The sequence below is a fragment of the Dunckerocampus dactyliophorus genome, chromosome 10 (genome assembly GCF_027744805.1).
Source record: "Dunckerocampus dactyliophorus isolate RoL2022-P2 chromosome 10, RoL_Ddac_1.1, whole genome shotgun sequence".
Lineage (NCBI taxonomy): Eukaryota > Metazoa > Chordata > Actinopteri > Syngnathiformes > Syngnathidae > Dunckerocampus > Dunckerocampus dactyliophorus.
In genome coordinates this window covers 2,709,768-2,766,897 of record NC_072828.1, presented here as the reverse complement: position 1 = coordinate 2,766,897, position 57,130 = coordinate 2,709,768, and the positions used below count along the sequence as shown (strand labels likewise).

General features: G+C 42.3%; 3 protein-coding genes and 2 long non-coding RNA genes across 6 annotated transcripts; 2 read left to right on the top strand and 3 right to left on the bottom strand.

Moving 5' to 3' along the window:
- Nucleotides 1-5,673: 5,673 nt before the first annotated feature.
- Nucleotides 5,674-13,621, bottom strand: LOC129189168 (uncharacterized). Of its 2 annotated transcripts, none has more exons than XR_008572746.1 (3): nucleotides 6,480-13,621; nucleotides 5,924-6,029; nucleotides 5,674-5,846 (listed from the first exon to the last, which is right to left on the bottom strand). It is a non-coding gene; the product is annotated as an uncharacterized LOC129189168 (long non-coding RNA). The 2 variants fall into 2 exon arrangements; XR_008572747.1 differs by having other exon boundaries at nucleotides 5,674-5,830.
- tmprss9 (transmembrane serine protease 9) lies at nucleotides 5,690-20,004 on the top strand. The gene is made up of 15 exons (XM_054790575.1): nucleotides 5,690-5,837; nucleotides 5,919-6,046; nucleotides 6,213-6,280; nucleotides 6,372-6,547; nucleotides 6,643-6,687; nucleotides 10,435-10,548; nucleotides 10,636-10,801; nucleotides 11,641-11,915; nucleotides 12,933-13,075; nucleotides 13,820-14,081; nucleotides 14,181-14,294; nucleotides 16,078-16,246; nucleotides 16,353-16,618; nucleotides 16,687-16,823; nucleotides 19,227-20,004. The coding sequence occupies exons 1-15, from the start codon at nucleotides 5,690-5,692 to the stop codon at nucleotides 19,386-19,388; spliced, it is 2,373 nt and encodes a 790-aa protein (XP_054646550.1). The 3' UTR covers nucleotides 19,389-20,004.
- Nucleotides 13,810-22,746, bottom strand: timm13 (translocase of inner mitochondrial membrane 13 homolog (yeast)). The gene is made up of 3 exons (XM_054790574.1): nucleotides 22,501-22,746; nucleotides 22,156-22,224; nucleotides 13,810-20,815 (listed from the first exon to the last, which is right to left on the bottom strand). The coding sequence occupies exons 1-3, from the start codon at nucleotides 22,618-22,620 to the stop codon at nucleotides 20,717-20,719; spliced, it is 288 nt and encodes a 95-aa protein (XP_054646549.1). The 5' UTR covers nucleotides 22,621-22,746; the 3' UTR covers nucleotides 13,810-20,716.
- Nucleotides 22,747-27,476: 4,730 nt separating this feature from the next.
- enc3 (ectodermal-neural cortex 3) lies at nucleotides 27,477-47,484 on the top strand. The gene is made up of 4 exons (XM_054790479.1): nucleotides 27,477-27,729; nucleotides 30,310-31,346; nucleotides 31,792-32,567; nucleotides 42,705-47,484. The coding sequence occupies exons 2-3, from the start codon at nucleotides 30,324-30,326 to the stop codon at nucleotides 32,536-32,538; spliced, it is 1,770 nt and encodes a 589-aa protein (XP_054646454.1). The 5' UTR covers nucleotides 27,477-27,729; nucleotides 30,310-30,323; the 3' UTR covers nucleotides 32,539-32,567; nucleotides 42,705-47,484.
- Nucleotides 36,046-54,853, bottom strand: LOC129189123 (uncharacterized). The gene is made up of 3 exons (XR_008572742.1): nucleotides 54,723-54,853; nucleotides 54,464-54,543; nucleotides 36,046-37,371 (listed from the first exon to the last, which is right to left on the bottom strand). It is a non-coding gene; the product is annotated as an uncharacterized LOC129189123 (long non-coding RNA).
- Nucleotides 54,854-57,130: the final 2,277 nt, after the last annotated feature.

Sequence of the window (57,130 nt, the reverse complement as noted above, 5' to 3'; positions counted from 1 at the left end):
GGCTGGCAAAGTCCACAGTGGATGTGAGGAAGGATGGAGGTGGAAGCGCCGATTGTTCTTCTGGGGACAAACCCTTGGATCAACGTCAACTCCATCCTCTTTTCCAAACGTGTGACTTTCCAGAGTATTGTGAGGTGCAAAGGTGAGCCTGTGTGCACACTAGCGGAGGATATTTCTGAGATTAACAGCTTTGCAAGCAAGCTGACACTCTTGTCCGGGCTGTACAGTTAACATAAAGCTGCCGGGGAAGTGATCCTGCCGGGAGAAAGAATTCCGTCCCTCGTAGCTCCGCCTCTCGGCTCAGTCAGCGTGTCCGTGGAGCACTTAGAGTGGAACAAGGAGGCTCTTCATCCTTGACATCACCCTCGTAGGAGTTTTCATGTTTACCTGCAGGGCGTGACCTGAAACAATACCTTTAAGGCTAGAGAGGGATCAAGGAAGCCGGGAGGAGGAGGGTGTTAGCGAGGATTTGGGATGTTGCACCTATTTCCTAAAGTCAACTAAAAAAGGTGATCTCCCTGTGGGACACTCCCCCCCAGCTCGGGTGCACCAAATAGGGGAGCTTGCAGACGTGGTTGTCCATTCACTCATGTCTTCCTGTGCAGCTTGATGGAAATGGACTGAGGGGGAAAACAAGGAGGTGAGTTACTTTTCTTCATTGAAGGAGTTTTTTTTTTTAAATTTCATGTTCTTTATTTATCCTACAGAATATGACACACTTACTCTATGGTTTTTTTTTAAGCACAATTTTGACACCTCCTTGAGGGGAGGTGTGCATGTTTAAACTGCGTGTCATTTCTTCGGACAGAAGCCTAAAACTCCTGTTTAATTCTTTTTGTTGTTGCTAGTGTATGATATGGCCTGCATATTACATATGCCCCCTTCCTTCCTTTTTTTTGCATGTTTGTCACACTTAAATGTTTCAGATCATCAAACAAATGTAAATATTAGTCAATGACAACACAACTGAAAAACAAAATGCAGTTTTTAGATGAAACATTTTGTTATTAAGGGAGAAAAACATCAGGCCATACGGTGGCCGAGTGGTTAGCATGTTGGCCACACAGTCAGGAGGTCGGGAAGACGCTTGGACATTTGCATGTTCTCCCCATGCATGCGTGGGTTTCCTCCCACATTCCAAAAAAACCCCCATGCATGTTAGGTTAATTGGCGACTCTAAATTGTCCATAAGTATGAATGTGAATCTCTATGTGCACCGCGATTGGCTCTCACCCAGAGTCATCTGGGATTAGACTCCAGCATACTGCCGCGACCCTAGTGAGGATTAGTGGCACAGAAAATGAATGGAGAAAAAAAATCCAAAATTACATGGCCCTGTGTGAAAAGTGATTTCCCCCCTGCTAAAACATAACTTAATTGAGATCTATCAGCGTGGAAAATGTTATAAAGCCATTTCTAAAGCTTTGGGACTCCAGCCAACCACAGTGAGAGCCATTATCCACAAATGGCCAAAACATGGAACAGTGGTGAACCTTCCCAGGAGTGGCCGGCCAACCAAAATCACCCTAAGAGCGCAGCGACGACTCATCCGAGAGGTCACAAAAGACCCCACAACAACATCCAAAGAACTGCAGGCCTCACTTGCCTCAGTTAAGGTCAGTGTTCATGACTCCACCATAAGAAAGACACTGGGCACAAACGACCTGCATGGCAGAGTTCCAAGACCAAAACCACTGCTGAACAAAAACAACATTAAGGCTCGTCTCAATTTTGCTGGAAAAGATCTTGATGATCCCCAAGACCTTTGGGAAAATACTCTGTTTTCCGACGAGACAAAAGTTGAACTTTTTGGAAGGTGTGTGTCTCAGAAAAAGAACATGATAGCAACAGTAAAATATGGTGGTGGTAGTGTGATGGTCTTCAGGACCTGGAAGACTTGCTGTGATAAATGGAAGCATGAATTGTGCTGAAGGAGAATGTTGGTGACCTCAAGCTGAAAGCAACTTGGGTTCTGCAGCAGGACAATGATCCAAAACACACCAGCAAGTCCACCTCTGAATGGATGAAGACTTTGGAGTGGTCTAGTCCAAGTCCTGACCTGAATCCTATTGAGATGCTGTGGCATGACCTTCAAAAGGAAAAGCCTCCAATGTGGCTGAATGACAACAATTGTGCAAAATTCCTCCCCAGCGCTGGAAGAGACTCATTGCAAGTTATCACAAACGCTTGATTGCAGTTGTTGCTGCTAAGGGGGGCCAACCACTTATTAGCTTTAGGGGGCAATCACTTTTTCACACAGGGACATGTAGCTTTGGATTGTTTTCCTCCCTTAATCATAAAAAGTTTCATTTAAAAAGTGCTTTATGTGTTTGGTTGTGTTGTCATTGACTAATATTTACATTTGTTTGATGATCTGAAACATCCAAAAGGGTGAAAATATTAGAAAGAGCTCAGTGTGATGCAGTGCAGTTGTACACCACTGCAAACTAAAACCACAATAATAAACATACGCTCACATATTGTCATGTGTTCATCAAAACTGAGCATGATCATGTTGGTAAAGGCAAGCTCTTTGATACAGCTATGCTATCGGATCACAATATATTCTGCATGTTTTTATCTAAACTCTGTGATCGCTTTTTATTTTTATTTCAATTTAATTCCATTTTATTTTATTCCATTTAATTTAACAATTTTATTTTTATTTTATTCAAATTTTATTTAATTGCTCTATTTTTTTTATTCAACTTAATGTAATTTTATTCCGTTTCATTTTACTCCATGTTATTTTATTGGATTCAATTCAATTTTATTAAATGTAATTTTTATTCCATTTAATTCAGTTTTATTTTATTCTCTTTCATTTCATTTCATCTTATTCCATCTAATTTGATTTTGTTAAGTTTAATTTTTTTAATTATTTTTTTACATTCAATTTACTGTAATTTTATTTCATTTTATTTGATTTCATTTAATTGTTTTCCATTTCATTTCATTTGACTATTTTTTAACTTAATGTAATTTTATTCCATTTCATTTTAATTTTATTCAATTCAATTGATTTTTATTAAATGCAATTGTATTCCATTTGATTCATCCATCCATTTTCTATACCGCTTCTCCTCATTAGGGTCACGGGGGTATGCTGGAGCCTATCCCAGCTGTACTGGTCGCCATATACATATAGACTATACACTCAGAATCATACCTATGGGCAAATAAGAGTCTCCAATTAACCTAACATGCATGTTTTTGGAATGTGGGAGGAAACCAGAGTACCGGGAGAAAACCCACACAGAAATGCCCAATGGAGATTCAAACCCAGGTCTTCCTGATCTCCTGACTGTGACTGTGTTGCCAACATGCTAACCACTAGACCACCGTGTGACCCCCATTCAATTCAGTTTTATTTTATTCCATTTGATTGGGTTCCGTTTTATTTATTTAAATTTAATTTAATTCAATATAATTTAGATATAGTTGGGCGGTGGAAGGAATACTTTGAGGCCCTTCTCAATCCCACTGGCATACCTTCCATAGAGAAAGCAGAGACTGAGACGAACGCGGACAGTTCCATCACCGTGGCTGAGGTATCTGGGGTAGTCAAAATGCTCCCCAGTGGCAAAGCTCCGGGGGTGGACGAGTTTCGCCCTGAATTCCTCAAGGCTCTGGATGTTGCGGGACTGTCTTGGCTGACACGTCTCTTCAACATTGCGTGGAAGTCGGGAACAGTACCTCTGGATTGGCAGACTGGGGTGGTGGTCCCCCTTTTCAAGAAGGGTGACCGGAGGGTGTGTTCCAACTATAGGGGGATCACACTCCTCAGCCTCCCTGGGAAAGTCTATTCCAGGGTGCTGGAGAGAAGGGTACGACCGTTAATCGAACCTCGGCTACAGGAGGTGCAATGTGGTTTTCGTCCTGGTGGCGGAACACTGGACCAGCTCTGCACCCTTGCAAGGGTCCTGGAGGGTACTTGGGAGTTTGCCCAACCGGTCTACATGTGCTTTGTGGACCTGGAAAAGGCATTCGACCGTGTCCCTCGCGGTGTCCTGTGGGGGGTGCTCCGGGAGTATGGGATTGGTGGCGCGCTACTACGTGCCATTCAGTCCTTGTACAACCGGAGCAGGAGCCTGGTTTGCATTGCCAGCAGTAAGTCAAGCCTGTTTCCGGTGAACGTTGGCCTCCGCCAAGGCTGCCCTTTGTCACCGATTCTGTTCATAATTTTCATGGACAGAATTTCTAGGCGCAGCCAAGGTGTCGAGGGAGTCCAGTTCGGGGGCACTAGGATCTCATCTCTGCTATTTGCAGACGATGTGGTCCTGATGGCCTCATCGAGCTGTGACCTTCAGCGTTTACTGGGACGGTTTGCATCTGAGTGTGAAGCTTCTGGGATGAGACTCAGCACCTCCAAATCCGAGGCCATGGTTCTCAGTCGGAAAAGGGTGGATTGCTCCCTCCGGGTTGGGAATGAGGTCCTGCCCCAGGTGGAGGAGTTCAAGTATCTCGGGGTCTTGTTCACGAGTGAGGGAAGGTTGGAGCGTGAGGTCGATAGGCGGATCGGCGCAACGTCTGCAGTAATGCGGTCGCTGTACCGGACCGTCATGGTGAAGAGAGAGCTGAGCCGAAAGGCAAAGCTCTCAGTTTACCGTTCGATCTATGTTCCCACCCTCACCTATGGTCATGAGCTTTGGGTCATGACCGAAAGAACGAGATCGCGGATACAAGCGGCTGAAATGAGTTTTCTTCGTAGGGTAGCGGGACTCACCCTAAGAGACAGGGTGAGGATCTTGGTTATCCGGGAGGAGCTCAGAGTAGAGCCGCTGCTCCTTCACATCGAGAGGAGCCAGTTGAGGTGGCTCGGGCATCTAGTCCGGATGCCTCCCGGACGCCTCCCTGGTGAGGTGTTTCGGGCATGTCCAGCCGGGAGAAGGCCCCGGGGAAGACCTAGGACACGCTGGAGGGATTATGTCTCACAGCTGGCCTGGGAACGCCTCGGTGTCCTCCCGGTGGAGCTGGAGGAGGTGGTCGGGGACCGGGAAGTCTGGGTTTCCCTACTGAGACTGCTGCCCCCGTGACCCGGACCCGGATAAGCGGAGGAAAATGGAATGGAATGGAATATAATTTAATTGTATTTCATTGCAGAATTTTAAAATAAATATTTATTTTATTTTATTTTATTTTATTTTATTTTATTTTATTTTCAAATTCACTTTATTTATATGGCAAGTTTTCTAAACACTGTTTCCAAAGTGCTGCACAGACTAGCAAAACCACAAATAATAAGTAAATAAGGGAATGTAAATGTAAATAATAAGTAAAAATGACTACAGTAAAAACTAAAAGATCAAATAAAAACAAAGAAAAGTACAACAGTAAAATATTTAAAACAAGAAGTAGAAACAATAAAAGCAAAAAATCCTAGAAGTAGGTAAAAAATAAATAAGTAAATTAAATTTAAAAACTAAAATAAATAAAACCATTACAACTAATTAACTAAATTATTTTTATTTTATTTTATTTTATTTCTAATCTACATTGTCTTACATTTAATGCAGTTTTTTGACTACATTTAATTGGATTTTATTTTATTTTATTTCAGTCACATTCAATTTTATTTCATTTAAAAAATTTTATTCAAGTTGAATGTAATTTTATTTCATTTTTTTATTCATAAAATTTTATTTAATTCAATTCAAAAGTTTTCATCTCAGTGCTGTCAAAGTCCACAATGGATGTGAGGAAGGATGGGGGAGGCCCGTGGTCTTCTCCAGGACCCTCTGCTGCTGCTCCCTCCAGCTCCACCTGCCACAGGTGCACCCTCGTAGTCTTCCTCCTCTTCTTCCTCATAGCTGGCGTCTTTGTGGGACTGCTTATTGGTGAGATTCCTTTGGTAAACACCACATGAACGTACTGTCGACACAGTATTTGAACACGTGTTGTCCCGTGGGTCGGTGCAGCGTACCTGGTGCAGGAGCAGCATTATTTCATGGAGACGGTGCAGCTGAAGGGTCTCAAGTATAATGCGTCTCTGCAGGACCAGAACTCGGCTTTCTCCATAGTGCTGACATCTGTTTTAAATACAAAGGTTAGTCCAACAGCACCGATGTCTGATACACGTATTTTAGCAACCTGCATAAAGTCAACTTGGATTTACGTTAGAGTAGTCAGTGTCCAGCTTGTATACCAGTATGGATTTACTGTCCACTAAAAATGAAATGCCCATGAAAATGGATTTCTATTTCCTTTCACAGATTAAGAATGTTTTCGCCTCGTCGTCGGTATCCCATCACTATGTTGACTGTAACGTCATAGCCTATGGGTGCGTTCCGTTCATTAAAAAAAGCAAAATTGGCCCCATTTTTGTTGTCAAAGAGAATCAAACTTTGGGTTTGTTTGTTTTTTTCCCCCAGCAACGTGAACGGTGACGTGATGGCAACATTCAGACTGGTCTTCTGGGTCTCCAAAGCCCAGCAGTATTCCGAAAACTTCATTCAGGACCTGCTGAGAGCAGGGCTCACCTCCGTGATGCACGGGAACCCTCTGGAGGTGCCGGAGTTCGGACGGATCGGCGCTATCGTCTTACTGGGTAGGAAACAAGGCTCATCTGTTGGTTTTCTCACAGAGGTCACACGTGCGTTGTCTGTCTGTTGCACACATTTCATCCTTGCCTTTATTCTGCAGGGGCCAGTGGGAAGTCCTTTTATGCTATTGGAGAAGATATGACGGGTGAGTGCATGTGACATGGCATGTGACATGGCTGTTTGACGTGTGTGGTAAAAGGCAGTGTGCTAGCATGAATTCACTTGAGACAAATGTGCACATTAGCACTCAGTAAGCCATCCAAACGTACCTTTATGCATTCCCACATAGTATCAGCATTTGACACCACATATGAGGTGAAAGAAAAATGGTAAAAATACAGTAGTAGTCTATCTGTGCAGCAAGTTAGCACACACACAATGGACATGCGTCAAGTGAGACGGATGTAACAGAGAGAATCCGGCCACTTTTCAAAATAAAACATTAAAAAAATGAAATAATGGAAATTATTTTTTCTTTCTGTGCAGCCCGGTACCAAATGACCCACGGGCCCGGGGGTTGGGGACCACTGGTTTAGATCATTCACTTCAACTAGTGAAAAATGGGAGCAAAACAAAAGTGTTGCATTTATCTTGTTGACTATATATCATAAATGGCTGTCATTTATAAAACCTCATACAGCCAGGAAGCGTTTAGTTTTGTGCTAAAATTAACATGATGCAAATTTGTGGAACCGGCTACGAGAAAAAAAAAATCCTATTAAAAATATCTACCGTAAATTCCGGTGCATAAGCCACACCCACTAAAAGTAGAGGAAAAAACAGATTTGCACATATATACCCCGCACCAGTGTGTAAGCCGCATGTGTCCGCGTCATAAAATGGCATATTGTGGCACGTACAAGTCCGTGAGGACCGGTCGGCTCTTTATTTGACAGGAGCCAATCATGAGCTATGAACAAACTCACGACGAGCTTGTCAACCCATCGGACATTGCAGGAGGTCGTTATTCAATATAACAGCCTGACTCACGGTTTCACCTTAAAAACATTAAACTCATTGCACAGCAACTTAACATTCAAGCGTTATACCTCAGAAATATAGAAACATGTACCAATACGAGTTTAAAATTACATTTAAAAAATGTAATTTCCCATAATGCATTTTGTTTGAGAAAATCATTTAATCTCAGGAGCATACAAAGCATAGAAAATGGTGGATAGCGCTGCAATGCCGCCTTTGTCCACTGGAGGGAGCCAAAGGACCTGGAGCCCAAAGCCCAGAGAGAGGCTGACGTCATTGCAGCGCCCCAATGAATGCGTTCTTACAGTCGTATACCCCTTCAGACTTCTGACTTGAAGCCATGTACCCCTTACTGCTGCACACTTGAAAAACAAAAAATATTTTTACATTTCATTAAATTGAAATATTACACATGATTAATTGGTTCATTGATTTTATAGTAAGTAATTCTGGTTCAAAAATGTGTATTGTCCATGGTCATATTTTGATAAAAGTTTTACATGAGCACTGATCAATAGATAAGATGTGAATTTCTATGGAGATGAATGAAGTATCTAAGTATCCGTCCTACTCATCTTTTATTTCAGACGGATGTTCGGTTCCTTCCCTCTGAATGGGCTGAACTTGAGCTTCACTTTTGTACATCTGCACATTCATTTGATACCAAATGGAAAGGGAAAGTAGAACAAACATGATAAAGCAGCGTCCAAAGTACTAAATTACATCCAAGCAGCGATAAAGCCTCATTTTCAGGGGAATCTCCACTCTCTCACCCTGACATGCACGCACATTGACAGGTTTTCACAGTGCAGGGATTTGGAACACCAATATAAACGAAACCTTCAAGATTAAACACTCAATACACAACGTAATCATCAAACTTGCTTATTCATATAACTCACACAGAGCAATGAACAACTTGACGCCGTGTCTCCTTCCTTCTTTCTGCTACGACGGTGCGCTTATAGGAAAACGTAAAAATGCTGGAGTTTTGTCATTTTATTGGGACATATTGGCACATATTGGGGCATGTTTGTATATTTGTCAGGTGCTGTTAGTAAAGTGTTCTTTGAAGATGACACCGTGAGTCAGACTGTATGTTACACTGTTATATATAATCACCTCCTTAAGCTTGTTGTGAGTGCGCTGATGGCTCGGGATTGGCTCCTGCCAAAGCAGGCGCTACCGTTCCCTCACTGACTCGCCAGCGGCCCCGTATTTAAACAATTAGTAGTAGTGCTGAAGTAAAGGAGATGTCACGAGATTAGTTTAGCCATAAATTAGCCGCGCTGCCGTATGAGCCGCAGGGTTCAAAGTTTAAGAAAAAAGTAGCAGCTTCTACACCGGAATTTACAGTAGCTCATACGGCATGGAAGCTTTTAGTGCTAAAAGTAACATCATGGAACAGCGTGGAACCGGATACTAGACAAAAAAATCATATTAAAAATATCTAGTAAACATTTTTTTAAAACTAAATATTAAATAAAGTTGTTTTTTCTGCGTCTGTGGCACGCATCACAGTTCTAGTTCGTCCCAAAGGTGTTTGATTGGGTTGAGGTCTGGGCTCTCTAGTTTGTCATCCAATATATAAAAGTTGGAAGCATACAATTATCCAAAATTCATTAGTATTTCATATGATATATTTTTTTATTATATATCATTTTATTATAATTTCTTATTTATTAACTCATTCAATCCCAGCCATTTTTCAAAAGACGATTTTGACTGATCTTCCAAGGCACACAGAATATTGTGTTGTATGGTTATATAAACATGGAACCTACCAAAAGAAACATTACACTCTTGTCTTTCATCAGAAAAAAAAGTTTGTTTCTACCTTTTTTCGTTCTTTAGTAATCAGCAGTAGAACATAGGTAAGTTTCAGGAAAATATTGGTTCCTGACTAAAAAAGGGAGAAAACCAGCTTTTTGTGAAAAGATACATTTCAAGCATAACTTTCACTTTGACACAAATATTTTTTGCTTTTGTGACAGCCGCACCACAACATAAACAACACAAAAAAAGGGTTGTTTTACATTAAAAAGAACAATTTATTTACAAATATAGCACCATGAACTATTTACAATTTTTACATTTGAAACTAAACTGTGTGTGTGTGTGTGTGTGCAAGTGTGCGTGCGCGCTCGCCTGTGCGTGTGCATCCATTAGAATTTCCCTGCAATGCGTAACCTTCTGCACGTTACACTCCTCCACGCTCTCTCACTTCCTCCTTGCTGTCGAGTGTGTTAATACATGGGAAAGATCCATGCCGAGCTCTTATCGAATGCCACCTTGTGGCCGTTTTGATGGCTTAAAACTGCATGAAACGTGACCTCTTCTATGATGCACTTGCATCATCACTTTGATTGCCTAAACGTAAAAGATGTATAAATACGTCGGTGGGAACGAGCGTTCGGGTTTAAGAAAACGTACGTCTTTGGTGTCAATAACCCCATTAATTATGTTTCATTTCATTTCACTTTTATTTTATTTTATTCCATTTAATTCTATGTTATTTTATTTAATTTCTATTTATTTTTAGGTTTTTGTCTTAATTACATGACATTACATTAATTACTTGACTACGATTTTACTTCATTTAATTCACTTATTTTATTTTATTTTATTTTATATCTATTTATTTTTTAGATTTTAGCCTTCTATTTTAATCCACATAAATACATTTCCATTTTATTGTATTCAATGGAATTTTATTCATTCAATTTGATGGAGGTTGAGGTCTGGGCTCTCACGTTCGTCTTCCATTACATAAAAGTTGGAAGCATCCAATTGTCCAAAATGACTTCATTAATATTTGATCAAACTTATGGGACATATCATTTCTCATAATCCTATTCTTGTATTTTAATTGATTGTTATTCATTTATTCCACCCTTATACGCACCTCTAGCCAGTTGTCCCGACAGCGCCTTCAGCTGTGACAACGGTGAGTGTGTGACTAAAGTCAACCCAGAGTGTGACTTCGTACCAGACTGTGCTGACGGATCCGACGAAGCTCGCTGTGGTAAACCTGCTTTCCTTCTTCTTATTCATGTTAGTGACGCGTAAAGGTGGCGAGCACCGCTCATCTATTCTAGTTCTTCCCCTGTAGCGTGTGGTCTGCGTAGCGCCGCCGGGAATCGCATCGTGGGCGGCGAAGACGCTCGACAAGGGGAGCTGCCATGGCAGGTCAGTCTGAGGCTACACGGTCAACACACGTGTGGAGCCTCCATCATCAGCGAAAGGTGGCTGGTCAGTGCAGCACACTGCTTTGAGAGGTAGGTAGGAACAAATGTGTACAGGAACTTAAAAGGCAGCATGGACAAAGATACTGGGACACCAGGCTAGTAGACAACAGGAAGTAAACATGGAAGAGCTGGTTTATTCAAGTTTGCCTTTTTGGACATGGAAGCATAGAATGCCTTGGTAGTGTTAAACGGCCCCCCGCACACCCACGCAACTCAAGTTTTTCACAAAAGTCGGAGGGCAAACTGGACGCAGGCCTGGACGGGAGTATCTCCAGTATGAAAGTAATCTGAGTATCTTGAGCGGAATTCCAACATTTAACATCAGACCTTGTAGAGCTAAATTCCTGGTTCCAGTTGTGTAGTCTGCCGCCATGCTCCGCCCACATCCTATGGCACACGCTGAAACCCTTCACAGTTTGTCATCACCCATCTGTCAGCAATCCTCCACTCCAATTCGGGCTCACGCGGGCAAATTCCCTAGGAGGAGGTCGTCAAAGTATATGAACCCTGGACTTCACCTAAAAGGGCCACTTTAAACCAAAATGGCCGCCTTCCTGTTGGATTCCAGGCATGGGTTCTTGATCCTCTTTAGTGCGCCCTATCATGATGCACATGTCCACCAAATGCCATATGTGTTTACGTGGATTCCCTGGGGCGCTACTGAGTAGGTTTTGGGGTTGTCATGTTCGGAACCCGTGTTGAAGGTCCCAAAAATGTGGTTGCAGTTTCAAGTGGACATTTGCACCTTTCACCAGCCCAGGCTAATTGACCTAATCGATTGACTAATCAATTAAGATGTGTGTCTCAGTACTTGTGTCCATGAGATGCATCAACTCTGAAGTGTATGAGACATTCCGTACATTCGTCAGGGACAAAAACCCCAAAGAGTGGACGGCCCTGGTGGGTGCCAGTCTGGTGAGCGGCGAGGAGTCCCAGACCAAAATAATCAACATCAAGACACTGAGAGTGTCTCCAGACTACAACCCCATGACCACTGACATTGACGTGGCTGTGCTGGAGCTGGAGACCCCCCTCACCTTCAGTCCATATGTCCAACCTGCCTGTCTGCCCTCCCCGTCTCACGTCTTCAGTCCTGGACAGAGATGCGTGGTGTCAGGATGGGGCTCTCTGCACATGTTCAGCAGTGAGTCCTGCGGCAGGGGTGTACCCCCGAAACACGAAGAAAATGAAACTTGGATGTGATCTACTGTTCGAGTACTCGGTGTCAATATTTTGTGGGGGAGATGTTTTTGGGGTCTTTATCATGTTGGAAACCCCATTTTCCAAAGGGAGGGGATCATGCTGTGCTTCAGAATGTCGCCGTACATGTTGGAATCCACGGTTTTCTCCATGAACCGCAGCAGCCTTGTGCTGGCAGCACTCGTGCAGGCCCAGACCATGACACAATTATCTTGCTACTCACTTGTGTTGCCAGCTACGTATTAAGACAATAATGGCTGTGTTGACCCATTTTCAGTGCATAGTAAATCTATGAAGGAAGCTCATTGGTTCCAGACCCGACCGTGGTAAGCCAATTTCCGCCAAGTAGGAGTCCGTATTTAATAGAAGTAGAATATTTCCCTATTTAGAGCATAGAAAACCTGTTCACGACCTTCTAAATATGATTTTTAACATTATTAGAGCCCTCTTGACATGAAATAACACCCCCATGGTCACCTTTACACTCCTATTCCCCAATACAGTAGACATAATAAGAGAAAATAAGACATAAATACTCACATGTTAGCATTGGGAGAGTTCCTTCGTGTTCTTTTTTGCTTCCTGTTGTGTACAGTACTTCCTGTCATCAGTGTAACATTGCTGACACCTAGTGACCAGTGTGGAATATTACATATCATCGCACGTTCTTAAATTGTATTTTACTTCATTTTGCCGTTTTTATGCTTAATTCAAGCCAAAGATACATAAAATGTGCTTAAAAATGCATATGTTTTGACTCATAATAGGCTGCATTCAACCACAAAACAGCATGATTTATGAAGCGCTGAGTGGCAAGGGATTACTGCACTGCACACTGACTGCTCAGAGTACATCCAAGTTTCATTTCTCTGGTGTTTTCTCTTGAGAAGATGCTGAAATGTGAGGTACAAGTGTGAGATACTGTGTTAATCCTAAATGAATCCAATCATCTCCATTTTAGGCGACGTGCCTCCCACGCTGCAAAAAGCTGTGGTTAAAATCATCGACTCCAAGGTGTGCAATAAGTTACCTGTGTACAGGGGAGCGATCACAGCCAACATGATGTGTGCAGGGTTCCTGCAGGGCAAGGTGGACTCCTGCCAGGTGAGGGCTGACTTAGACCCTGTCCACATACTGTAGGAACACTCACTTCTGGTCACGTGATTGTGACTGGGCGGTCGCCCAGTAAGCCGTTCCCGTGTGGATGGAAGGTTGAAAGGATAAAATACTTTCCTGTATTAGGTAGGATTGTCCGATATTCTATCTGCTTGAAGTAGGATTGTCCGATTATATCAGCCACCTGGCTGATATTGGCGATATACCGTATCTGCCAACATCTGGATGGTTTTTTTCCCTACATTGGCATAATAATGTGAAATTCATCAAGCTGCCATGGCCGCCATGATGGTGAGCAGAATGCAGAAACATTGCATCGTCAGCATGTCCTCGGGACACTGCTCAGCCATTAATTGCTCTAATAGACGGTCCAAAAGACCAGATTTGTCATTTTTCAAGCTAAAACCTAAAACCAAGACAGCTACAGTATGTTATTGCCCTTCATAGGTGTATTTTTAAGCGTTTATTTGGACTTTTTTGCAGAGCCACCAGACATGTGAATTTCTCTTGGGGATTCATAAAGTATCTTTTTTATCAGCCTATCTATTTCTCTAACTGGGCCCTAAGCAGAATTTTTATTTAAACCCCCCCCCCCCCCAACAAACAGGAGTTTTTTCTCTCCTCTCATTTGCTGAGAATGCTCCCCCCCCCCCCCCCCTTGTAAACGCAAAATGGTGCGTTTACACATTATTTTCCACACAAGAAAAGCATCATCCTGTGTTTCATTGTCAGGGTGATTCTGGGGGGCCTTTGGTGTGCGAGGGTGCCCCGGGCAGGTTCTTCCTAGCTGGGGTGGTGAGCTGGGGTATCGGCTGCGCCCAGATCAACAGGCCAGGGGTTTACTCGCGGGTCACCAGGCTCCACCACTGGATTCTTCGCCAGACAGACCCCAGCTCGGCCCATTACTCAGTCCCCGAGCATCACGCCGCTGTCACTGCTGCAGCTGCGAGTGGTCATCATCGGCCAAGTCCCAGGACGGTCCCAGCGCTTCCCGGTATTGTCCTAATGACCAATGGCTGAAAATCAATTCAGTCGGTATGTTTGTTGCCAAGCACACATGCGACTCTTTCCCTTTCCCTGCCATGTCTTGTAGTTTCTATCTGCAGCAGCGACTTCCAGTGCAGCGCCACTTCCTGTATCAGCAAGTTCAACCCGGAATGTGACGGCGTTCCAGACTGCCCCAACCAAGCCGACGAGAGAAACTGCGGTATGTTGAAAGATTATAAAAAATACACTTCTCAGACAGAGCGGTTTCACTCTTTTGTGGTTCGAAACGACCATCGTTAAAGTACAATAGCGACTGTCGTGTTGCACCAGAAACGCGTTCTTGTCTGGGCATGCCTCTACCTTTTGGGCGGGGGTGTCCAAACCTTTTCCCATAAGGGCCACCTAGTGAAAAATGAAGGGATGCAACTTTTCCACTTTGAAGACGTTATATAATCTTATTTTTTAAACGGTACCTCAGCTTTGTGATAGCGGTGAAAAAGCATATTGTAAGTATCAACTTCGTTTTTTGCTCCTTTTTTCCCCAGTTCGACTGTTATGGGGTTTTTTAATGACTTTATTGCCACAACATAACTTTTTCTCCCAAAGAAATTTTCCAAAAATTACAGCTTTATCTAGTTTTGTTTCTCATAATATTACGATTTATTGTTTTTTCTTTAATATTTCAACTCTATGCTACTAAAATGGCATTATTTTTACTCATATTATGAGTTTATTCTCATAAAATCGCAACTTCTCTTCCTCTTGGAATAAATTCATTAACAGGGTCTACCTGCAACAATCAGCAACTCCAACCGCTTCTGCCTGATGCTTGCCTCTTTAAGCACACCCCAACAAACATTTCCTGGGTGCCCTACGTGCCAACACGGTCAACAGAGCAGAGCGGGGGCAAGGCAGGCTTAGAAGTGTGTGCCTGGGCATGCCCATATAAGGAAGTCCCAGCTGCGTTGACGTCAGCGGAACTCGGTGTTAAAAAAAAAAACAAAAAACAACTTTATAAAGCACAGCGTGCAGAGCCGTCCCAAACTTTGGGAATAATGCACAACATGTATCTGTAGTTGGGAAACGTTTTAATAAATGACCAAGAGCCAGGTTGTATCATTTGACAGGCCTGGGCTTAAAAGGTGTAACTTTTTTCCAAGTTATTGTTTTGTGCTTGAGGTGTTAAAACTGTCCTGTTTTGAATTTCAATGGTTGAGGGTGATAGGCTCCAGCATACCCGCGACCCGAGTGAGGATGAGCGGCATAGAACATGGATGGACGGGCGGATGGATGGATGGACAGACGGACGGACGGGTGGATGGATGGATGGATGTTTGAGGGTTTTTTTGTTTTTTCAAACTAAAAGCAGATACATCTTTATGACTCTGAAATTCTCCAAATTCTGGAGTCATAAAGTTGCGTCTGCAAAACATCTATCCCATAATTCCTTGTACCAACTAATAATACTGAGCTTTTCCACAGCGGTAAAAGAAAATTACAAATAAAATATTAAAGTAACAATTTCATTTTGAAGTTTCAGTCGCGTTTTCCTAGAAACCTATAAAAATATACCTTAAATAAAGAAATAAATGTACCTTGTTGACGCGCAGCTGACAAGCTGTTTCCATTTCTGCTGTTTTTAAAACATTTTCCAAATATTTCAACTTTCTTCTCATAATTAGGACTTTTTCTGCCACCTATTTTCCAAAAATTCTAACTTTATTTGTCATGTTTTCCTCATCATATTACAAGTCTTTTTTCTTTAATATTTCAACTTTATGCTACTAAAATGACATTATTTTTCTTCATAGTATTCTTGGAAAATTACAACTTTGTCTCTTGTGAGATTACAACTTCTTTGTCTCAATATTTGGACTTTATTTTGTAAAATGACTGCTGATTGTTTTGTTTGTTTTCTTGTTGAATTGTATTTTTTGAATGTTCCGTGAGCCAAAATAAAAACGCTCTGGACACCCCTGAGCTAAGATTTGTTTTCATTTCAGAGTGCGGTGAACGTCCTGCGCTGGGCTCCAACAGGGTTGTGGGTGGCGTCACAGCTCGCAGGGGGGAGTGGCCTTGGATTGGCAGCCTCCAGTACCAGAGACGGCACCAATGTGGCGCCACGCTCATTCACAGTAAATGGTTACTGACCGCGGCACACTGCTTCAAAAGGTGTTCCATTTGAAGACACGCATCCCACATCTTCATACAAGAAACACACGTGTATATTACACATACTGTACTCCACTGCTTGACCCTGGTTGGTCCCCACCTGCAGCGACCCCAACCCCACCTACTGGGCAGCGAGCCTGGGATCTGTGCTGCGTTCAGGCATGGGAGCCCTGGTCATCCCCATCCAGCGGGTCATCATCCACCCAGCTTTCAATAGCACCAGCATGGACCATGACGTGGCCCTGCTGGAGCTGCTGGTCCCAGCCTCCGTGTCCCACACCATCCAGTCCGCGTGTCTCCCCTCACCAGTGCACGGCTTCCTGGAGGATGCCGAGTGCTACATCTCAGGATGGGGATCCATGAGGGAAGGAGGTAAGCGTGAGAATTGGGAGCTGTGTAGTCTTTGTGTTATTACAGAAATGTTTTCCTCACTGCAAAAGGTTCACTGACTAACCTGCTGCAGAAAGCCTCGGTGAGCATCATCGAGCAGGCAGCCTGCCAGCAGTCCTACGGAGCCACCCTGACTCGTCACATGATGTGTGCTGGTCACATGCAAGGAGGCAGGGACACCTGCTTGGTAAGATGGACTACAATGGTTCCTACACCGGCTCGTGAAACTCAGACATTGTCTCTGCTCATATTTTAGGTGCAATGTGTCAATACCAGGGCTGTCAATCGATGAACATATTTAACCACAATTAATCACATTTTTGTCCATAGTTAACTCATAATTAATCACACTTAATCACAGATTGAAATACATTTTTATCAATAAGCAGGGATGTAAATCTCTTAGTGGTAAACGAGTCCATGCGCAGCAACAGTAACTACATCAAATTTGGAAATGCGGGACATTACTTTATTCCAAAAATAATGTACAGTTAGAAATCTCGCTGTTTTTGCATATTTAATGTGAGCGGCATTTTGTCTCACTTTGTTTGGCGGTCCTTGAATGCACCTTCTAACTTTGCCCAGGACCACTATATTGTATTTTTACCCTTTTTCTTTCCCCTGATATTTGCTCCCAAATGCTGATACTATGTGGGAACGCATAAGGGACCTTACTGAGTGCTAATGTGCATATTTGTGCTCATACTGGTGGATGGTGGCCCTGTATTCATTTGCTGCTTTTAATTTGATGTTGTTCCTGTCAGTAAGATAAATTAGATCACGATAATGCATGTACAGGTATGTTTTGCTGCTCATCCTATTCACATACATTCTCATCCCAAGTCGATGTCCTCTGCTATGCCTGCCAGGAAATAGCAGCTCGTAACCCAAATTTTAGCCCGCAGTTAAAAGCAAAAAAAAAAAGCGGCGAGACGGGTGGCATCTAAAAAAAAAAACCAAACTTGTATGCCAAAGTACCGCTGCGTACATTACAGTAAAAAAAATAAAAAATACCGGCAGTGTTCCGGTAACTTCCTCACTTCTCTCTGGCAGACGACGTAATCCGTGACAAGTCAAACCAACGACAGTAGATACAAATAACCTTGGTCTTGTTGCGAGAACCATCTGCCAGGCCTTTCAAGCAAAACTTAACAATCAAAATACTCTTTTGTTTTTTCCCCTCCATTTCTGCTCAATATTTTCTCCCGCTTGCGGCTCCACAGTCACCGCTGCGTTTCCTCAAAGTACGGTGTGGCACTGTTGCCAACTCCCCAGTAAGAAAAATAGCTATTGGCTGTCCTAGAAGTCACGAGATAACGCCACTGACTAATTTGCATATTATTTGCATATGATGCTGTCAGAGATGCTGTAGGAAAAAAGCACAACCTCGTATAAGAGACAAAAGGAGGAGTAAAAACACCATTATGTTTAGAACAACAAATATACTTGATTTCTTAGTTTGTTCATTTAAAATTGGCCATCACTGCATCAAAATAAAATAATTGTAATATTTTATCCCTCAAAATCTAGACAGCGTAATATTTACATCCAGACTCACCTGCAGGCTCCACCTCTTATCTTGTAGTTGGGACTACTTGTTTAACTTATGACACAGCGTTCTCCCATCACACGTTCTGACACACTGACAGGTAAGCGACAGAGTCCCAATGAGGCTTGAGTGTAATGAGTAGTAGTGTAATGATCGAAGATTAAGAAACATTTACATTTTAGATCCCGCTCTGTAAAACGGTGAGATCCACCGCGGTGGCATCGCACCTCGCGCATGCGTGGAGCCCCACTATGCTCTCGGTGTGCCACGGGAGCTGACAGTGCACTGACGGCTTGTGTCTGCTTTGGGGCGAGGCGGACGTCTCAGCAGCGACAACACAAACTGCAGATCAACACGTACTTTCACGTTTAAGTCCCCAAATACCAGAGAACTCTCAGACGACGCCAGAAAAAGTAGCTAGATTTGTCGCTAGTCGCTTTTGAGAAAATATGTCACCAGATTTAGCGATAAATTAGCCAAGTTGGCAACACTGTGGTGCGGGCCGAGGGTCAAACAGGACGTGCGTTCATTGCGTGTCAAAAAAAAATAGTGCCGTTAAAGGAACCTTGCGTTAACAAGGTTCTTGATTAACTGGTTAACTTTGAGTTAACCCAGTTAATGTCAAAAAATTGACAGTTAATGACAGTTTTAAGTTAAAGTTGACATTAATGTAAAAAAATAACAGTCCATCAACAGCAGTACTCCAACACCATATACGTATCTCCAACTCACAGACATGTCTCTCCGTTAGTCCTGGGTATATAGCGTTTACTTTGCTGCACAATAAGGTTAGTGTGCGTGCTGGATGGAGTGGAGGTAGCATATGTAAGGTTGCTTTCCTTATCCCTCTTAATGGAGGGAACAGACTTCTCTCCTCAGGACACAGAGCTCCCTTTCAGCCGTGCCCAGCATGTAATCTTCTCATGTAAGGAAACCCACATGCATTCCTGCCTCCCTCCAAGCAATCAAACTGGAACAACTTAAAACAAACAAAAAAAATCATTCTTTTTACACTTAAAGTGACTCTCCTCCATCATGCAGGGAGACTCCGGGGGTCCACTGACCTGTCGTGAAGGCTCCGGCCCGTGGTTTGTGGCCGGGGTGACCAGCTGGGGACACGGATGCGGGCGAGTAGGTTTTCCGGGGGTTTACACTCGAGTGACTTCTGTGAGGAAATGGATATCCACATACCTGCCCTTCTGAGGCGAGGACAAGCAGCTTTGACCGACAGCAACTAAAAGATGACAATGGACTCAATGGAAAAACCACTACACTCAATTACAACAGTATTGACTTTGGTGGCCCCCTGGGGTCACGGGTGCTGGTTGGAACTGTACTGCTCACCCACCAACAAGGGCAATCTTCAACTATGTAACTATTCAAGTATTTTTGATAACCGGGAAATTGGCTACACACGGTATAGTTGAACACCTCGGACTGTGCCAACACATTCAGGTGCAGGTGATACATCAAAGGGGTCCGAGCTGTTCATTCAGGGGCGTTTAAAATGCTATTCTTTGAATAAAATACTCCATAAAGCTCACGCTGTGTACAGGGTAAATGTGCATTCTTCTTCTCTTGGACCGACACGCTGGATTCCGCAGCCTCCTCCCCCGACCACGCCTACTCTGTAGCGATTGGCCAAGGGTTGAGGGTTCGCTTCCAATACACTCTTGTGACACAATGAAAAATAAAAAGATGAAAAATGTGATATAATACGGGACGGGAAATCTTACAACATTGATCGAGTTACTTAGTATGGATGTCAAAATGTACTGATGGTTTTTCCATCACTCACTCATTCATGACAAACATGTTGTCATAGACCACTACAGTGCTGTTGTTAAGGACTGAGTAAGTTTATGTACCATAAAAGGTGCTCAAAAAAACAAATCAGGACCAACAAAGCCTTACATTGACCGGCCATATCATTAGGTACACCACTGAGAAACCACATGCTTTGCCCGATTGATACACGGCTGTGAAATGAAGTGATCCAAGATCCAAGTCTGATACCTGAATTTGGATATCTTCCGAGGCCGATACCAGAGCTCTGTTGACTTTAATATGCAATCACGGCCAAGGAAACGCAGCCCAGGGATCAGAAATTTTCCATATGCGAATTACGCCGATATCGGAATCGGTACAGATAACGGACTCTGGATCGGATTGGAACATATTTATCGTCCACTTATCCCCGTGGCAATTTCCCATAATTCCGACATAGACGCACAGACCCAGCCAACACTTCTTAACACAGTAGCTTTACTTGTTAGCCACGATACCAGTTTTTCATGACATTAAAAAAAACGAAACAACACAAAAGTAGTAGTAGAGCTCCGTCAGTGAAGTGAATATTGTTCACACTGCTATGCTGCAGTCCACAGGCTTTGCTAGCCTGTTTCAGAGGTATGGGAACAAAAATCAAAAACCAAAAAATCCCTAAGAAGTCAGAGCACTCGTCTGTGGATGAGCAGCGCTCAGCAAAAGGGAAGGACTGAGGGGGAGGACGAGAAGGACGGGACGGACGTTCACATACGAGCTCGTTCCCTCTGTAATCTGGAGTTATACGTCCGGGACACCGTGTTCCAGGCGTCCATGTAGCGGTCCATGCACATGGCGATGCATTTCTGCGGGGACAATCAAAGCAGACCGTCAGCACGTACGCACGCCAGCTCATTCGTACCGTTCTCATCAGTTCTTTGGCACACGGCGGCGGCTGTCGTCCATTACACTCTAAGAGGAGCGATCGCATGAATTAAATGGCACCTTCTATTCTGCTCTTTTACTGCAATTTTTCTTATTTCTGGTCTTACTGTGTTCGGAGTCGTTCGGAGGACATATTTGGAACGCAGTTGCCACGGCCATTAATCATTTGGGAGAGGAGCGATTGCATTAATTAAAAGGCACATTCTATTACTGCAGTTTTTCTGACATTCGAGAATATTTTCGGCCTTATTTGGAGTCATTCTGATTCCTTTGCCACGCTAATGACTTAAAAGAGGAGCAATCGCATTAATTACATGATACGCGCTACGCTGCTCTTTTACTGCCATTTTGTCTGACATTGTGGATTATTTCCGGTCTGATTTGGAGTTGTTCCAGTGACAGATTTTGTGCAAGGTTGCCACATTTATTAATGACTTGCGAGAGGAGCAATCACATTAATTAAACGGCACATTGTATTCTGCTGTTATACTGCAGTTTTTCTGACTTGGATTATTTCAACGCTTATGTGAAGTCACACCGATTACCAATTTGTGCAAGGTTGTCACAGTCGACACGCTTTCCGACACGGGATTGTTTCCAGTCTCATTTGGAGTCATTCCGATGGCATTTTGTGTATGGTTGCTGTATTCATTAATTACTTTCAAGAGCAGTAATCACATTCATGAAAAGGCACATTCGGTTGTTTCACTGCAATTTTTCTGACATTGTTCATTATTTCAGGTCTTATATGGAGTTGTTCTAATGACAGTTTGTTCAAGGTTGCCACCGTCATTAATCAAGTAAGAACTTAAGTGATCGCATTAAGTAAGTGGCACGTTTTCTGACACTGTGGATTATTTCCAGGCTCATTTGGAGTCGTTCTGATGACGTATTTTGTGCAAGGTTGCCACATTCATGAATTATTTGAGAGAGGAGACATGCCATTAGTAAAATGGCACGTCTTTATTGCGTCCACAAAAGTAGTCACGGGTTAGCGAGGGTGTTGTGGGTTTGACTTTGTGATTATTTGGAGTCTTTGTCATTTATTCCTGGTATGAAATGTGTCGGAATTCATTACAAATTTGTGAGGAGTGATGCAATTATTTTCTGCCCCCCCCTCCCCAAATCATTTCAAAACAGAAACGTTTTGAAATAATTAGAAAAAATGTTGATAAGACTTCCAGACTGAAGTACATTTGTTTGTAAAGCAGCATGAACTGTTTTTTTCCACCTTAACGAAACTTTGCATGTGAGGTCACACCTGCTCTGAGTTGTCCAATGTGCTTCCAGGTTTTCCTATACACTTCTTGAAGCATTTGTCTGTCATTCTCTGAAACAAGAGGAGAGAGCATGACTTGGTCCTTTTAAAAGTCAACATTGCATCATTTTGACTACAGTATGCAGCATGCGCTTTCCATGGAGAGGAAAGTTGACTTCTACAAATGCCTTTCCAATAACAGTTCAATGCAAATAGCTGTTATTAGTTGATGTGGTTAGTGTTAATGTGGTGTCATTGACAAAAATGCGGTGACATGTTGCCATACAACACATTAAAAGTGCTTATGTTAGCCTTTAAAGTCTCCGGTTAGCATTGCTAGCTTCTTACCTGCAACAGTTCCTGTGCGTTCGCCACCGCGATCTGGACTTTGACCTGCTCCATTATCGTGCCGGTGTCCACTTTACCTCCAGCCCCGCCTGCAGAGAAGTCCGAACCGAAGCCGTCCATCGTAAGAAAAAGCGTCGTTTAAGGATTTTAGGAGTAAAAAGGCCGCTTGTAAACACACGTGCGGGTAGCCACTGATAGTTAAGCTAACGTTACGAACCCGGTGCCCTTGACAGCAACGGCGGCGCACTGACGCCATTTCCGTTACGGGCGACATGGGAATTGTAGTTTTTGTCATGCGTACTTCCGTGTTCTACTGAGGCGCTTGGCTCTTCCGTGCATTGCCCGCTAGATGGCAACGTTCAAACACAAAATTCAACTTGTTGGCGCTTCAGGCTTTACATAATAGGATACAACAATGACTGTTTGGCTTTTTAACACAATAAAAGTAGTAGTCATGGCATTATTTGCAATTCTTTACATTGTTTGCTGTTCACTTGGTTTTATCCTGATTAATGAAATAATTGTTAACTTTGTCAATTATATATTTCACTACATATAGTTCCAACTTATTTTATTTGACATTTATCATGAATTCTATGTATTTCTATTCTATGTATTTTACCCCTCCACGTTTGCTTATTATCTCCTTTCCCCAGACTCTTTTTATCCTGCTCTAGGAAATAAAAATCGGTGAATATTGCCTTTAAATATAACTGAAGTTGACTTAGTCGTTCGGGATGGCACGAGGAAGCAAGAAAGGACACTTACACAAACACAAACCACATTTTCATTCAGCTAAAATCAACGTAAAGAGCAACCTGCTGCAAATAGAAAGTCATTGGAGCTTCCATATGGTTTTTAGTCTTGAGGACGACTGCCGCCACCACCCCCCCCCCCCCCATCCCCCTTCCCCTCCTCTCCTAAAGTGTCAGACAGGATGACCTCACTGAGACGACCACCTGCCTCGGCGGAGAGAAAAAGAAGTGTACAGTGAGTGAGCAGGCAACAAAAGAGTGACGGTTACTGTCTTCCAAACACGCTCTGTGAGGGGATTGTTGCCATGCTGGGGTGGGGGTGCTTTGAGGAATAATCCTGGGGGGGTCTGATTAGTGGAGTAATTAATAGTTGCACAGTGCGCACGCACACACACACACACGGACGAACGTCCAAACACTTACTGGATGTACACACATAGGATCAGTTTGGCCTGGAGCCACAAGACTTGTGGGGGGTGGCAGGGGGGGTTAAAGTGCAGCAAAATAAATTAACCCTAGATTACAATCATCAGCTCATTAAATCTTCTCCAATTTTTTTGTCTCCTTTGGGTACCCCCGTGCGTCAACTGTGAGGAGACACACAGAAATGACTTCTCAATGTCCTCAGACGTGAAGTACTGTGTTGCCAGTGATAAAAATCTTTAAAGTCTATTTACGCAATTCAGTAGCGTTTTAATCCTCCCCCCATGCCTCCAAAAAAACAGCTGCTGACTGTCGGCGAGCAGCAGGAAGAAACCCGAGCAGCAGCAGCAGCAGAACTTGTGGCGTTAGGAAAGGAGCGGGCAAACTTTTTGGGTTAAGAAATTTGGCGGAGGGTTTGTCTACATACAGCTGGTAAGGTACTTGCTCACGGTGCAACCAAACAAAAACAACAGCAAGTTAAGGCATCACGCAAATCAGCTACTACGACCACGTGGGTGACAAACAACAACCAAGCTAAACATAACGCGTAACTTAAAACTGATATTTCCAAATGCCCGCAAGGCATGCTGGGTAGTCCAGCAGCAACAACAGTATGAACTATCAACAATAAAAGATTGGATATCAAGAGTATGTTGACTCCTCCTTGTTTACGTCTCTGACAACTTCCTCAACATATTTTGCAGAAATATGAAAATCTACCCAGCAAATCTACCCAGGAATATATTGGTGTATTTTATATATTTTTTTTTATTTTTGGTATGGGTATTGTGTGTAGATTAGCTGCTAGCTGACACCCTCCTTTGAAATCTGCCTGATTGGCGGACAGCTATCAGTTCAGTTTACTGTCATTTAATATCCGGTATGTGATCTTATTTTGATTGTGGTGTGGACAAGCGGCATAGAAAATGGATGGATGGATCAACTTTATTTCATTTTCACTGAATATTGATTTTATTTAATGATTTGTCTGACATGTCTGAATTCTATTTTATTTAGATTAAATATGTATTTAAATGTATGCTGTTTTTTTGTATTAAACGTGTATTTTGTTTTTATTCAACAGCTATATCATTTTATTTTATTTTTCATTAAATATATATTTATTTGATTTCATTTCGATTAAATATCTATTTAATCGTATTTTCTTTTTATTAAACATCCATTGTTGTTTGGATTTTTTAAATTGCTTATTTTGATTGAATATCAGCTTCATTTAATTTGCATTAAATATTGAGTTTATTTCATTTTATTTTGATGACATCGATTTTATTTTATTTTGATGAAATGTTGATTGTCCTTTATATTTGATTGAATATCTATTTCATTTTAATTTAATTTATGAAACATCTATTTTAATTATTTATTTTTAATTACACAACCATTTTATTTTGGTTTATTTTGATTAAACATCTATTTTTTTCAATTGGTTTTAAATTTCAATTTAGTTTGATTTTATTTTCCTTAAATAGCAACTTTATTTAATTTTCATGAAATATTGATTTTATTTAATGATTTTCATGATATGTCTGAATTCTATTTTATTTGGATTAAACATGCATTTTATGTTGATTCAATAGCTATGTTTTTTAAATTAAATATATACTTATTTTATTTCATTTCTATAAAATACCTTTTTAATTGTATTTTAATTTTATTCCATATCCATTTTGTTGACTATCAGCTTCATTTAATTTTCATAAAATGTTGAGTTTATTTAATTTTTTGATGAAATATCTATTGTATTTTATTTTTTATTGTATTTTATTTGGATTAAAAATCTACTTTTTACATTTTTTCAATACAATATTCATTTGATTTGATTTGATATAATATTTGTATATGGTCATTACACTACATCACACTTGTTAAATGAGCAGTCTAATGGTGGAACATAACAAGACAGTGACTTTAATGCTGCCGATCAAAGACATCCATTGGTCTTTACAGTTGGAATTAGTAGTAGTAGTAGTAGTAGTAGTAGTGGTAGTAGTAGCAGTACTAGTAGTAGTAGTAGTAGTAGGAGAAGGCGGTCATGGTACGCAAAGAGATTGTAGATGAAACATTCATGGTCAAGCTAGCGGGTATTTCCCCGCCCCTTCCACATGCCCAAGACCTTTGTCTACTTTTACAACATTTTTCTTGTTGATTTACCACTTTTTTCTCGTAAATGTACAAGCTTTTTCTCGTAACTTTACCACTTTATTCTAGTAAATGTACGTCTTTATTCTCGAAATCTCTGATTATTTTAATACTCCAACGTAACAGGCATTACTGGGGGGACTCGTGACCTTTGGCCTTGGTCAAAGCTAATGTACGACTTTATTTCTCGTAAATGTACAACTTTTTTCTCATCAATTTTATGACTTTATTCACGTAAATTTACGACTTTATTCTTGTAAAATTATGAATTTTTTCTCATAAATGTATGACTTTTTTCTCATTTATTTACAACTTTATTCTCAAAATCTCAGACCATTTTAATACTCCGTTGTAAAAGTAATGCCTAAGACTTTTTTCTCGTAAATTTATGACTTTATTTTTTGTAAATGTACAACTTTTTTATGTCGCAAATTTACAACTTTATTCTTGTAAATTTACTACTTTTTTCTGGTGAATTTCCGACTTCATTCTCGGAAATGTACGACTTTGTTTCTCTTAAATTTATGACTTTATTTCTTCTAAACATACAACTTTTTTGTCGCAAATTTCCGACTTTATTCTCGTAAATTTCCAACTTTTTCCTAGTACATTTCCAACTTCATCCTCGGAAATGTACGACTTTTTTTCTTGTAAATGTCCATCTTTTTTTGTCACAAATGTACGACTTTATTCTTGCAACTTACGACATTTTTCCAGTGAACTTACAACTTTATTCTTGGAAAACATTTTTTCTTGAACATTCTTTTACTTTACTTTTTGTAAGTGTACAATTTTTTTTTCTCACAAATTTACATCTTTATTCTTGTATATTTACGACTTTTTTCTAGTGAATTTATGACTTTATTCTCGGAAATGTACGACTTTGTTTCTCTTAAATTTATGACTTTATTTCTACTAAACGTACAACTTTTTTGTCGCAAATTTCCGACTTTATCCTCGGAAATGTACGACTTTTTTTCTTGTAAATTGATGACTTTATTCTCGAAATCTCAGATTATTTGAATACTCCGTTGTAACAGGCATTGCCTGAGACAGCTAAGAAATGGGGGGACTTACGTGACCTTCGGCCTTAGTCAAAGGTTTTTCTCGTAAATGTAAGACTTTTGTCTCGTAAGTGTATGACTTTATTCTTGTAATATTACGAGTTTTTTCTCCTAAATTTGCGACTTTATTCTCAAAATCTCAGATGATTATTTTTTTCAATGTGGCCCTAATACTCCGTCCTAAAGTAATGTTACAAGAAGAAGAAGAAGGAGGAGAACATTTCCAAACTTATTTAAGATGAAAGTAAAAAAAAACTAAATAGCAAAAAGGGGGTTAAAAAGAAGAAGAGTGAAGTTGATATTAATAATAGACTTTTTCACCTACTGTATATCACAAAGATGACATGCAGATTTCTGGTGAAATATTTATAACTTCCTAGCAAGCTTTACAAAATATCAAAGCGGCAACGCTGAATCCTTCCATTTTTCACTACGTGGCCCCCGCTGGAAAAGGTTAGGACACCCCTGGTATAGACAATATGAGTAAACGGATGGACCCGCCCACCCCCTGCTGCTACTACAAAACCTGGCCTCCACTGCGCATGACGCTCCAGCGCTGTGCTGCTGTGTGCTCGTGCCCGTCATTCACAGTGCAGGCAGGCTGCTGTGGTGGAGCTAAACTCGCTTCCCAACTCCTTTCACCTCTGCTAAACTTTGTTTGGAAGGTGATCGGGATCGAGACCAATGGATAACAAGTCATCGAGGAGTTTGGCTCATAGAATAATCCTGAACTGGGAAAGCTGGTTGGCTTAAATTGAAAGAAAAAAAAGTTCAGAGTGAAGTCGTCGACAAAAAGAATCCGGATACGCGTCGCTGTCGTTATTACGGTAAGATTGTGTCCACTTTCCATTTATTTGTCGTTCCTGCATACCGTACGAGTTGAAATCCACACTGTTTGTGTGTTTGTTTGTTTTTTAAATTCGAGCTTTCTAGTTGAGTTTCACTTTTTTGCTGCACAAAACCAGTTGGATTTCACCCCGAGTCCGTCCACGCAAGCCCACGGAGCACAAACATTCAAAAGGCGACTTCATGTGATCCAGCAGTGGAACAATAGCCATGTGACATGCACGTTTTGTTTTTGCCTTCTTTTTTGTTAGTTTTTTTTTAAGGACGAACACCGGGGGTGCGTGTAAGATGTCCCACGACAAACGTGTCCCAATCCACTTGATGGATGTTTAGAAAAGTGGTTACATAAGAAGAAGTTACTCATGTGAGGTGGTACCTTGTCAGTGGTCTGGGCAGGGACCCTCAAAGCTGCTATTGTTGTTGGTGGAACATTCCTGGAACTTTTGGTCCTGGGAAGTAAAAAGCAAGTCCAGTGATTAATCGTGCGTGTTGTGTGAGCGTAACAATTCACGAATCAATATAGACCAATTCCATTGATTAAGTGGAACTGTGTCTCAGGGTGCAGTCACACTCATTCATTCTTGGTACGCCTCGTTTGGTCACCAAAGTCAGGACCAGACGGAACAGGCGATACCACCTGAGGGTGCGTTCACACTTGTAGTCCGGTACTGTATTTGTAGTCCGGACCAAATAGTGATGTTGTTTAGTTATGTATACGAAGGCCTGTCACTATAATCGATAAATCAATTCATCGGACGATAAAAAAACAGTAACCACTTTTGTCGGCATCGATAAACTGACATGTTGCCTGCATTGTGTTTGTTCTCCTCGTCTCTCTCTCAGGCTGGATGACAAGAGGGTTCACTCTGCAGCTGTCTGTGCGCGTTGGTGCTACGGTGGAATGAACGGAGAGAGTGAACCCTCCTGTCGTCTCCCCCCCTCACAAGGTAGCCACGCTACTTTGTGTAGTCGCAAGTAGCTTCGTGAGCCAGCATACGCTAACATGAATGGCGGCACAAAAGAGAGTTTCAAATCAACCAAAAATAAGTTCAATGGAAGCCTAAAGAGTAAATACTGCAGTTAAAGTGAAAAAGTTGTGGTTAGGGGTGTCATTAGACACCCAACTCACGAGACGAGATTATAAGGAGAACATTAATATTAAGAAAAGTACAATGAAAAACATAAGAATTATTTAAATGTTTCTTGTCCCACAAATTGACACTAAACAACTTTGTCACCATTTTTTGAGACCAAGTCAACCACTGTTATGATAATATGTAACAATAATATTCATCCATCCATCCATCAATTTTCTACACCGCTTTCCCTCATTAGGGTCGCGGTTTCGTGATATTTCCTTTTAATATGTCATCTTTCACTCTGTAAAGTTGTGGAATTGGCGTTTGTGACGTGTATTTTCTCACAGGCAATTCCTACTGTCTGTCAAACGTTTGCAGCATTTCTTGAAATGCTGGCTTTTCAACTGTATTAAAGAGCAGCATTTCTTTTGCCATGACTTTCTGTGAAAGCACACCATTTTGCGTTCATGTTGATGGGCTCGTCTTGCTCATTCTTAATGTTCCCGCACGGGGGCTGTGGCATTTGGCTTTGCAAGCCTCTTTTCCCCCTCCTAACTTCGATGTTACCTTGCATTGCTCCTCACGAGGCTCGACTCATTTGCTGTATGTATGCCCGCCTCCCCCACACAGAGAAAGCGACAGTATGACTGACAAGAGGTTCTCTGTTCGCCATTGTTCTATGAAACGCCAAGGTGCTGAAACCAATGCACAGAGTGAACCCTCTTCCTGCCTGTGTGGAGGCGAGAGACGAGGAAAACACACACATGCAAAATTATCCAGTTCATTTTCATTCATCATGTGATTAATTTATCGCAAGACGACTAACTATGATTAACTATGGGTAACGGACTGACTTTGTGCTTGTTTGTGGTTTAAAAAGCACGTCAAGCAATTCATGCAGTCGCCTCACACCTTTAGAAATGTTTATAGGGGTGGAAAAATGTGATATAAGGAGGCACACGGGTGTCATTAGCAACAGGGGCGTGTGTGAAGGCCGGTTGTTGGGACATTCACGCGTGTTTTATGGGGATTTTGTGCAGAGAGCACTCCTTGTCGGCTTGCCTTTTAACTGGCTGGAGTCTGAAGTTCATTTCCCCCCCATAACACATCAAGCTGAGTTTTATTACCGCCTAACAACCTGCTGTTGGCAACCAGCTTTTTGTTTAGGCAGGAAGTTGAAGGAGTGAGCGTGTAATATTCACCCCCATTCAGGCTTTGCAGTGTTTCCCATGCATACCGCCACAGACTGACTGCACACGTTTGTATTCAGATGCTTTTAGTAGGCATCAACAAGCTTCCGGTACGATTCTGTCTCGATATTCGACTACTCTTCCTTGCAGAATTGGTTGGTTTCCTGACACGGACCCGGTTTTGAAGCATAGTACAAATGTTATATTAGGTTAAAGTCTGGGCTTTGACGTGTGTTTTAGCCGTGATGAGCGCATGTCAACTTCTGACCACACCTCTTTTGTTCCCGTCCAGTTTCCAGATCCAAAATGTCCGTCAGTAGCCACGAAAACCGAAAGTCTCGCTCCAGCTCGGGCTCGATGAACATCCACCTCTTCCACAAGACGTCGCACGCCGACAGCCTTCTGACCCAGCTCAACCTGCTCCGCAAGCGAAAGGTCTTCACCGATGTGGTCCTGAAGGCAGGAAACCAGGCCTTCCCCTGCCACCGGGCGGTCCTTGCCTCCTGCAGTCGCTACTTTGAGGCCATGTTCAGCGGCGGACTGAGGGAGAGCCGCGACGCCGAAGTCAACTTCCACGATTCTCTGCATCCGGAGGTGCTGGAGCTGCTGCTGGACTATGCCTACTCGGCCCGGGTCATCATCAATGAGGAAAATGCAGAGTCCCTCCTGGAGGCTGGTGACATGCTCCAGTTCCATGACATCAGGGACGCGGCGGCAGAGTTTCTAGAAAAGAACCTCCATCAGTCCAACTGTCTGGGGATGATGCTGCTGTCAGATGCCCACCAGTGCCAGAGACTGTACGAGCTCTCGTGGAGGATGTGCCTGGCCAACTTCGCCACCCTTTACAAAACCGAGGACTTCCTGAACCTTCCCCGAGACAAAGTGCGGGAGTTGATTCTTAGCGAGGAGCTGGAGGTTGAGGATGAGAGTCTGGTGTACGAGGCCGTCATCGACTGGGTCAAAGCCGACATGGAGCAGCGTCACAGCGAGCTGCCCGAGCTGCTGCGCTGTGTCCGCCTGGCGCTTCTGCCGGAGACGTACCTGCTCAACAACGTGGCCTCGGAGGAGCTGGTCATGTGCCACAAGGTGGGGCGGGAGATCGTGGAGGACGCGGTGCGCTGCAAGATGAGGATCCTGCAGAACGATGGCATCGTGACGGGATTTTGCGCCCGGCCCAGGAAGGTCAGCCAAGCCTTGCTGCTGCTTGGCGGACAAACCTTCATGTGCGACAAAGTCTACGTGATTGACAACAAGACCAAAGAGATCACCCCCAAAACGGACATCCCGAGCCCCAGAAAGGAGTGCAGTGCCTGTGCCATCGGCTGCAAGGTAAGCGTATTGTCATGAAACAACATGAAACATCCCGTATACTGTTTTTCACCTATTTTGCAACTGTTTGTGTCTCAAAGAAGCCCTTTTGTGTACTTTATGTACAATGTAACGTGAAGGAGTGGGACAGGAGGACACTAGCATAGCGATGGGATGCTTAAGTGCTAACACTACACTCAGATTTTAACAGCAACATCATGCTAGGTTAGCCTAGAAGAAAAACAAAATGATCAAACTTGCAGGTCCCGCGTCTGCAGCTGACTTATGGATAGTTGGCAGAGATCCAAGCTTTTTTAAAGATGTGTAGCGAAGCCTGTTTTACGTTTGGTGGTCAGAAACAGGCTCTGGGGACATATTACTCTGCCAACATCAACAAAATGCCAATTTTGCATAATATGGAAGTGCCTAAGAGTGGCATTCCTAACATGCGGTCGTTGTTTTGCAGGTTTATGTCACTGGGGGGCGTGGCTCTGAGAACGGCGCCTCCAAAGACGTCTGGGTCTACGACACTTTGCATGACGAGTGGTCCAAAGCGGCGCCCATGTTAGTCGCCAGATTCGGACACGGGTCAGCGGAGCTGGACCACATCCTTTACGTCGTGGGAGGACACACTTCTCTTGCGGGATCCTTCCCCGCCTCCCCATCCGTGTCTCTCAAACAGGTGGAGCAGTACGACCCTCAAAGCAATAAATGGACGCTGGTGGCCCCGCTCCGAGAAGGCGTGAGCAACGCCGCTGTCGTTGGTGCCAAAAACAAGCTGTTTGCCTTTGGAGGCACCAGCGTCAACAGAGACAAATACCCCAAGGTTCAGTGCTTTGATCCGTGCCAGAACCGGTGGTCCGTCCCGGCAGCGTGTCCGCAGCTTTGGCGCTACACAGCGGCGGCGGTGGTCGGGAACCATGTTGTCGTGATCGGGGGCGACACTGAATTCTCCGCTAGCTCCGCGTACCGCTTCAACAGCGAGACGTACCAGTGGTCCAAGTTCGGCGACGTGACGGCCAAACGGATCAGCTGTCACGCGGTGGCGTCGGGAAACAGACTATACGTCGTCGGGGGGTACTTTGGGGCTCAGAGGTGTAAGACGCTAGACTGCTATGACCCGTCGTCGGACTCTTGGGACAGCGTGACCAGCGTTCCCTACTCGCTCATTCCCACCGCCTTCGTCAGCACATGGAAGTACCTGTCAGCCTAGAGACACGTGGACGCCTTGAGCTTCCCACGGTGAGTATTTCATCCACCCTCATCTCACATGCTCGCAGGTGAATGTGGGTTTGAGTGCCTGTTTGAGGGCCAGTTTCCAGGCCCGTAGTGTTGTCAAGGTTGCCAGTGGTTACAGTTACACATGATCTAGCCGCTGTGGCGACCGGGTGTTGGATAAACAAACTGGAGTCCTGGTCTGCAGAGCTGGAGGAATGTCAGCGGCGTTGCTAATTACAGAGCGAGCGCCGCAACAGAGGACCTCTGTCATCGGATCAGGCCTGTGCTTGTAGTGCCAGGTAGGCGAGTGGGCCGGCCCGCTCAGTCAAGGAGTCGAGGTTGGGCCCTGTGGAGGTTATGAGAGCAAAATATTTAGGGCTCGGGTTTATATTCTCAGCGCAGATTTGCCGTTAAGTCTATCATTTTTTTCAGTTGGAGTCCTGGATAAGAGCGCTACTGTGGGATCCCGGTGCTTGAAGTTCTTGGAAATCCTTGCACACCTCATAACCGGTCCGCTAGGCAAGCAAGCAGCAATTAAACACAGACGCAACTGAAGCATGAAACTTCAAATTTCCTTCCTTCCTTCTCAGTGAGCTCAACTTTTTAGAAGCTGAGTCTTAGATGGACGGCCTCCTCGCCGGTTCTATATGATAACTGTAACCTTTCATCATGGAAATTCATACAAGGACTTCAATAAACACAACAAAATCACCCTCAAAGTCAAAATTCATAGCAAGTCGCTTCCCCCCTCAATTTTTGTGAGTAATCCTTTCCTAAAAGTCTTGATGAAAACAGAATCTACAAAAATAACGAAGCCATTTTTGCCATAGGAAATAATATAAATCCAGTGAATCCATTCCAGACACCCAAGATATGAACACGAAATACATTTTATAAAGGATAATTAAAGCTTTACAATGACAATATGAAGGAGGAATGAAACGAACATTTCACATCACTTTTACTTTTCCTGAAGACTCTTGTTGGCAATATCTTGTTTGTCCGCCAGCATGGAACTTATGTGAACTTCCTCACATCCTGACGAGATCGGCCTAGCACACGCCTCCTTTTTAGTCGTTATATCTTGCATTCAATAGTGTTTCTCGCCGTCTTGATCAAACGGATGCCAGCTGGTGCAGCTGAGCGAAGGTATGGTGGTAGACCTCACTCTCTGACACCTTAAGAGTCGCGTTGGACATCGAGTTGACAGTCAGAGCTTTTAGCTCGATGGCAAGCACTCAATTCTCATTCTGCTGAATCTGGTTCGAGCCTAGGCTGGACTGCAGGGATGGCTGGACCCAGGTGGGCTGCACTGGCACTTGCAACTTTTCTTGACCCCATGGTGGGTTGTTTCAGCCGCACTCCATTTTAAAGAAGCACAAAAAAAGCAATGCATTACTCAATATTTCTTATCAACACACCGGGTGATGCTCACTCAACGAAAAACAGACAGACTGTGTCACCAACGCCTCAATTCTGCAAAACGATACGCGGGCAAAAAGACTACTTTGCTATGCACAAAAACCAAGACGGAATTTTGTCAATTTGTTCTCCAAAGTTTGTCTCCAAACTGTGACTGTGTACAGAGATGTGCAGGGGTGTCAAACTCGTTTTCACCACACCACAATTATGGTTGCCCTCAAAGAGCCGCGGCGTTGCCTGAAATGTGTGCGTAACTGGACTGTTCAGGTTTCGCCTCTCATCCGAGCAGGCTTCATTACTTCATGCTCAAAGACTAGATAGGACAGCTCTAATCTGATGGGACGGTGCAAGATCCAAGCCTTTATTCTCTCAGGTTGAGACCTCCTGACTGCCAGTCGTTTGGGTGGAATGCGAGTGAGCTCAACAGCGCCTCAGTAGTGCACTGCATTTCACCTCAGTTGCTTCAAGATGAGACGGAACTTTTGCAGTCGTCCCTCGTGCATCGCGGTCAATCGGTTCTAGACCCGACCGCGACTACCGAATTTCCGTGATGCAACATAAAAAAAAAACTGAATATTTTTGTGGTTGGAGCATAAAAAACGTGAAATAACATGAAATAACACCCCTATAGTCAGTTTTACACTCCTGTTTACATCACATTGCTCAGGCTGTGCGATCACAGGGATGGCAAATGGCCACCGCTAGCATAGCAAGCTTCCGAGCTAACCAGTTAGCCTTTCTAAGTTACTTATTCTAAACGTGAGAAAGTGTTTCAAATGGAGTGGGGAACAAGGACAAAGAAGTCAAAAACTTACCACTTCCACAAATAGAGAACCTTTTTTTTTTCCCACTCGTGTCGGCCATGTCACGTCTCGTAACATTACTGATGCCTAGTGACCACGATACGACATAGAAGTTGACTTTCAAGATATTTTTGACAAAGAATAGTCCATAGTCAACCACGAAACGGCCATCTTTTGTTATTAAGTTCTGAAAAATGGCGATACAGCGAGCGACGACCCCATCGCTGTTATAAACTTGCAATTTCACATGATTGCAAAGCTTGGAAACGGATCTTAAAATAGCTTGTCAAGGTCTTCAATTCAGCCTTGTTGTCGCAGGGCTCCAGGTGATGTTGGCTCTCAGGATCTTATTCGAGAAGTGACGAGGGATCGAGGGGAAAAAACCTCTCATTGCATTTGAAAGATGATTGCGTGTTTTATTGTAGATTTGCGGTTTGGTCTTTTTTTCGATGCTTTCATTTAAAGTCAGGTGGAGGCGGGCGGGGGCGAGAGTCACTGAATGGTTATTACGCGCTGTTGGCTCATTGCTTTTGAGGGTTGTTTTTTTTTGTTACATTGCGAGACTTTTCCATCTATTTAAACATAGTCCTCCATAGGCATCCCCTTTGTTTTGCACATGGAGGAGCTTTGAACTTACCGAGCGTATGCTGGAACTGCCAAATGACAATGTAGCGCTTTCCCTATAGACATGTTATTTTCACTTTGACAGATCGTTTTCTGGGACTTGAAAAGACCACATTTCCCCCCCCTTTGGTAAACAAGATTGTAACTTCCATACGGGCTGCGTGGCGTTTGATGCCAAGAGGCTGACGTAAAGCCCGGACGCCGCCCGTGTGGACCGTACACACAGCTGGGTGTGAGGGGTGGCGAGGGACCACTGTCTCGGTGGCACGCATTCTGGTTTTGGGGGCACGGCTGGAGACAGACAGGCTGGCTTAAGTCAAAAAAGATCAAGGCGGCGCATCCTTCTGTAGTTACCGTGGCGACCGCCCTGCTGCCTTTATGTTTAATTACAGCAGAGCGGGGGGGCTAGAATAAGCAGAGGGCTCGCTTGTGTCCACACAATAAAAGATAGGACGTCACAGAAATATAGAAAGACGGCAACACACACACACACACACACACACACACACACACACACACACACATGCACACATGCAGAGAAGTAGCGGAGTTGCAGCACGAGTAAGACCAGGAGAAGCAAAGCTATATTTTGCTCACTTTGGCAGCCGAGACTAATGCCTGCCTAAAAATACTGAGCTCCAGAGGCTGTCAACTTTCAGCTGGGGTCAGGGAGGGAGAATCGTGTGTGTGTGCGCGCGTGTGTGTGTGCGCGTGCGTGCGTGCGTGTGTGTGTGTGTGTGTGTGTAAATGTGTTTTCCATTGAATGTTTATGGCGCTGCTGAAAACCTCCACTCAGCTGTTTTTGTAAGTAGTTTTTTTTGCAGAGAGTTTTCTATCTTGTACACAAATGCACAGAAATACAAATACCCACGGAGTCTCATTGCTGACATAAAAAAGAAAAAGCCAGCCATCCTTCCTCTAATTTGAGAGGAATGAAGGTGTGGCCTGCATTCCTATTAGAAACGATGTGTGCATGTTGCTTACGTGATCGACGCCAGTAAACGCTCCATTATATTGACGACATCCGTGTTAGACATTGACTCCTAACTACTGATAACAAATAATCAGTTGGATTGATTGTGTGGTATCTGTTGCTTGAGTCAAAGCAAAATATTGTTTTTTTTAAAACTTGGAAACGCTGTTGTGTTGGTCTTTTAGGACAAACACTGCAAATGCTCAAATGATATTTATGTAGCTAAACCGCAAAGAGCTACAGTATGTAACTACTTTGTTTTTTTTTACGTAGATAATGATTTGGAGTGCATGAAAGTAGACATTTTACAGCGCAGGCAGAGGTAGATAAAGCTGCTTGCTGCTGACCACTCGTGATGCTTCAAATGCAGCTCTTGTGTCGTTCATACAGTGATTCTCCTAATCGTTCTATGAGGGGGCTGAGTTGCATTACAGTAATCCCTCGTTTATGGCGGTTAATTGGTTCCTGAGCCGACCTATACCGAAATGAAATTATGCCCGAAATACGTAAAATGCGCAAGTAATATTCCACCACGAAAAGGCATGTCTTATAATATATTTTATGAAGACCTGCGAGGATAAAGGGTTGCGGTAATGTTTCTTTACAAAGTCAGCAGGTGCTTGCCTGCCTTGCATGTTGGATATTAGAGACATTTTTGCATCTTTTATGTACATTTTTTTTTATATATCAAATGTAAAAGTAGAATAGTTTGAAGTAGCTGATAGTGGCCGACGGGGGACAGCGTCCCTCGTCAGACCAGCGAACTGTGACGACCTCACAAATTGTCTATTCTTGACACCCCCCCCATCACTCCCTCCTCATCGCCTCTGGTCACATGGAACTGGTAAACACAAGCAGCACTTCCCTTCATCCCAACGGCTTCAACCGACGCCCGGCGAGGAGGCTGCATGATGGCGTACACCTGGCAGGGTCAGGGGTCACGTGTGAGGGGGTGGGTGGGTCGGGTGTTGTTCCTCTGAGGGCTTGTGGCGTCCCAGGACAGCTGCTGTAAAACAGAAAGGTCAGAGTGGGATGAGGGAGGAGTGTGGAGGCCCCCTGGTCACTCAATACTAATGTTTTATTAATGCGCCAACTCAATGAAGCTTTTATTACACACACACACACACACACACACGTACACTTAGCAGCACGTGCACACACACACACACACACACACACACACACACACACAGTTGGCGTCTGCTCCCTTGGGTAATCAGTCTGCTCATTTGCATAATTCTAATGGACTTTTTATTGGGCTTTCCTCTAAGTAAGAGAAAGGGGAGGCGCTTGGAATGACTGAATAATCAGCCGCGCTAATTTGATTAGAACCTTTTTAAAAAGCCAGGAGCTGTCATGGTGTTCTGTGGGGGGGGGGGGGGCAGCTGGCGCGGACCAAATTGCGTCCGCTAATTCATCTTCAATTACGTAATCTTGGCGCGCTGAAGAGGTGGCAAAGTGGCGGGCATTGAGTTGCAGAAGAGGAGGCCATGTTTTGTTGTGCGATCCCCACGCAGCTGCACCGAGACGTCTTGGACCGCGCTAACAATGCTAACGCTACATAAACGGCTGCCAGTCGTGCGGGAGTCAACACAGTGGAATGCTAGGTGGTCGTCAGTAAACATGGCGCAGGCCTCGTTGCACACGGGGGACAGATAAAGTAGCCATGTGCGGATAGGTACTGAAATATTGATAGTTCCGATACCAGCTCTTCATGCTCTATAATCAATTCTCAAATCAAAATATCAATACTTTTGATACTTCAGTCATTTGAAGCAATATTTGTCTGAAACGTTTGTCTGTTGAAACAATGGCCGAGGAGCAGGCCTGTCACGATAACACATTTTGCTGGTCGATAATTGTGCTACAAATTATCGTTGATAATCGATAATATCAACATTTTTTGAGGCCGTTTATGTCATATAACCGGATTGAATGGTTGCATTTCTTTAGCGAGCGACACTGTCTATGAGTGCGCACCATTTTACGCGTACCCCACTTTGGGAACCGAGGCTCTGCTGTACTCACGTAGGCCAGGAGTGTCCAAAGGTTTTTCCAGCGAGGGCCACATAGTGAAAAATGAAAGAATGCAACTTTGCCACTTTTATGTTTTCAACACATGTAGATATGCTAAGAAGTTATAGTTTTTCATTCCTATCAATTGCCACACATTCCAAACTTTGACCAACTAATATCAAATCGTATTTCCAAAATACCAAGCCCAAATAAATCATTTTTTGAGACAGGAGGCTCCACTAAAGTTCCCCTGGAACGTTTTTGGACATTTAGGCTGAATCCCAATTCTACCCCTTATAGCCCTTCCCCTTCATCTTACCCCGTTCCCTACCGCTTAAAGCCTCGGGCCAAGGGGAAGAAACGGGACACCACTCGATTCTTATGACATCATCGCCTTCACAGCTTGCTCTACCAAGCGGTAGACTTGGGATTCAGCCTTAGTGGACGTTACAGTTACGCTGCTTTACGACATTAGTGGGGGAAAAGTTCCTAAACGTGGATCGTAGATTGTATGCCGTTTATTGTGGGGGGGGTTTTGGATTAGGGTTGAACAAGTTCCTGAACGCACAAGAAGCTTACTTAGGACGTTAGCTAATGCCTTTAATTCCAATTAGCTTCCCATTTCTAAGCGTTCACCTCAGCGTGCACCCAGGGAGATCACGGGGGTCACCCAGCGATGATGATACGTCTTCTTGAGGTGGTTTGTGATCCCAAGCGGCCTCCTAAACGGAGGCGGCGGCTGTCAACCTGCACCCGGCGGTGTTGTCATCCCCAAATATGCTAATTAGGTGGCATCATCAACAGCGTTTTCCCCCTTCAAATATCCGTGGAACATTCCAGCATGGCTGCAATTCAAGAAACGCCGGCAAGGGAAATTGCCGCCATTACAACATTGGTTTTGTAAAAATACATGTTGATCACTGACCATGTTTTCCTGTCCACTTTCTCATGCACTGCAAATCGTTGTTAACGATGGGACCTGCGCTTTTCTTATTAATTCCTTCTATAAGCTTAGACAAAAACAGAATCGTACGAAAACAGAGGGAAATCCAATGAATCCGTTCCTGAACAACAACTAATACTTTTTAAAGAGAATAATTCAAAATAACGAGTTTTATTGCTCAGGAGTGGACTAGTTTGCTAACCAAAACAGTGTATGAAAACCAGGGCAGAAGTTTTTGTCGAAAACCAAATCACATGAAAATCGGGGCTTATGAAAACCACGGTTTGACTTGACGAATAATAAACAACAATTACAACCTCTCTTCAATTATCACCTGCTTCCAATTAACGCAGCGTCCTTGTGGTTTGGCTTTCATACCGGCTAGTTAAAGCAGATCACCTCCGCCAAGGATGCCAAGACTACGCTAAAAACGATTCACACATTCACACAATGAGTTACAATTTCTAGAATGAAAGAAACTATTTCTAATGTGACTAAAAATTCCACTCCTTCGTTCAACCTTTGAACTTTCAACTTTCAGCCTAGCTTAGCGGAAAAAGTGGCTCTAGTAGCGCAGGAAGTTTTCTTGCAAGAGCATCAAGTAAAACACATGTGTTTTATCTCTGCAAAGGAAGTTAGCATTCACTCTTTTTGTTTGTTAGCATGATTAACAATAGCATGTTAGCATGATGAACAATAACGTTCACTGCGCGGCACTTACAGCGTTGGAGATGGCACTAATATTTTCTTGTAGTACTACCAGGTTCTACAGTCGATTATTGCTATCTCGCCATATCGCAGTTTTTCTATTAATGAATACCGTAAATCCCAGTGTATAAGTCGCACTTGTCTATGTGGGAAGAGCAGCATAGAAAATGGTGGATGGCGCTGCAATGCTGTCTCTGTCCACCAGAGGGAGACACAGGAGCCCAGAGGGAGGCTGACATCTTTGCAGCGCCCCAATGATTGTGTTGCTCAGATGCAATATATTATGGGCAAACTTTTTAAAAGCGTTGTTGTAAAAGTATTACGTTTTTGACTTCTTAAGTTTAGAAGAAATACATTCGAGGTTAACCGGTTAGCTTGCTAGCTAGCGTCCATCTCGAGCTGTGCACTGTGATGTAAACGATGATGAATAGGAGCGTAAAGGTGACTATAGGGGTGTTCTTTCGTGTCCACAGGGCTCTAATCATGTTAAAGCATATTTAGAAAGTCATAAAGAGGTTTTCTATGCTCCCAACTACGAAAATATCCAATTTATTAACATTGAATCCTATATTGCGGAATTTTTTGTAACGCAGTCGGTCTGGAACCAGTTAACCGTTATAAAGGATGGACGACTGGAATTGTAACAAATTTGCCACGGCCATAACGGAACACTTGATGATCCTTCTTTGTGGTCGTTTTGTTAGCCGAGCTCAGGGGTGTCCAAACATTTTCCCACATAATGAAAAATGAAAGGTTGCCACTTTGATATTTGGTAAAGCAACACGTGTAGATATGAGTTACATATCAAGAAAAAACTGCACGTCAGCTTTGGTGAACAAGCATATTATTAATATCACTCTTTGCTCTTTTTTTGGGCCATTTTTGCTGTTTTTCTTTGATTTTTTTCAAATATTCAAACTTCCTTCTTACATAATGTTTGTAAACATTTCTTCTCATACTATGATTTCATTTACATTTCATTCTGACTTTTTCCGTAACCTAATTTAGTAAATTAGTTTCTCCTATTACAACTTTAATTTTTAAAAAATGAATATTTCTTCTAAAGTGACTTTATTTGGACTCAGAATTTGTTCCCGCTAGAATGCAACTTTTTTCTCTTGGTATGTTGACTTGTCATCCATGTCAAGTTCATTGCCATAAAGTAATACAAGAATATTTGGACATAAAATCTCGTAAAAGTACAGCTCTTTTTACATTTTCCAACTATTTCAACTTTCTTCGTGTAAATGTCGTTCTCGTGATTTTATGACTTTATGCTCATAATGACTTTTTCCCCTCAGCCTAATTTGAAAAAAGTGTTTTTTCTAAAGTACTAAAAAAAAACAACTAAAATGACATTTTACAGTTAGTCTTTTTCTCGACGGAAAAAGGTGAAAAAGGATATTATTAGTATCAACTTTGCTCCTTTTCCCCCCCCATTTTTCACCAGCCTGATTGTGCAAAAAATGACAGCTATATTTTGTTTTGCTTCTCGCAATGTTATGACTTCGTCAACATATTTGATTTCTGTAATATTTCCGCTCTGTGCTACTAAAACAGCGGTGGGAAAACGTTTTGATTCGCGGGCCACATTGGGCTAAAAAAAAAAAAAATCGGGTTGGGGGGGCCGTCTGTGTATAGGTGGGCATCAAACAGAACGACATACTCGCTCACAGTGCATCGCAACTAAGCGCTAAACGTAACTTAACACTGTTATTCCCAAGTACCCGCAAGGCATGCTTGGTAGTCCGGCTGCAACAACAATAGGAACTATGAACAATAAAAGATTGGATATGAAGAGGATGTTAACTCCTCCTTCTTTAATTCTCTGATGACCTCCTCAGCGTGTTTTGCAATCAAGCAAAAATGCGCCAAAAAGGGAGTGAGTACCACAAGCTACCCAGCATGCCTTGCGGCAGGAATGTTTATTTTGGCAATGTAGATACTAATTTGTATGCCCCCATGGTGCAGTAGGTTACTTTGTGCGTCGTGTGTGTTGACGTGTTGCGTTGCGTTGTTTGGATGGCTTTTTTTCTACAAGCTACAGATTTGCGTCCGACTATTTTGGCGACTCGAGTGTGCCACAAAAGCGCTGCAGGTCATGTTGCCGGCTTCCGCTCCATGGAAAAGGTTTCAAAAAATGGAATTTGGAAATGCCCGCTGGGGCGGCTTAAGATGCTTGGCGGGCCTGACGTGGCCCGCGAGCTGCAGTTTGTCCTCCGCTGTACTAAAATGACATCATTTGTCCTCCTAATATTGCAAGTTTATTCTCATAAAATTGTGACTTTTTATTCTCTTTCAAACAACATTTCGACATACTGTATTAGAATGTGCCGTGGGCCATTAAAAAAACAGGAGCGCCGTGCTGGCGGCGTGTGGAAGGAGGATCAGAGGTGGTTTTCAGACACCAGTGGTGTCATATCTGGTTCTGTTTGCTCTTCTCGACTGTTTTGCTTTTCTTGGCGGCCTGCGTGACGGGTTTGAGAGGCTTAGTCCACGGGTTAACCGTATCCGTGGCGCCATTAATGCTACACGCTAATCCCGCGCAAGACGAGCTAGCAGGTTTCTCTGCATTCTTCGGTGGTCATGCGCCCTCGCAGGGTCGTCACGCAGCCTCCCGAGTCCACCGGACCGGAACTTTAATCTTCTTCTCTCCGCTTGCTTCCACACAGATGGTGACCACGGCAACCAGGATGAGGAGCACGTTTGTTCCCCGCTGGGATTCCTGACGTCCTTGGACTGTGGACCCGACTCCATTCCTGGAACGTAAAAGACTGAAAGAGCGTCTTTCCCCCCCCCCGCCGGATGTGTTTACTCAGCGCGTCTTTTTGTGTGACTTTCCCATGCACCCCCTCCACCCTCACCCCCGTGGAACAAGCACAGCCAGGAGGGATGTTTAACTTGCTGCCTGCAGTGGGACCCGTTTACGTCAACACCCCCTCAGTGACGACCAAGTCGTGAAGCGCCGCTGAAGTCGACGTCCGCGCTCCACCGCTTCTGTCACATAAAACGTGGGCGCCAACGGGCTCGTTTCTATGAAACGTGTTATCAGCGTCGTCATGATCGCTAAGCAGCGCGAAACCACAACAGCCACACTTCCTGTTCAGTGCAAAATAAGCTGGTAGGAAAAAGCCCGGATTCCTGTCACAGACGCCAACTGCATAGACACAGTTCATGTTTTGGTGAAAGAAAATGGCTGCGGTACCTCCTGTTCTTGCCGTTAATTACCCAAATTTCTAGTGTACAAGCCGCTATTTTTTGCTTAACCTTTGAACCCTGCGTTTTTGCAGCGGCGTGGCTAATTTATGACTAAGTTCTAATCTCCTTTGCTTCACTACTGCTAATTGTTTGAATACTGTGCCACTTGCGAGTCGGCGAGGAAACGCTGGCTCTTTCTTTAGCAGGAGCCAATCACGAGCTACCAGTGCACTCACGGCGAGCATGTCCACCCATTGGAAATGGTCGGAGGTCAACGTCACTGTTATGTACTCAATATAACAGTCTGACTCACGGTGTCATCTTCCAAAGAACGCTAAAATCATCACACAGCAACTGAACACTCAAAAGGTAGCTGAGATATATATATATATATATATATACAAACAAGTACCAATATGAGTTTAAAATAAAAACCAGCAACTACTTTACCTGCTTCCCATATTGCATTATTCTCAGCAGAGCAGTTCATTGGCCGATGCCGCCATGGCTTCCACCAGAGGGAGCGCTGGACGTTTGGTTTATAGTCCGGTGTGGCTTATATATGAACAAATCCTTTCTCTGTAAATTTAGTGGGTGCATCTTATACACTACGGTAGTTCCAGAAGGTCCACGAAAACCGGAGGGTGCAAAAACAGAAGCAATTTTTCCCATTAGAAAGTTCCAGACACCCAAAAATATGAATTAAAAAATAGCATTAGTAGAAAATAAGTAAAAAATTAGTTATTTCCTGAATTCAATAGTGTTCCTTTCTTTCTTTATCAAATTGCTGGCGCTGGCAACTTTCTTTGGCCCCATGGCATGTTGTTATTTTGTACTTATTCAGTACCAAATAAGTAAAAGATGTGTCATTTCCTGAATTAAATCGTGTTTCTCACCCTATTTATCAAATTTCTGGCACTCACAACTTTCTTTGGCCCCGTGGTGGGTGGTTTAGCAGTCGCATTCAGTAAAAAATGAGTCATTTCCTGAATTCAATAGTGTTTCTTACTTTCTTTATCAACTTGTTGGCGCTTGCAACTTTCTTTGGCCCCGTGGCAGGTTGTTTAGCAGTCGCATTCAGTAGAAAAACATGCACGTGTGCTGCGCCACACGGTGAAGGCTGCGTGGTTTGGGCGCTCCATTGGGCGGCGTGATAATGACGAGCTCTTCCGTGGCTTTAAGGGGTTCCACTGTGCTTCGATTGAACTGCTGACTGAATCCATCACAGTTTTGCTGTGGAAGCAAAGAAGAAGAGATTTTTTCGTGCCACTCCTTCCTGTCACTATTCTTCCACCTTCCTCCTGAAGTCCGAAAATAAGCTGGCGAGAGCGGCCCGTTAGCGGCGAAGGACAAGTCTTGTGTGCGCGTCTCAGGGTTGTGTATATTTTTGTACTGGTTTTTCATCATGTTCGCTTTGTATGAATGTATCATTTTCCTGACAAAAGGTTTTCCTGTTGTTGTTTAGAGAAGACGTTGCCGTGTTTTTGCATTTGAAAGTGTGCTCCTTGTCACGGGCAGTCGGACTGAAAACACCAACACTGCCAAAACCTGACTGGTAAAACGTGTTATTTATAGCTACTGTAGGCTTCACTCAGCATCTTAAAATAGATTTCAGTGGATAGTTTGGATATTTTCTTAATAATAATAATAGTTTGTTTATTTTATTTTATTTGCACAGTCTTCTTGATCTTAACTTTAAATCTTTGTCTTAACCCTGCGTTGGGTCGTGTGAAATCTATTTTCTAACTTAATTGTGCTGATAGTCTGTTACTTCCTCAATAAAAGTCATGTCTTCTTAGAACATGTCCTCCTGTTTTTCTCTGGAGGTAAAATCCTACACAAATCACACACGTCGACAACATGGTCGCAACATGAGCCTGTGTGCAGAAGTACAGAAGTACATCCTTTCATGTTTCCTGGTTGAAAATGGCCCATTATTCCTCAATAACGTGCATTTAAGCACATTTCTAATCCACCTTTTAATAATAGAATTTCACAAGAAAACTAATGGGGGGGGAAAAAGAATTTACAAGAATAAATTCAAAATATTTGAGAGAAAAAAAGTTGTAATCTAACTGTAAAATGTAAAAGAATCATAATGTGGGGCAAAATGCCATTTTAAAGTTGGAATATTTAATTATAAGTCTTAATATTATGAGAAACAAAGACAAATAAAGTTGAAATTTTTGGAAAATTAGATTGTAAAAAATTATGTTACGAGAATAAAGTCAAAATATTATGTCAAAGTCAGAATTGTGAGAAGAATATTTTACAAAATGAATGTTTGAAAATTAACCAAAAAAAATGTAATTTTATGACAATAAAGTCAAAATATTAAGACAAAAAAGTGGTATTCTGATAAGAAAAAGGTCACAACTTCCCGAGAATAAAGTCATGATATTATGAGGAAATATGTTATTTTAGGAGCATAGCGATATTGAAGGAAAATAATGTTTTTTTTTTAAATGAACGTCATAATATTATGAGAAACAAAACAACAAAGTTGCCATTTTTGGAAAATTTGGTTGCGGAAAATGTTATGTTACGAGAATAAAGTCAAAATATTCCGGCAATAAAGTCATAATTATGAGAAGAACATTTTCAAGAAGAAAGTTGAAATAGTTGGGGGGAAAAAAGCTGTAATTTTACCAAAAGAAAGTCAGAATATTGAGAGAAAAAAGTGGTATTCTAACAAGGAAAAAAGCCACAATTTTATGTAAATAAACTCCAAATATTATGAGGAAAAATAATATGATTTGAATAGCATAGAGTTGAACTATTAAAGGAAAAAAAGGTTTTATGAAAGTCATCATATGAGAAATAAAGTTGGAATTTTTGGGAAAATTAGTTTACAGAAAAAGTCCAAATATTATGGCAATAAAGTCAGAATGACAAGAGAAAAATTTACAAAAATACATTTACATTTAAAAAAATATTTAAAAAAATGAAAAAGCTGTAATTTTACGAGAATAAAGTTAAAATATTTAGAGAAGCGACGTATTCCAACCAGAAAAAAAGTTCACATTTTAAGAGAATATAATCTCAACATATTAACATATGTTTAATATTGCTTTTATTATTAACATATTAAAGGGAAAAAATGTTTTTTTTTTGATGAAGGTCATAATATTATGAGAAACAAACAAAACAACAAAGATGTAATTTTTGTCAAATTTGGTTGCAGGAAAAGTTCTAATGTTACGGGAATAAAGGCAAAATATTATGGCAATAAAGTCATAATTAGGCAGAAAAGAACATCGACAAGAAGAACGTTGAAATAGTTGGAAAAAAGAAGAAAAGGAAAAAAAACAGCTGTCATAAAACTCATAATATTATGAGGGGAAATAATATCATTTTAGTGGCATAGAGTTGGAATATTAAAGGAAAAAAATGTTTTGTATGAAAGTCACAATATGTCAAACAAAACAAAATAATGTTGTAATTTTTGTAAAATGAGGTTGCGGAAAAAGTTATGATGTTACGAGAAGTCCAAATCTTAAGAAAAAAATTTCAAGTCGAACAAGAAAAAATGTAGCAATTTTACAAGAATAAATTAGTAATTATTATTATTAATTATTATTAATTATTAATTATTAATATTATGAGGAAAAATGATGTCATTTTAGTAGCATAGAGTGGAAATATTAAAGGAAAAAACACTTAAAAAAAAGTTGTACTATTATGCAAAACAAAAGGAAATAAAGTTGTTATTGTTGGAAAATTAGCTTGGGAGAAAAGTTATATTATGTGAATAAAGCCATAATTTATTATGATTTAATTAATGTATTATTTAATTTATTATTTAACAAGTCAGTTGAAATATTGGAAAATTAAAAAAAAAAAAAACAGCAGCAAAAATGGGAAAAAGAGCAAAGAGTGAAGCTGATATTAATAAGAGTCTTATTCACCTATTTGACAAAGCTGAGCTGCATTGAAATATATTTACAACTTCTTAGCTTATCTTTACAGAATGTCCAAATGGAAAAGTCGCATCCTGTCATTTTTTACGATGTGGCCCTCGCCGAAAAAGAAATGTGGACACCCCTGCTTTAAGTGTCCCTCGCAGTATCACGGTTTGAAAATCGCTCCCTCACGATATAGAAGGTTTTCAAAAAATAATGAATGAATAAATGATGGCTGTTTCATGGCTGACCGAGTCTGTTATTACTCCAAAAATAGCGAAAGCCAAGTTGTATGTCGTGTTGTGGTCACCAGGCATCAGTCATGTTATGATGACCTTTCACACTGCATGGAGACTGGCTACTGAGCTAGCAGAGCCCAGCCGACATGCCATGGCTGAGATGGAGTGGAAAAAAGGTTCTCCTCTCATTCTGTGTGGAAGTGGTAAGTTTCTTTCTCATTCTTCCCCTCCACTCCGTTTGTAAAGTTGAGAATTAGTAAATTGGAGAAGTTAAATAGTTAGCTCGCTAGCTTGCTATGCTAGCGCCGGCCGTCTGTTATGTCCCTGCGGTGATCCCGTAGCCTGCGCAATGTGATGTAAGAAAAGAATAGGAGTGTAAAAGTGACTATAGGGGTGTTATTTCATGTGTAGATGGCTCTAATCATGTTAAAACCCACATTTAGAAAGTCATAAACAGGTTTTCTAAACTCTAACTTCCAAAATATTCTGTTTATTCACACTGAAACCTACTGTGCAGAAATTCACTTATCGCGGTCGAGTCTGGAAACAATGGACGTCTGTAACTTCCACTGTGTCGTAGGAATGGAACATGTTCATAGACGGAGGACGTCCTGTATACACTACAACATGCAAGTTTGGTGGTAAACGTCGAGCAATGAGATGCGAGTACGTCGGTGAATCTTGGCAAACGGGGCCTGTTGGTAATTGGACGTGACAAGCGGTGACGTCACGTGCAGCCAAGCGTGTCGTGTTTGTGTCAGCGGGGCCGCAGCCGCTCATCAAAGCTTCCTTTAAGACAATGAAGTGCTGAAAATAGATGAAACGTGCCTCTCTGGTAAAAGGTGGGGGGGTTATGGTCGGCGAGCCCGTCAATCAATGGTGGCCATTGTCATGCAAAATGTGCAAAGCGAGCAATTTCAAACGCATCTCGCCGACAAGGCCATTAAAGCGGCCGTAATAAATCCACGTTTGAACATCAGAGGTCGCCTAAAACAAAACACGGGGGGGGGGGGGGGTTGGTTGGACAAACTGCCATAACAATCTGTGTGTGTGTGTGTGTGTGTGTGTGTGTGTGTGTGTGTGTGTGTGTGTGTGTGTGTGTGTGTGAGATGGGAGGGAGCAGTTTGGGCTTCTGGTTATGTGGTAAGAAGGGAGGCAGCGAGGTGGAACGGGCAGACTTTGAACACCAAATACGTGAGTCTGCTGGCCTCGGGCCCCCAGATGGGGTCTCGGGAGTCGTACAGGCAACATCCCTTCACCTTCGCTGAAGTCCCAAATATCCACCCCCTCCTAAAACGATGAGAGCATATTTCTAAAAAACATGAGAAGTAGCCGCTGCAAGTGAAGGCATAACTTTTGTAACATAAAAGCATCGTAACGCTCACTTCGTTCATCCAAAGTGTGGAGCTTGAAACGCCGCGGCGGAGCAAGAGCGAATCAGGAGGGGAGCTTCATGTCAGCTGACTGATGTCACATGACCCCTACAAAGCGACGTTTCACCTTGGTGAGGAGGTAAGGGTCTGGTCTGGTCAATGTGCCAAAGTAGAGCGGGTGTCAATCACAGAAAAAAGGCAAGATGGCTGCTGGTTCACTTGTTTGCACTTGAAGGTCCTGATGCTGCCTGGAAACACCAGGAAGCTTCCTGCCATGAAATCCTCCATCAAGTCTTCACGCGCTCAATCTGCACTCTTCTGCTCTCGGCTCAAACGCTCAGCATCCCAGCTGGACCACATTCACTCTTACTCACACGCACCTACAAGTACTACAAATAGTACCATAGCACATGTACTACGAGTACTACAAATAGTACCATAGCACATGTACTACAAGTACAACAAATAGTACCATAGCACATGTACTACAAGTACTACAAATAGTAACATAGCACATGTACTACAAGTACAACAAATAGTACCATAGCACATGTACTACAAGTACTACAAATAGTACCATAGCACATGTACTACGAATACTACAAATAGTACCATAGCACATGTACTACGAGTACAACAAATAGTACCATAGCACATGTACTACGAATACTACAAATAGTACCATAGCACATGTACTACGAATACTACAAATAGTACCATAGCACATGTACTACGAATACTACAAATAGTACCATAGCACATGTACTACGAATACTACAAATAGTACCATAGCACATGTACTACAAGTACTACAAATAGTACCATAGCACATGTACTACAAGTACTACAAATAGTACCATAGCACATGTACTACGAGTACTACAAATAGTACCATAGCACATGTACTACAAGTACAACAAATAGTACCATAGCACATGTACTACAAGTACTACAAATAGTAACATAGCACATGTACTACAAGTACAACAAATAGTACCATAGCACATGTACTACAAGTACTACAAATAGTACCATAGCACATGTACTACGAATACTACAAATAGTACCATAGCACATGTACTACGAGTACAACAAATAGTACCATAGCACATGTACTACGAATACTACAAATAGTACCATAGCACATGTACTACGAATACTACAAATAGTACCATAGCACATGTACTACGAATACTACAAATAGTACCATAGCACATGTACTACGAATACTACAAATAGTACCATAGCACATGTACTACAAGTACTACAAATAGTACCATAGCACATGTACTACAAGTACTACAAATAGTACCATAGCACATGTACTACAAGTACAACAAATAGTACCATAGCACATGTACTACAAGTACTACAAATAGTACCATAGCACATGTACTACAAGTACTACAAATAGTACCATAGCACATGTACTATGAATACTACAAATAGTACCATAGCACATGTACTACAAGTACTACAATTAGTACCATAGCACATGTACTACGAATACTACAAATAGTACCATAGCACATGTACTACAATTACTACAAATAGTAGAGTAGTACAAACACTACAATTACTACAAATAGTATAGCACTACAAAAGCTACAATTACTACAAATAGTAGAGTACTACAAATACTACAATTACTACAAATAGTACAGTACTACAATTACTACAAATAGTACAGTAGTACAAAAGCTACAATTACTACAAAAGGTACAGTAGTACATATACTACAATTACTACAAATAGTGTGGTACTACAAAAGCTACAATTACTACAAAAAGTACAGTAGTACATATACTACAATTACTACAAATAGTACAGTACTACAAATACTACAATTACTACAATAGTACAGTACTACAATTACTACAAATAGTACAGTAGTACAAAAGCTACAATTACTACAAAAGGTACAGTAGTACATATACTACAATTACTACAAATAGTGTGGTACTACAAAAGCTACAATTACTACAAAAAGTACAGTAGTACATATACTACAATTACTACAAATAGTATGGTACTACAAAAGCTACAATTACTACAAATAGTACGGTACTACAAAAGCTACAATTACTACAAAAAGTACAGTAGTACATATACTACAATTACTACAAATCGTATGGTACTACAAAAGCTACAATTACTACAAAAAGTACAGTAGTACATACACTACAATTACTACAAATCGTATGGTACTACAAAAGCTACAATTACTACAAAAAGTACAGTAGTACATACACTACAATTACTACAAATAGTATGGTACTACAAAAGCTACAATTACTACAAATAGCTACTACACTCCTCCATGCTCTTCCACTTCCTCCTTGCTGTCAAGTGTGTTTTGACATGCAAAAGATCCGTGCCGAGCTCTTATCAAGTGCACCTCTGCCACCTGGTGGCCGTTTTTATGGCTTAAAACTGCTCTGAAGTGAAATCCATTAGTGTGGAGTTGCATCATCACCTCTTTTTTTGTCTCTTGTGAAAAAAAGCATGTAAAAGACGAATACACGCGGGGTTGGGGATTCTAAAAACCCAAACATACGTCTTTGGTATCGAATGAGTTGAAATGTTGTATCTTGTCTATTTGGCACAAAGCGTCTCTTCGACCGAAAGAGCGGCAACAAGACACATGAACCCAGCAAGCACCCCTGTGTTGGACCCTTTAGAAACATGTCCGCTTCTTGTTTGGACATAAAACATTTTCCTGTGGTTACTAAGTGGCAGCCCACTTTTATTCCCGTCAAAACAAGCTTTTTTTTCCCCCTCCTTGCCTGTGCCATATTCTTAAGGGAATTTCTGCCCTGCAGGATTCCTTATTTGTAAATGGAATATTTTGGTGGTGAGAGCATAGAAACCCTCTTTCCCACCTTCTGCAGGACATACGTTTTTTTAATGTTATTAGAGCCCTCTAGATATGAAATAACACCCCTATATCACCTTCACACGCCTATTACCCAATATAGTAGACATCATAAGACAAAATAAAACATATAAGACATAATATAGACTTACACATGGTAGTGTTACAAAATCCCTTGAGTGTGTTTTTTTTTAACTTTCTGCTCTGTGCAGTACTTCCTGCGTCTGCTAGTGTTTTATCAATGTAACATTACTGCCACCTAGTGACCAGTGTAGAATAGTACACATCATCACAACCTCTTTGAATGCTTATGCAGCGGTGTGAAAAAGTGTTGGCTCTCTTCCTGATTTCTATTATTTTACATGTTTGTCACACTTAAATGTTTCAGATCAAACAAATGTAAATATTAGTCAATGACAACACAACTCAACACTTTATGCACTTTTAGATGAAACTTTTTATTATTAAGGGAGAAAACAATCCAAAGCTACATGGTCCTGTGTGGAAAAGTGATTGCCCCCCCCTGTTAAAACATAACTTAACTGAGATGAATTGAGATCTATCAGTGTGGAAAAGGTTATAAAGCCATTTCTAAAGCTTTGGGACTCCAGCCAACCACAGTGAGAGCCATTATCCACAAATGGCCAAAACATGGAACAGTGGTGAACCTTCCCAGGAGTGGCCGGCCAACCAAAATCACCCTCAGAGCGCAGCGACCACTCATCCGAGAGGTCACAAAAGACCCCACAACAACATCCAAAGAACTGCAGGCCTCACTTGCCTCAGTTAAGGTCAGTGTTCATGACTCCACCATAAGAAAGACACTGGGCAAAAACAGCTCCAAGACCAAAAACAACATCAAGGCTCATCTCAATTTTGCCAGAAAACATCTTGATGATCCCAAGACCTTTGGGAAAATACTCTGTGGTCTGACCAGACAAAAGTTTGTGTGTGTCCCATTACATCTGGCGTAAAAGTACCACTGCATTTCATCATAGCGACAGTAAAATATGGTGGTGGTAGTGTGATGGTCTTCAGGACCTGGAAGACTTGCTGTGATAAATGGAAGCATGAATTGTGCTGAAGGAGAATGTTGGTGACCTCAAGCTGAAAGCAACTTGGGTTCTGCAGCAGGACAATGATCCAAAACACACCAGCAAGTCCACCTCTGAATGGATGAAGACTTTGGAGTGGTCTAGTCCAAGTCCTGACCTGAATCCTATTGAGATGCTGTGGCATGACCTTAAAAAGGAAAAGCCTCCAATGTGGCTGAATGACAACAATTGTGCAAAATTCCTCCCCAGCGCTGGAAGAGACTCATTGCAAGTTATCACAAACGCTTGATTGCAGTTGTTGCTGCTAAGGGGGGCCAACCACTTATTAGCTTTAGGGGGCCATCACTTTTTCACACAAGCATATTCAGGAGTTAGATTGCATGCTGAGTATGACAAATTCATACATGTTGGCAGGTCTGCACTGGTACTGAAAGTCCTCCCTGTCTATCACGGCCCCCCATTGCTATTGGTGACAATTTTGCAACTTTACCTGTACTGTGTACTGTGTACTGTGTACTGCGAGTATTGTCATTCATGCAGGTCATTGTATACTCAGGGCACTGAATGGATGACCACTGGACTGTTCGGGTTGTCTCTGAAGACATTTTGCCTCTCATCCATGCACTTCATCACTTCATGCTCAAAGACTAGATAGGACAGCTCTAGTCTACAAACTCTACAGTATAGACTCTACTTTAGGTGAAAGGACTTCCAAGACAACCCGAACAGTCCAGTTGCCACCCATTCAATGCCTTGAGTGTACGGGCAAACGCTCCTGAATGCATCCAGATGGATGTGCACACACACACACACACACACACACACACACACACACACACACACACACACACACACACACACACTCTGAGGTCTGAGAGTGTAGCAAACACAGTGAGACAAACAGACCGACTGTCAGCAGCATGACCACTGGAGCGAAAGCAGGACTTGTCTCCTGTCCCCTGTCTGCTGTGTGTGTGTGTGTGTGTGTGTGTGTGCGTGTGTGCGTGTGTGTGTGTGTGTGTGTGTCAATAAGCCACACAGAGCATGAAGAAAGACCTCGATAGGACATAGTGCCATTGTCATGATATTATGCACAATTGATGTATTGCAGTATATTTTGTACTCACTGGAAAACACCAATTGTTTCATTAGATTGACTTTGTGTGCTTTTACTTTCAATTCTAATAGGTCATGTTGACAAAAAACACGGCATATTTTAAACAATAGATGCTCGTTTCAAATCTAAGGGGGGGTCACGGCGCTCACTCTGCACGCATTATTCAAGCAAGTTTTATGCATTTTTTCAATTTTCAATTCTAAAACTGGCTAAATGAAGTAAAATAGGAGATGCATTCAAAGACCATATGTCGTATTATACATAAGTAATATGGCATTGATGAGACCATAGCCACCGCAGGAAGTATTGTACACACACACAGCAGGAATAAAGGAACAACAACAAGCACGTCTCCCAATGCTAACATGACTATAGGGGTGTTATTTCATGTCTAGAGGGCTCTAATAATGTTAAAAAAAACATATTTGGAAGGTGGGAAACAGGCTTTCTATGCTCTAACTCCCAAATTATTCCATTTATAGATAAGAAAACCTAACTTGGCAGAAATTCACTGATCACGGGGGGGTCCAGAACCAATGAACCGCCATGAAGGAGGGTTTACTGTGAAACTAAAAGATGAGCTAACCACTCAATAAGTAAATAAAACTGCAACAAAGGAAAAGTGAACTGAGGTAAAAAAACAAAACAAAAACAAACAAAAAACCTACTCACCCTTAGAGGGTAGTGGAGTGGTGTGGAGGCGATGTGACAGGTGCCCCCTGGTGGCGTTCTATAGGTATTGCTGGGATTGTCTATAAACATAAATAGACGATACAGGTAATATCAACACAAAAATATAAAACATACAAAAACCAAGAGATCTGCTGATGTCACGCATGATGATGGTTTTGTTTGGTTCTCCAAGTTTTGTTTTGTACACGTTCTGTGCGTTCCACGGTCCTGGAAAGGCAAGATACACCGTTATACTCACGTGCACAGTCACAGTCCTTCATTTCCTGCCCTTCAAAGTAAAGGCTGTCTACATGATTCCAATGATTCGGAAGCAAACGGGAGATGAGAGAAGACCATTCGTGAGTCAAACATGCAAATTCCCGTCCCAACTATTTGCGTGTTTGCGTTTTGTATTGTTGGAACAACACAATCCTTTTGTGTTGCAAACACACGAGCATCAGCGCATGAGCACACGCGCCTCTTTTCAGACTTAAACGGAAAACAAAAGCTCCAAGCGCACAAAAAAGCCGATGAGTAACAAACGTGGGCCGAGCGGCGGACATTCCCCGCGAGCCTGGCATACTTTTTCATTCATGTGGTTCGCTCAAACGCTCCATTCCTCGTCTTCACAAAGACCTTTGTTGTACTTTCCTCCTTCATCCACACTTCCTCTTCTCCTCATCAATAAAACATACGTGCAGGCTCCCAGCTGGGGTGCACGCGTGCAGTGCTCCGGTTTGATATCTTGCCTGAGTTGACACATCATGCACATTAACACACACGCACACACGCACACACGCACACACGTGATTCCTCCATCAGAAGAATCCTTGCTAGCAGCACTTCTACTGAATAGAACTTCAAAAGTATTACAATGAGCTGGAGTGTGACACATGTCAAACCCCCAATGGCTCAACAAACTCAATTTCCAAGTGCGTGCGTGTGTGTGTGTGTGTGTGTGTGTGTGTGTGTGTGTGTTGCATCACATCCAGCTGACCACTCCAAATGGGATGTGACAGTGAGGATGAATAATACAAAAGAGGGATCCCATGCAGGACGTGTCCCCAGCATCTGTGCCTGTCTGAGGGGTAAGAGGGCTGACATGTGCCCCACCCCAGCCCCTCATTCAGAAACTAATGAAGCAGACACGTGCGGTATGAAACACACACACACACACACACACACACACACGGGGGTTGAGTTGAGTTCCTGACCTTTAAGGGTGCACAAGACCCCCACTCTGAATGTCAAGTCAAGCACCTAGTAGAGATTAGCCATCAAATGTTTTTCATGCAAGTATTTTGGGAAAACACACATTTTATACAATCTTGTGTGGGATAAATACATCCAAAAAACAAAAACCCCAATCCTACCCTAAGCCAACAATTCCCTTCATCAAACCCGACTGTAATTTAAACCCCAACTCTAAATGCGAACCTGAACCGCAACCCAACACAAAACCTAAACTCTAACTTAAACCCCAACCTTTCCCTAGAGCCCTACCCTGCCCGAAAGCAAACCCCAACCTTACACTAAACCCTAATCAAAACCCTGAATGTAAACACTCCACTATACCCTACAAGACTGGGATTAAACCCAAATCTCAACATCAACCCTAAACCAAAACAATCCTGAACGTAAGCACTGCAATAAAGCTAACCCTACCATCATTTAACCCTAAAGCTAAATGCTACTTTAAACCCCAACCACACACTAAACCTTAGCCTGCCCTAAAGCAAAACCCCCAACCCTAACCTAAACCCCTACCTACCCTAAACTCAATCTTAATCCCAACCTAAAGCTGGATCTAGACGCCAACCCTACCCCCCCAGACCTAACCTAATGTAACGGATGCCAGCCAGTGTGGCTGCCAAGTGTACGTTGGTAAAACCTGACTTTTTATTCTGATACTTTTAATTCTAATGGGTCATGTTGAGAAAACTGTCTTCTGACAAACAACAGATGCTCATTTTCTCGCTGAAATAACAAATCTGAGGGAGGTCATGGCGCTCACTCTCCTTTTGAAATTGCAAATAAAAACAGATGAGCCAGAGCTCAGCTGAGGCTCCATCCAAACCATGAATGATTGATGTGCTGAGAAGCTTTGTTGCCGAGCGTTTGCGTCTGGGACGGACTGAGGTGGGAGGTTTGTTGCTATTTCTGATTCTGTTGCTGCTGCCATTGTCTGCCTGCTTCCTGACAGGCTGACAAAGGAATGACGAAATTAAAAATAACAAAAACAAGGTGACAAACATTCAACAATGGAGCCGTCCAATGTTGTGGTGGAAGTGGTTTTTACTGGACCACAGAGCCTTTCACTAGACTTTATGACTCGATTGTTACACGCCGTTTAATGCATTTCCTCACTCGATGATGTGCTAATGTGTTACGTTAGTTCCCCTTCGCGGACGACTACGCACCGAGTCAACTTATCAAACATCTCAAAAAACCTCAACCTCACCATATATGCTAAGCTCTATACTTAAGATCAGACAACAATCAGGAGTCAAGTTGCTAGCCAGGGGTAAAGGTGTGATGTACACGTGTCATTTTGCACTGTTGTACATGAAGGGGCGTGTTGGTGCATTGTTGAAGAATTGACAGGAGCATATTCCTTCTGATTTATGTATTAAGGATCAGAGAAATGACAGAAAAGAGCATGTAGAA

Excerpts from the sequence above, each read along its gene's own strand:
- tmprss9 (XM_054790575.1), top strand. The coding sequence starts at position 5,690 with ATGGATGTGAGGAAGGATGGGGGAGGCCCGTGGTCTTCTCCAGGACCC. Across the intron at positions 6,281-6,371 it reads TGTAACGTCATAGCCTATGG|CAACGTGAACGGTGACGTGA; the intron begins GTGCGTTCCGTT and ends TTTTTCCCCCAG. Across the intron at positions 6,688-10,434 it reads TATTGGAGAAGATATGACGG|CCAGTTGTCCCGACAGCGCC; the intron begins GTGAGTGCATGT and ends ACGCACCTCTAG.
- timm13 (XM_054790574.1), bottom strand. The coding sequence starts at position 22,620 with ATGGACGGCTTCGGTTCGGACTTCTCTGCAGGCGGGGCTGGAGGTAAA. Across the intron at positions 22,225-22,500 it reads ACGCACAGGAACTGTTGCAG|AGAATGACAGACAAATGCTT; the intron begins GTAAGAAGCTAG and ends CTCTTGTTTCAG. Across the intron at positions 20,816-22,155 it reads CATTGGACAACTCAGAGCAG|AAATGCATCGCCATGTGCAT; the intron begins GTGTGACCTCAC and ends TTGTCCCCGCAG.
- enc3 (XM_054790479.1), top strand. The coding sequence starts at position 30,324 with ATGTCCGTCAGTAGCCACGAAAACCGAAAGTCTCGCTCCAGCTCGGGC. Across the intron at positions 31,347-31,791 it reads CCTGTGCCATCGGCTGCAAG|GTTTATGTCACTGGGGGGCG; the intron begins GTAAGCGTATTG and ends GTTGTTTTGCAG.